The sequence below is a fragment of the Drosophila mojavensis genome, unplaced genomic scaffold (assembly GCF_018153725.1).
Source record: "Drosophila mojavensis isolate 15081-1352.22 unplaced genomic scaffold, ASM1815372v1 contig_36, whole genome shotgun sequence".
In the NCBI taxonomy this organism is placed as follows: domain Eukaryota; kingdom Metazoa; phylum Arthropoda; class Insecta; order Diptera; family Drosophilidae; genus Drosophila; species Drosophila mojavensis.
The window spans coordinates 4785703-4857791 of NW_025318858.1; the positions used below are offsets into that span (position 1 = coordinate 4785703).

At 37.2% G+C, this 72089-nt stretch overlaps 3 protein-coding genes across 3 annotated transcripts; 2 read left to right on the top strand and 1 right to left on the bottom strand.

The window, feature by feature from the left end:
* The first annotated feature begins 16985 nt into the window (after window positions 1–16985).
* Window positions 16986–38674, top strand: LOC6575997. The gene is given in 7 exon segments (XM_032729010.2): window positions 16986–17739; window positions 21418–22487; window positions 29518–29720; window positions 31172–31307; window positions 36223–36485; window positions 36985–37111; window positions 37253–38674. Coding segments are annotated over 6 exon segments (1143 nt in total). The 5' UTR covers window positions 16986–17739; window positions 21418–22348; the 3' UTR covers window positions 37528–38674.
* LOC26527786 (PH domain-containing protein YHR131C) lies at window positions 29828–30513 on the top strand. The gene has a single exon (XM_015164917.3). It carries the CDS (start codon window positions 29938–29940, stop codon window positions 30406–30408), a length of 471 nt encoding a protein of 156 aa, XP_015020403.1. The 5' UTR covers window positions 29828–29937; the 3' UTR covers window positions 30409–30513.
* Window positions 38675–50110: 11436 nt separating the features above from the next.
* LOC6575999 lies at window positions 50111–51268 on the bottom strand. The gene has a single exon (XM_002001967.4). The coding sequence runs from the start codon at window positions 51054–51056 to the stop codon at window positions 50637–50639; it is 420 nt and encodes a 139-aa protein (XP_002002003.1). The 5' UTR covers window positions 51057–51268; the 3' UTR covers window positions 50111–50636.
* Between the last annotated feature and the right edge of the window lie 20821 nt (window positions 51269–72089).

Genomic DNA, 72089 nt, shown 5'->3' on the forward strand with positions numbered 1-72089 from the left:
ACTTTTCCGTACACCGTCTCTCTATCTGTATAGAGCATATGCTCGAAGCAATGTGACATACCCCCAGAGTGAAAAGCAACAAAATGCTTCTCCTGCTGCTCCTGCCTCTCCTACTGTTGCTGCTGCTTGGTTAGTGAAAAAGCAAGCAAGCCATTGGCAAGCGGAAATGCAAATAGTCCCGAGCGCGCATGTTACAAATTCAAAATAGCGCTGCGAGACGCTCTAACTAACCATGCAGTCAAATCGAAACGGGAGTAGCTACAGCAAGGCTCGACTAGGAAATACCCTGTAGAAATGTTTTCGAATTTCATTCGAATATGCAAAGTCAACAGTCAACTTAGCGAAACTGTTCATATACTTAAAATTTACAGGGTATTTGTGATGGTAAGCAACTGCAACAACTTTTATTATATTCACAAATATTTAATTTAATTTTTGTTTTTATTTTTTATATTTAAACTATTGTTATTTTTTGTTATTTCCATGCCACATGGACACCAAACTCCCTTTACCATATTTTCTAATTACAGGGTATTGCAGATGCTCGTATGACAGTCAAGTGCGGCAATTTCTCCACATTCTTTTTGGCATTTGTCTTTCTTTTCGCTGGCAGCATTTGAAAATTAGATCGAGTCGGTTGACAGCAGAGAAAGCTCGACTATTTCCTTAACAAGCGAATCCAACAGCAGGCAGCATTAACATTTATTTGCTCGCAGCTCGACTGAATTCGCATTTATTAAAATCATTATTTTTAGGAGGGAACAAATTACGCTAATCTATGCATAGAGCTGTGCTATAAGTCGGCATTTGAGCTTGCAAGAGATTATATTTCCACTGGAAGATTTCTCTTTTTTTGAGAGCTAACTTGACTTGACTTCAAGTTGGTTTAGTTAATGCACATCTCTCACTGCACTTGGCCACATTTTTAATGTCTCGCTGCGAGTCTTGGCAATTATTTTTGTTGGGCGCTGCGCTGCTGCAAGTGGACAGTAATTATAAGGCCATTAGCAGAGCTTTGGCCTGGCTGGGCGCATGCTGTTGTTGTTGTTGTTGTGTAAGTGCATTAAGCGTAATGTTAAACAAAAAATAAACATGTGCAAGCGCTGCAATTGCCACTCGAATCCGTGGCGAGTGCGCGCGAATGGATAAAGCTGAATTTGAGACCGAGTGATAAATGGATAAATGCGAAAATGCTCATGCAACGAAAAACATGTGTACATATGCACATAAATAAGATGCCATGTGTGGAAAATGCGGCGGAGCACTCTGAAAATCTGTTTGGCAAATGAAGAATTTGAGGTTGAGCACAGAGAGATGGGTGTTAGCTCACGGAATTTGCTTATAAAACTCAGCATACCAATTGAAAGCCATGAATCGATTCCAAGAATAAATAATGATGGAAGCATTCCCAGCTCCCTACATCTCTTGTTTCTGTCTAGCCAATGCATCTGATTTAATCGATCTAGATTTTATTTGAAGTTTTTTCTTTTTTTTTTTTTTTTTTAATTTGGTTTTGGTAATCAAAAATGGAATGAAATACGTCCGTAGAGAAAAAATAAATCAAATATAAATTAAAAATATAGGTTTATAATAATATTTATAAATTTATTGAGATTAGAATTAATATAAAATCAAAACTAACTTAATCCAAACGAAACTAAACTTGAATGACAGCTCATGAATTCGGCTTGCTACTCGATATTAGCTCACATCCATATATCACATAGCAAGTGTTATTTTTTATTTACTGTATATTTTTGTATATATATCTAAATATGCATGTTTTTATGTACTATTCACTCCGAATATTTCCTAAACATATCTTCGCCTTCTCTCAAACTTACCTTCATTTTCAGATATGACATATAATATTTTTTCCATTATATCACTTTCTTATCTCTATTTAACTAGCTCAAGGTCCACCGCATGTTTAAGGCAAAAGGCGCATGCAAAAGGCAACAAACACAAAAATGCAAATTAACCCCAGAAAGAGAGCAAGCTAACTATTAACAGAAAGAGACAGACAGCGAAATAGACAGAAAGAGAGAGAGAGAGAGAGAGAGAGAGAGTGAGGTATAGAGACAACGACAGTCTGATGTTGGCAATCATTATCAAAAGAAATGACTGCAGTTTCGGCAAGCATGAAAATCGCTCCAATGGCAATGCTCACATGTGAAATTTGACTCGGGTTTTGTTGCCTGTGGACGACACGCAGATTAACTGGCGTCGGAGTGCCTTCTAATTGCCGCATTAAGGCAAATAAACGAGTTGCACACAGTCATTATAGTTGCTAATTGTCATCAAATTTCGAGCGAATGTTTCGACTTATACGAAATAAAGTAAAAGAGAACTAGAATAAAGCCACCTGCGTGCGTCACATCGAATTTGCCTGTGGGCGAATTGTTTTATCTCGCCTTAAGTTTTGCGCGCTTCAATTAAGAAATAAAGTTAGGTGAGCTAAAAATGTAAGTGAATTTGAAATATGATAGTCGTGATATGTCTTTAAGTTAACAATTTTGGGGATATATGCGGAAAAGCATACATAAATATTTTTTTTATTTATTTATTTATTTTTTTTTTTATAGAAAGACGTTTGTTTTTTTTTTTTTTAATTTTTTTAATATTATTTTCCAGAACATGTTAAAGAATTCAAGATTAGTATGTGAAAGTATGGATTTTGAAATAATTTAACTGAAATATTTGAGAATTTATGCAGAAAATGACTGGAAAATGATTATCATAGTTTCATGAAGGAATGAGACTTTTATAACAAAATTTGGAGTTTTATTTATCATTTATTTTTTGTTCAATATTTATTTTATTTTATTATTATTATTATTATTTTTATCCATGCCAATCCTCAGTTACTAAAATCAGTTCCCATTTACTCTCCATGCTAGTCGCTTACTCCCTTCTTTTCTGGGTATGCATAGAAAGAAAACTTAATATGAAATTGTTAAAAATATATGCGCTTATCAGAATGTGGTCGGGGTTTGGCTGAAGCTGTATAGAGCTTACGCGCTTTCGCTCTGACAATTTGGCCATTTGTTTTGTTGGCTAATTAAAGCAAACCCATTTCATGTTCAAAGATAAAGCAGGAGGAAAACTTGACTTTTTTAATGTGAAAAACTTTGTCAAGTGTGTGTGTGTGTGTGTGTGTGTGTGTGGGTGAGCGAGCGTATGTGTGTGTGTGCGTAATAAATATGAAGCACAACGTTACCAAGTTGCAAGCAAGCTTTGGTCGAGTGGGGTCCACAGCTGTGGGCGATATAGTGCGGGCAGCCTGGTTTCCGTTTCCGCTGCCGCTGCCGCTGCCATTGCCATTGCCATTGCCAATGGCGTTTCCGTTTTCGTTTCCGTTGACTATGACAGCAATATAAAAATTGCATTGCCAAAGTTTGTTTTACTGCTCCGCATCGGACGCTGGTTGTAAAGGATGTTGCTGCCGCTACTCCTCCAGCTCCTCCAGCTCCTCTTGCTATTGCCATGAATCTGATGCTTTGATTTGTGCTCTGTTTGTCTTCGCCTTTGTCAGCAATGCAAATGCATTTTCTAAGCAAAAGCAGCTCAATCAAATTTCTGAGTGCAGCATCTTTAAGTTGGTCCCTTTAATAGTTGCTAGGCTCCCTCTCTCGCTCTCTCTCTCTCTCTCGCTCTCTCCTTCTACTTGCTGGTTGCTAGCTGATTTATGCAGCAGTCCAAACGAAAGAATAACACAGTCAAGTGCATGGCAAACACTTGGCCCGGCACACTAGACTCTTGGCTTTTTGTATAATTTTTCACATAGGCAGCCCAAGCACAAATGCATAAAAAGCCAGACAGCTGAGCATAAAATATTGTTGTTATATGAAAAGCAGACCTCGCTGCCTCTCTCGCTCTCTCTCCCTATCCCTCTGCCTCTCTCGTTCTCACTGTCTTTCTTCTCTGACTGCTGCACAAAGGCAGCTGCATTGCTGCTGCTGCTGCTGCTGCTGCTGCTGCCGCTGCCATTGCTTCTTTTAGCTGGGCAGTGTCTGGCGCGTCGCTTTGTGTGGCCATTGAATGCATGAAAAATGAACTGGTCTGCCGAAAACTCGCTTTGCCAAGTGTCGCTGGCAGCCAGTTTTAGGCTGCATTCTGCGTCGTCATTGCATATGGCCACTGGCAAACGTTACGTATACGCAACGCTCGCCGCAGCCAAGTGGCTGTAAATGCTTGATAAGAGCCAAACTATTGATGCTGCCTCAACTTTGGCACTCCACAGTGCTTGTGTCTAGTTATATAATAGCCACAAGTTGCACTCGATTCTAGAGAAAAAGCAAAGAAAAAACTCTCTTGATAAAATGCCAGCAAAAAGTGAATAATGAAAGTATTTTATAAATATGTTGAATATATTTATATACAATATAAATATTCGGATATTCGGAAAAAAAAAACGTTTACACATTTTATTTAATTATTTATTTATTTTTATTATTATTATTTTTTTTTTTTTACTAAATTGAAATGTAGTACTTATTGTGAAAAATAAAACGAATTAAAAATATTTATAATCAACAGATAATAAAAGAGAGATCAAACAATCAATAGATATTTTTTTTATTTTAATTTTTTTTTTTTTTAATTTTAAATAGCAGCACTCACTATGAGCATTGCTTTCTTTGTTCATATATATATATATATAAAGAAAAAAAGAAAACACGAATATATTTAGAGAATCAATAGATACTAATAAAAACGTCCCCTATATTAGGAGTTCTAAAAATAAAAGTGTATTTTTTGTTCAACATTGCGCCTTCTTTTCTATCACAATTATTATGCAGCTTTGTTGGCTTCGGCTTACAGGTATGGCAATAATAAGCGCGACGCAAAAAGCCAGCGCAGCTCAACGTCGACGCGTTGGAGTTTAATTTAGTTGCCATCAGTCGTGGGCGGGTGTCGCTGCTGCTGCTGCTGCTGCAGGTGAGGCTAATGCCGCAACCAGCGTCAAATTGACACGCGCCACTATTTAAGGCCCTCGCAATGAGCTCATTGTGCTGTTGTTGGTTGGCGCCTCCAAATGAGCGGCATAACTCAATAAATGCCATTGTTGACGTTAGCGCCGCTGCCAGACTGTTGGCATGATGGCGGATATCCAGGCAACCGTGCACATATTAAATAAGCAATATAAACAGTCGCGGCTGCTGCCACTGAAAGGCTAACCATAACACGCCGCACGCCGCATGCCCCACAGCCCACATGCCACACCCAGCAAATGGTAAATGGGGGGGGGCGTTCGGTTTGCCACAACATAAATTACGACCAACGCTTGGCTGCCTCATCAGTCAAGCGTCGCGTAGTTTGTAGCGCGTTTTATTAGCTCCAAGCATAATTTTGCAGCAAAACAGCTTAAAAATTTGCATATCCAAACACACACACACACACATACACAGAAGCTTACGCATGTGTGTGTGTAGCGTCTGGCGCCTAATTGAAACTATGCGGCTGCTTAAATTGAGACAATTAGAGGCAACATTTGCTGAAGTTTTGCAAATTTTGCAGCAGCCCACAAAATCTTGATTGCCTGAGCCATGCAGATTCTTCAATTTACATTTCGTTCACTCAGGGAGAGGCAGAGTGGGCTGGGTCAGAAATGAAAATACCAAAATATAGCCATGGAAATAAAAGTAAATTGAGTAAGCAAGCAAAGTTGTCGAGTGCTTCTCACTGCACAGATTTTGATTTGATAAGCCAGAGCTGCTCAGATTTTTGATTTTGTCTGCATTTTCGAATCAAATAAGTTTCAGCAGCATGAAATCAAAATAATTGCGAGCAAGATTTGCTGTTACAGATGAGCGCTTCTTGGATAAGAGCGAAGGGGAAGAGTGCTTAAAGATTAGTTAGCACTTCATAGGAATATCAGAATGAGAGATTTCAGCATATTAAGCTGTAAGTAATAAAATATCTAAGCAGCAAGAGCCTCCGCCATAGTTCGAATGTTATTGGTTTTGTTGGAAATGCGCTGAACTAACAGGAAAATATATTTTATGCATAAAAAAAAAAAATAAAATAATATTGTAAATTTTATTGAACAAAACTGAAAAAAAAAAAATATATATATATATTACAAATATTTTTAATTACTGTGTATGTTTTCTTATTTATTTTATATATATTTTATATTTTGTAAAAAATTAAATTTTTTAATAAAATAAAAATAATTTATTCTTGGTGCCTTTCTTATAATTATTTATTTAATATTCGTAATTTCTAATTTTTTGATTTTAAATTAAAAAAAAAAAATTAATTTGTTAAAAAAATATATATTTAAAAATACTTACATTTTTATCTTCATTTTTTTATTTTAGTTGTATTGTTGTGTTTCTTTTTTATTTATTTATTTTTTATTTTTTTTGTATTTTTATTTAATATATTTTCATAGTGGATATTTTTAATATATTTTTTTTAATTAAACATTTTAAAAAATTAAATAATATTTATTAAATATTTATTGTATTTTGTCATTTATGTAATGATATATTTTATATTCATATCATATTTAAAATAAATATAACCATTTTTTTTATTCTTGCTAACTTTAAATTCTTATTCATTAACTTTGTTTATTTTCCATGAAATATCTATCCCTTTCAGCAATAGCAAACAAATGTCTTAAAATAACTTCTCAGATGCAACTGTGCGGTGCATTTGTTGTGCACATGCTGTGTCGCATGAAGCTTCATAAATTATTGAAAAGCCACAATGCTGCAGGCAAAGAGCTTTGTGGAGAGACCTCAATTGGGCTGTTTAAACTTGTCTACACGTAAGTGGATCCTTAAGAGTAGCCAAGTTAATTTGCCACAAAATTGTCCTTTATTCAAATCACGCACACGTACACAAACAAACACACTCACACACGCACACACACACTCACACACACACTCACACACACTCTATTTAATGGCGTTCTGAACATGCATAAGCTGAGCTCAAAAAACACGCATATTTTGCAGTCGAGTATGTCTATTCGATGGGCACAGGCTTGGCCAGTTCTATCAAGGACGAGAGCAGATTCGAAGGACATTAGCATAAAAGCGTTACTAATACACACAGCTGCAGACAGCTAACAAGAAACACTTAATGAAGCAATTTTTAGCAGCAGCAGCAGCAGCAGCACCAGCAGCAGCAGCAACAGCCACAAGCAACTGCAGCTGCATAAAAAGCAACAACTCAGCTTCCTGCCAAAGCCGAAAAGCTTTTGCTTCCGACTCGCTCTCTCTTCTCCCACTCAGGTGTGCTTGCTTGTGCGAAAGTGTGTACAGGTGACTTAATCAACATGCAACTCATTTTGTTTTCCAGCCTGGTGAATATATGTCTATGTGTGCATATGTGTGTGTGTGTGTGTGTGCATATGCTGCAGCTTGTTTGCATAGCAGGTTGGCTGTCTGTGAGCTAGTATTTAGCAAAGGCTGCTGCTAGCTGCATGCAACAACAACAGCAACAACATAAGACACTAAATTGTGTTGAAATCAACAATGAGCCCCAAAAACAGAGCACCCTCACAATCAGGCAGGACCTCTGCTACTGCCACTGCCACTGCCACTGCCAGTGCTACCAAGACAAAGACACACCAATACGTGCCCGGCAGCAGCAAGAGCGACAGCCAAAATCCATACAAATGGTCTAGGCAATAGCAGCATTAGCAGGCGGCGGAGCAGCGGGCGACAGCGCAGCAGGAGCGGCCAGCAATGGGAAATTATGCACATTGACAATATGGCATAGCCCAGCCAGCCAGCCAAGGATGCCAGAGGCATTGCGTGCAGCCATAGATATATCGATGCAGCCACTTGACACCACATCTGCAGCAGTCATCCAGCCATCCAGTCATCCAGTCAGCCAGCCATCCAGTCATCCCGTAGTAAGGCAGCAATCGGCTTGATTTCAACTGTCCTCCATCAACTGCAAATATATCATCAAGTGTGGGATTGTCCTTAATTAAGGCAACGGCAAACGAAAACACCAAAAGGATATGCGGCCAGCGGCTGTGAGGCTGCTGTCAAATTTCACTCATTGAGTCTATGAGCGGCGCTTCAACAAAACCAATGAAAAGTCGTCAAGTGCTCTTCATGTCAAATGAAAAAGTTGCAGGCTGTCAAAGTGGAGTGAAAGGACTTTCTTTTTTTTTTTTTTTTTGTTGTTGACGACAAGGCTTTGTCTTGGGCGGAAGCGGAAACGGAAACGAATGTGGCAGAATCAAGTACTTTAATTTATTTTATTTACTTTTGCCTGTTTGCCATTTATGGATTACTTTAATATTTTATTTATAAATTGATTTTTTTTTTTTTGAGAAAGTATTTTTATCAATAAATTTATTTAATTTATATATACAAAAAAATTCTATAAATCATCTAAGGCCATAAATATTCTTAATAACTGTTTTAGCTTCTATTTGCCAAGCTCCGTTTATTATGTCTGCTTTTGCGAGTGCTCACAATTTAACTGGGATTTAGTTGGGCAAAACTATAAATCTGGCTGCAAATGTAATTTGTAAAGCTGTCCAAGAGCCCAATTGCAAGTTAAAATAAAACATTGAGTAAACTACTCTACAGAGCATATTAAAAGAAAGTCATGCCACCATTTGAGGCAAGTGACAGGCGCATGCCATGCAACTGCAACTGCAACTGCAATAGCAACAACAATAGCAACAGCAAACGACTCTCCATGCAACACTTTGGCCATTATGAAGCACAATTTTTAACAATGTCGCAAGTCGACTTGCTCAACCTCAACAGTTGCCCTCTCTCTCACTCACATACTGCATATTTATGTGTGCGTGTGTGTGTGTGTGTGTGTCAGAGTATAGCCACAGGTCATAAATTCAATTTGACTAACAAATACATTTACACACACATATACATTTACATTTCCGACAAATTCAACCGAAATTCATATTCCCATCTATTTTGTTTTTTCATTTTTAAATATTTGTTTCCCTCCATTTAAATATATTTATTTTTATTTTAATTTCCCTGCACCGTATACTAATTATATAATTTAAGCTTTCTCGATATTTTTTTTGTAATTTTTCCACAAAATTGTATTTTCTTTTTTTTCAGTTTAATTTCAAAATAAAACTTAAACTGTGAATGCAGCTCGTAAATTTGATATGGAATTCAATTGATTTATATCGCTTGTTGACTGGCTCGTTCCGCCAAATAGAATCTGTGCAATTTTTGTAGAACAACAAGCTGCCGAAAACATATAAAAAACTTATATAAATAAAATAAATACGCCAAAGGCAGCTCAGGCAGCGGAGGCAGTGCAGGCAGCTACAAATATCCGATTTAATTATGCTCAAAGTCAAAAGCGCAGACAAAATGGCCAGCAAAAATGTAGGAAGCACTTTTTTTGCAGTACGAAATAAGAAAAGTTTGCAGAGACACACAGAAATAGACACACATACACACACACACAGAAGTAGACATACACAGTAAGTAAAATAAATCAAATAATTCAATTTTAAGCTAAACTTATTTTCGTATTAAAAATGAAAATCAAATAGAAGATAAAAAAGGATCAAGCTGTGCTCGCTGCGTTACAGACCCCGACGGCGACCCAGCTAACCACGCCCGCCTTTCAACTCTGCACTGCTCTCTGTGACAGTGGGCGTGGCTGTGGGTAGACGACAGTCATGCGAACGCATAAAACTGCAACCGCATGCCATGCATGTGCACATGTGTGTGTGTGTGTGTGTGTTTGTGTGTGTGTGTATGTGTGTGTGTGTGTGTAGCAAAGTCATATCCTTTCGCAATTTCGTTGTTGCTGTCCACTAACCTCACTCATATAACACTGTGCACTCTCCCATGTGTGTGTGCGTGTGTGTGTGTGTGTGTTTGCTTGAGTGTGCCCCTTACAATAAAATTGTTTGTCGTTTGTATGTTGAGCAAAATGCTCGCTGCTTGCTTTAGATTTATGCCCAGCCCCGTCTGCGGGCGTGAGGGGCGTGGCGAGCCAACTGAAAGTAGTTTGCTTTAGCTGTAAATTGCATGAAAGTTAAGCAGTTTCAGTGTCCAGCTTAGCTAATACCGCGCTCGACTGCACAAGAGCCACAAAATTCGAGTGCCCTTCTCTGGAATGTCTAGAGCTGCGGGCGTGGCCAGACAAAATCAATTAACAATTTAAGCAAACTGAGCTTCAACGTCGCCTTTCATATAAATACTTCAAACGCTTCGCCTGCATTTTGGCCAAAAACTTTTGTCAATTGATTTTATTGCGCATACGCCGCGTGTTTGCCGCAAACTTTGCCTCACTTCTGTCTGCAGCGAAATGTTTGTCTTTTCTTTTTTTTTATTTAACAAATAATAAATAACAATATATGCATAATCAACAATAGCGAAATGTATGCGAAAGCCGGAAGGGAAATAAAATTTTTCATAATCGAAAACGTGACTGTAATTTTGAGCCAAGGCCTGAAATGGGCGGTGCGAGGTGGTTCTCAAAAGTGTTTTCGATCAGAAATTGAGTGGAAAAAATATACTTGGAATATATATATTCGTTTTTGCTTGAATGATTTTTTTAATATGTATTTTTTACAATATTTTCAAGTCTTTAAAATTAGAAATTGTCACTTACAATAATTTTTTGTATTACTTTTTGTTTATTTATTTATTTTATTTTATTTTATTTTTTTACAAACACAACGATATCCCATTATTTTATTTAATATTTATTATATACAAATATATTAAATATTTATTTTAGAATATGTACATATATATATTTTTAATTTTAATATATTGTCAATATAATATATAATATATATATATTTAATATATAATATCTAATATCTAACAATATTTTTTAAATGATTTTTAAACAAAGTCATTTTGCTTTTCTTTTATTAATTTAATTTTTTTTTGTTATTATATTTATTTGATATAGTTAGTTATTGTAAACAACTATAATTTTTATAAGAAATGTTATTTATTTATTTTTTTTTTTTCTTTTATATTTATTATCAAGGTAATTGTTCTCTTATTTTTAGAAAACTATTTTAAGAACTTCTTACATTTTTTTATTTTTATTTTTTCCTATTGTCTGAATGAAATAACGATTTTCGTTTGCTTCCATCTTGTTCATTTTTATGATTGGCATGTGTTAATAAATTTTCAAGGCTCACGGATTGGCACGTTGTTCGTTTGCCCATCTGCCACATAACATTTTGAGCTGACACGTGTTTTCGAGTGTTTGGCTAAGCAGCCATGTGTGTGTGTGTGTTTGTATGTGTATCTGTGTGTGTGTGTGCTATGTTGATGATGGCTGTAAATTAACTCACACTAATTTTGTGGTTCAATGAGCAGACATTGGGTATGAGAACTAACTTGCAGCGAGGTGTGAACAGATGCGACAGAGCCTCCTTTATCACAGTTGTCAACTGAGGGTCGGACATATAGGACTCTGAACTTGACACAGTTGAAAAATGATAAATTAATAGGCGGTAAAAGGAATATAAATGTCATAAATTGTGTACGAAACTTGTTCAAAAAGAATTCAGAATTTTGCGGTATTTCAATGTGATTTTTATCTATTTATGAATACCGATTTTTGATAGTCAAGTAAACCATATCAAATTTCGATTTAGTTTTCTCATCTCCGTTGAAAGTGCTTCAACAGCATGAAGGTCATATATATATATATGAGTAGGCAAAACTCGAAGACTATATAAAGCTTCACGATTGTCTGTTTAATAATCAAGTGAAGCTGCTGTCAAAAAACTATAGATCATACAAAATGGTAAACCTTAAAGACGTAAATAGAGAATCTTATCAAAATATAGTCAGATATAAATAAACAAAAATTGTAAACCGCGTTTACTATATTTTATAGATCAACTTTAATCCATTTAAATCCTACAACTATATAAAAATTAAAAAATAAATAAATAAAATTGTGCAAGTGAGTTTATCTTGTCAAATTAACGTATTAGATCTTTATATATATTGTGTTTAGCACGCTTCACGCATTTTGATGTATTTATGAATTTTGTCGCTTCCGTTTTATTTGATTGTGGAATAAAAAGTGAACGCCAAACGCTGCACAAATATATTTTCATTTATGTGTTTATACATTTCGATACGCATTCATCAAACATTGACAATTTTATCTGTGCGAATGCGAGAGGCAATTCCAGTCAATTCCTATCCACAGGATAGCTGGCCCACTCTGGCCATTGGGCAGTTGGTAAATGTACGTAGATGAAGAAGAAGCAGAAAAAATAGACGTAAATTTATGCCATGAGGCGGGCAGGAAATGCGTGTTTAGCAAATGTTTTAAATTGTATAACGAGAATTTATGACGGACGGCGCTCGGGTGTAGGTAAAAGTTGCATGTTAAAATTCGTTTAATATTTTTATTTTATATATTTCCCACCAATTTTCTTTTTTTTTTTTTTGGTCGCCTTTATTTTTTTATTATTATTATTGTGTGTGTGTGTGTGTGCGTGTGCTTTTTGGGTGCCTGGTCGAATATATCGCATATATAAAAATGACAGCCATAAATTGTCATTTATTTTTGGGTAGCTTCTGGCATTTGAAGAGGGCGTGGCCGTAGTCCTGGTCGTGGTAGTGGGCGTGATATTTGTGCAGCATTTCAATGAGCAAATGCAAATAAATTAAAAATACACGCAAATAGAGGAAGGCAAATGGAAAACATTGATGCTCTTTGCGTTTTGTGTTCGTTTTTCGTTTTTTGTTTTCGCTTTTTATATTTTCATATTTTCATATTTATTTTATGTCTACATTCGGTGAACGTGACGAAATGTGTTACGCCTGCCGGACAGCAGTTGAATAATTTGCGCCACGTTCTATAAATTAGATGGCATTTCATTAGAGTTCACAGTCGGCTGATGCGTCGTATACGCAATGTCCCAAGACGTACACACACACACACACACACACAGAGACACGTGAAGAGCTGCGAAAAGTGAATGAATGAATGAATAGAATACCCAAGCAAGGCATCCAGACAGCCAGCGAGTCCTTGCTTAAATTAAAGACGCTGTGGTTGCTGCGTGTGTGGTGCAGTGGGCGGGCTGAGTGGTGCGTGTGTGAGTGTGTGTGTGTGTGTGTGTGTGTGTAACGCTGATGAATGTGTGCAAACCGCTTAATTATTCATTGAGGGCAATGCATTGGAATGCCGGAGTATTATGGCCCTGGCCGCAAGCTAATAAATAGGCGGCACAAACTGTACTGTAAACCGTGCAATTGTGGTGCGCATTGCCGAATGCTCCACATTAATCAGTGGTGCACATTGATTAGAGCGCTCGAGCGTAGCAAAAACCCGCACAATGCAAGCACATAATCGTGGCACACTGGAAGTTCTCTAAAAACAATAATGGGAGTGGGTGAGAGAGGGGAAGAGTGAGAGGGGGAATGAGAATGCGAGAGAAAGTGAGTGATAGAAACTTCTCTCTAGCTCGACTCAACTGTCGCATTGTTTTTCTCTGATGAGCGAATCCCGCGAGGCATCTAATGTTATTTTTATGGCAATTTTATGTTTCCTCCCTCACACACACACACACACACACACATATATATATACTTCGAGTTATGCAGGCACGCAGGAGTATATGGAGTAATAAGACCATCATTTACACATCATAAAGCCAACGATAATTGCAGTGAAAAATAGAAAAATTCTTGCATTGTTTCGCTGGCGTTCTGTCTGTCTGCCACGCCCCTTCGAGTCGTCTGTGTCAAGTAATAATATGTCTGTAATCATTAGACGACAGCGTGCAATGACTTTCCACACACACACACATACGCACACACTTATACATATGCCACAGTAATCATCATCCGGACATGCACACAGCCTGCATTTAGTCAATGCCGACAAAAGTTTCAAAAGCGTTTTAAGTGAAAAATATATTTTAGTTTTTTTTAGTTAAAATTCATGAAAGTCTTTGATCGATTTTAGATTTTATTTATATTTTTCATATAGAATATATAATACAGCTCTTCTAGCAAACTTAGAAAACTCTTTTCTGAAACAATTGTCGCCTGCGCCAAGCGGGTGTTTTACTGGGCGTGAATGTGATGTGTGCTCGTGTGCGTGCTATGCTCTTCTTGTTTTTTGCCTCCGTTATAATAAACATGAACAAAAGTGTGAGCGTGCTCTGCCTGCGTTTTGTGAACCCGATGACCGACTTCCTTGTTGAGTGGATGTGCGGTGTGTGGGTGTATGCGTGTGTACATGTGTGTGTGTGTGTGTGCGAATGGGTGCTTGTGCTAATGTGTGTGTGTGTGTCCATGTCCAGACGCCAACACTTTCAATTGTGTTCAGCGAGAGAGCAAGACAAAGAGAAATTTGGGCTATTAAAAAAACTATAGCATACTTACGAGGGCCAGCTATTTTTAGTCGATGAAGAACTATTAATACTTGCCGCTGACTTGGCTGAAATTATATAAACGAAAATAGAGTTTGTGAGAAAAACAAACATAAATTATGCAGTCTTGTAAATTAATATAAAAATTGGTTATTAAAAATGTCAAAATATCTGAGCTCACACTCTCCGTTTCGTTATTTGTGTTAGTTTATGCTCTGTTTATCTGCTGATCTACTAAAATGCATATTTTTATCTAGCCAGTGAGACGCAATTAAACTGGAAGTCAGTTTTAGTCAAGAGCACACAATTTGTAATCAAATGAAACATTTAAATTATTTTGTAGGCAGCTGAAGCTGAAGCTGGAGCAGAAGCTGAAGCAACAGCAACAGAAGCAGCCAGCAGACAGAGTGAGAGCGAGAGAGTTGGGGCAAAAACATAAAGAAAAGTAATTTGTATGCAAAATAGATGCGACTTGAGCTTAAAGGGGGCAGAGGGCAGCTGGGAGGGGGCTTGGTGTCACACTATTTGCCAGTGGCTCACATTTACATGCTAAATAGCTGCAACTGGCTAAAATCCGTTGATGGCTATCCACAGTCAGACACTGTCTGTATGTATGAGTGTGTGTGTGTGTGTGTGTGTGTATGTCTGCTAGCACCCATTGTCTTGTCTGATCTGCCCGAAATAAGCCAAGAGTACAAATTTGATTTTGAAATGCCTTCGTCTCTCGAGACTCTTACGCCGCTTCTAATTGAAATGTTAAATAATGAAGCCTGTGTGAAGCGCCAGAGATTCAATCAGTTCATGAATACGGCAATACGTACGCCAATTAGCTACGAGTTGCATGGCCTTAAACGAATCTCAGCTGCCTCAAAGGACGACACGTATTGCCTACGAGCTCAACGCAATTCGATAATCAACTTTATGCAATTTGCAAACAAACTGAAACAAAACACAGAGACAAAGAGACAACACACACACACACACACACACATACATATGAGCCTCGAAGTGCGTATTGAAAAAGTTGACGCAATCAATTTTCGTTAATTCGCCACACGTTCACTCTCTCTCTCTCTCTCTCTCTCTCTCTCTCTCTCTCTCTCTGTCTCACTCTTTCAATGTCTGTCTCTTTCTTTGCTGCTGCTCTCAAATTGCCCAAATTAGCTCACATTGCAACCTGGCGAGGCAAACTTTTTCGCTTAAGTAAAAGTGCAAATTCTTAATTCAACTCCTTGTCTCCCTCTATCTCTCTTACTCACTCGTTCTCTCTCTCTCACACACTCTCTGTCTACGTCCCAAATGGCACTCAAGTTCGAGGCGCATTTCAGCATTATGACTGTCAATGAGCCGATGCTGCCTGCCTCAACCTCAACTATCGAATTCGCCAACTCCCACGGGCAATAGCAACTGGCCGAGTTTAGTTTTGGCCAAGTTTTGAATTCACTCGCCAGCAGTCAGCACTTTTGCTTTTTGTTTGCCCTAATGATGCGTGCGTATTGTTGTTGTTGTTATTGCTGTTATTGTTGCTGTTTTAGTGCATGCAACTACAATATATCTGCCAATGTGGACATTTAATGCTCAATAAGTATTTGAAGAGCAGTCGAGTTGTTATTTGTAGCCATTGTTTGTTTGCTGAAATTGAAAGCCGATTGCTCTGAGCTAAGCAGTCAATGAATTGTATTTAATGAGATACAATGATGCATTATTTATTGCTGCTGTTTATGATGAGCTCATGTCTCTATGCAAATGGAAGCAATGCGCTTTAAATTGCAGGCTGATAGACTTAGAGAATGTGATATTAATGGAGATTCGTACTACACGCTATAATCAGGATTATAATGCTTAAAGAATATTTTTATGAATACGGAAGCTAGATTTAATGCTGGTTTAAAGGAAATATACATAACAAAAATTACATAAATAATAAATTAAATAATTAAACTTTTTTAGATTAATATTATGATTAGTATCAAATAATATGATTGAATATAATATATTTAATATAATGTAATATAAACAACATGTATATAATAGAGCAAAAATGATATATTCGAATTGCAAATTAAATTTATAATTTTCAAGATTTAACCTATTATTTATATAAAATTACTTAATTTAATAATATATATATATTTTTATATTAAATTTTAATAAGAAACTTATACTACTATCTTCATATATATTAATAATTTCCCACTATTTTTCAAAACCTAACAGCCAAAGAGCTACTAACGGCAATGAAACAAAATGGAATTGAAATATAAGAGAGAAAGCAAGTCGCCTCTCCACACACACACACACACAGACAGAGTCAGACCAAAGCCGAGCACAGCTGAAACGACCTTCGCTTCGTGCAAATTCGCTCAATCGAGCGCACTCTCTCTCTTCATCTGGCATCTGGCATCTCTCTCACGCTCGGCAGCTGTCTCGCTCACTTGCTCGTTGCGTGCGCTTTCGCAACCTCAGACAACGCGAAACAGAGTTTTGGATGCGAGCACACACATATATGTTTGTATATGTATATGTATATATATTTGCAGTTTTTGGGCAAGTTGGCTCGGCTTTTCTTAGCCCCACATCCGTTCGGCTGAAAGTCGTGCGTGCGGCCCAAGTGGAAAACCAGGTAATGAGGAGAGCAAAGCTTTTAGTCTTGCTCGGTTATTGGTGCTGTGTGGTTGAGACGACGACAGGCGCTGCGAAGACCGACAGAAGAAGCGACGACGGCAGAAGCGACGACAACGACAACAACGACTACGATTCCCAGTGTCTCAGCATGAGCGTGTGTGCGAGAGTGTGTGCGGGTGTGCGTGTGTGAATTAGCAGTGAAAAGGCTAAATTAGGTGTGTGTGCATATGATGGGGCAAAAACAAAACTAAAACAAAAACTAAAACGAAAACTAAACTGAAACACGTAATAAGAACTCCGTGAGTGAAGCACTGCATTAAGTAAAAAGAAAAACAAAAAATAGAAAAGAAAAAAAAAAAAAACAATCCCGAGTGGCATTCACATTCACGTGTTGTTGCTGGCTCGTCGTTTGACAAATTAAAATGCATAAATTATGAATGAAAGTACCGTTACGTGCGTGACAACTAATAATTTGTTATTATTCTAAACGCACGTGGCCAGCGCTCGAAACACTTCGCGTCAACTCTAACTTGGCAGACAAGGCCAACAGTGAACTGGGGAAGCGAACAGCCCCAACTACTCAATAAGCCGAAACAAACAAAAAATATGCCAATTGCCGGCAGCGGCTCAGAGGCAAAGCTGCCTTTTCATTGCCAACATCGGCGACTTCCTGGCCACAAAGCATAATAAGACGCAACAATAACAGCAACAGCAATAGGTGAAGAAGCAGCAACAACAACAACAACAACAGTCAGCAAGTGAGCATTCGAGTGAGTCGCACAACTTAAGCCATATTTCCCTTGAGGGGGTCACTCTGCTGGCCAGGATGCTCTGCACCATTTTTTTTCTTTTACTTTTTTTTTTTATTTTGGTTTTTTCGTTACAAATTTCTGCAAAACTTTTATGCGTAGTGGGCGCGCCTCAGGTGTCAAACATAAATTACAATAATTATGAAATTCTAGCTATAAAACGGCCAGAAAACACGGCCCATTTATCTAGCCCCGAATTGCGGCCATTTATGGGCCCAATTAAATAGTACGCTGGGAAATATATTTAAGGTAGCTTAAAGTAAATGAAAAGTTTGCCTTTTTATTGAAGTGAAGAGATGGCATATTTTGGTTTACATTTTTAAATTAATTACATAGTTGAGAAGGGTGACAATAGAGTTTGACCATGTCTAAGAGTTACCTATAATTGAAAATAATGACATTTATTATTACTTTAGTAGTTAAAATTATTATTGCAAAAAAAAATAAAATAAAAGCGCCTCATATGTATTTTTAAAATATATTTTTATTTATGTATATTTTCTATATATTACATATAGATATATATGTTAGATATAAATATTAATTTAAAAACTATAAATATAAATTTAAAAAAAAAATAAAGTAAATTAATAAAAGTAAAAAATCAAACTTAATAATAAAAGGCAAAATATAAGTAAAAATATTTATATAATTTAAAATAATAATAATAATAATAATAATATTAAGGAAGGCGTATATATAATATTTTTTAATAATTTACATATCATATAATTAATCATTTTATTCTTTTTTTTTTCTCATTTTTCTAGATTTAAATAATATTAATAATAATAATAATAACATTATGTTTCTAAACTATTAAATTATTGATTTTTTTTTTTTTTAACATCTAGCTCAAAATAAATTTAATAAAGTATTTTAGGCTTTCAATCAAATTTCTTTAATTTTGTCTTTATTTATTTATTTTTGCAGTAAATAAAAATTCTTAACGTTAGATACGGTTGCCTTTGGTAGAAAAAAATCATAAAATAAATTCCTAAGCACCACAGCTATGTGCTTATAGTGTGGCTAAAAAATTTTACAAAGATAGAAAACTTTGCATCCATTTACAAAAATTATATTCTTTTGTCAATATTTAAATACATATGAAATCTATATTTAATCGACTAAGCCTGTTGGTTCCTTAAATATGCTTTCGTCTGTATTAAGTATTTAAATTCGAAGCATTTCTTTTGTGTAGCAGCTCAAGCAAACATTTTAAAGCAATGGCAGGCTCAAATGCCTGCGAAAGGGACATCAGTGGCCATGGCCACACACACAGAGGCAGGCAAAAATAAATGGCCTGGCTCAGTCAGTCAGTCAGTCAGTCAGTAGGTTTGTCACTCAGTCAGACAGTCATTTAGTCACTCAAGCGCTCATTGCCTCAGTCGGCACACAGCCGAGCTTGGCCTACATAGCAGCACGCATTTAGGCGGTGCGTGTGTGTGTGTGTGAATCTGTGTGTGTGTGTGGAAGTGCTTGAATTGTGGATGCCTTTGTTTGCAGCATGGCATTGAACACGGCAATCGAAATATGGCTGCTTGGCTTTTCCGTTCTCATGACTTTAAACAAAATTTAAAATATGAACTGTGACCCACGTGGCGTATGGGTAATTTAATTTAATTAAGACGCTTGCCAAGGCAGCACCCGCGAGCAGCAGGAGCAGCAGGAGCACCCACCAGCGCATGTGAGTGACCTCTGTGCAGCTGTGTGTCCTTCGTCTTGTGTCCTATTCTTAGAGCTGTCGCTTCGGTTATTTGCATATTTAACAAAGCGTCGCCATTCTGGCCACATAATTAATTATGCAAAAGGCTGAGAAAAACAGAACTTGACTATGTAAATGGCTCGTGGTATTCCATGTTACTTAGTTGTACATATATATACACCCTGAGCCATGCCAAGCCTTGCCTCGCACCGTGGTCCAACAACTATTTTGCATAAGCCACTCCATCGGCTGGCATGTGCGTGAATCTTGGCTTAAATAGCTGACAACAAGGTGCTAAAATTATTCATGGCCTCTAATTACATAACATGATTTCATTTGAAAAGTTTATTCAGCCTCTGTCACGGTGTCTCTCTCTCCCTCTCTCTCTCTCTATCTATCTATCTCTCTCTCTTTCTCTGTGTGTGTGCGATTTCTTATGTTTGTTTAATTGATTTTATGTAAATGAAATTTCAACCGAGTAGACGCAAACAAAACAAATGCCGAGCTCTAGTCATATCTCGCTTTTGAGACTTTGAGATTTGCGAACAAATATTATTAATTTATGTGCGTGAGCTTGTCATTCGGTTCTTGAGCAGCTTAATTGAGTTTGGTATCATAGCAGTCGAATTAGTCGCCAGCTAAGCAAAGCTTGTTCAGTCACAACAATACACTTTAATTGCCATTGAATGCAGTGTGTGTGTGTGTGTGTGTGTGTGGGTATGCCACTCATTAATTAAATTCTACAGTCAATTGATGTCTTAGCTGCGATTAGATATCGAATTACGAGCTGCAATATTTTAAGTGAATTTTGTCAGTATTAAATATATTCATTTGAAATTTGTATAATTGATATTCAGTATTCATGAGAAGACATCAGAATACAAAATTATGTTACGTTCAGATGTTTTTCTCTGTATGCGATATTCGAGCATGATATTGTTTAGAATAAAGGATAGTGCAATCGGTAGTAGAGTAGAACTCTCATAGTTCTTATTTCGGTAATATTCAATGTGTTGTAAAGTCTTCTAGAATGGCTAAAAACTTCCAGCTCTGCTGCCGAAGCTCTCATAGATTTCTATTCAGCATCAAGCAAACTGAAGAAGTGCTTGTATTTTCTTGTCTCTGGCTATGATACCAAGTAAATATCCTTTAAATTTTTTTTATTCCTGAAGGCGCCTGTAAAAAACATCTTTAAAAACATAAATCGTATATTATTATATGATCATTATTCTTAACATCACCAAACCTTATAAATCTGCGAGCTTTAGATTCAGAAATGTATACAATATAGACATAAGGCCTCATACCAAAATTTGGTAACCAAATATATGATATACCAGATATATAAAAAAAATAAGAAATAAAAAAATTTATATGTTGACGATTAAGATCATGTTGATTTGCCAAATAATAAGGATTTCACCTGAAATTTGTTTAAATAATATCAAGAGCTTGAATTTTTTGGCCATATTACAATTCGTTTCTTTTTTTTTTTTTCAAGCTATCGAGATATCAATATAATATTGTATAATAAACCAATTGGCAAACATTGTTCTCTGCTGTAAGAGTTATTCTTTGAATATATCTCAGTTGAAGAGCTTGATCCCTATAGCTATATACGTCTGTCATAAATTTTATCAACTGAAAACATAATATGATGAGCTGCTGCAAGATATCAAGCTTGAATTGTCATCTTAATCATACTTCAAAAATACAGATAACATTTCAGTTTTCCTTGTTTGTCAAGCCATTAAAATATTTCTATAAAGAACATTCTACATATCCACACAGAACTTTCCTTTAACACTCGTATTAATTGCTCGACAGCCCCCACAAATATATTAAATAAAATACTCCAAACCTCTTTCCCTAATCTTAATAACATAATACGAAGCGCATGTCATGAAATGACTCTGAATTCTCTTTCCTTGCAGCTCTCAAATTCTACGACTTTGGCTTTGAGCCCGTTGCCATATGCGATTTTCCTGGAAATGTGAAAATTGTAATTTTTTGACGATGCTTCAATTAATTTAACCGCACGCATTAGCAACAACAAAAACAACAGCAGCAGGGAAAACTGTAATGAAAAAGGAAGCAAAGACAAACGCTGGCAAATAACAGACGAACGCAAATTGCTGAACAAACACTGGCAAGACGCATGTAAATGTAAATGTAACTGTAGCTGTAACTGGGAAGGTGTATTTGTGAGTGTGTGTCCATGCCTCTGTCTGTGTGTGTGTATGTGCATAGAGCGCCTAATAAGAAGAGCAAATAGCAACGAGCGCGTGGAAAATAAAAATAAATACCAAACGACAAAACGCAGGCCACAGCTAAGAGCAGCCAAAGGAAGTAAAGAAAGGGAGCAGCAGAAGGAGGAGCAGGAGCAGGAGCAGGAGCAGGACATTGGATCCTGGGCTGGGTGACGCGTTTCCTCGTTGGCGGTCAAGGGAAATTTATTGCAATGCGCAAATGAGACAACAACAACAACGACGACAGCAAAACTAAAACGCAAAGCAAACACCAGTAAAAGCAGTCAAAGAAGAAAAAGTGAAAGAAAATAGAGAACAAAAAAAAAAAAACATACACACACATATACACTAGCTGCGTGCCCCGAATTGTGGCGAAAGAAAAATAACCGAAAAAAATTCCGCAACAAATTGAAAAATTAAAGTTTCACCAGCGCCAGCGTCAAGCAACAACCGACGAAAGAAGCAACTTGGCCAAAAGTGTTACAAACAGCCACCAAAAGAAGAGAAACCAAAATAAGTACACTGCCAACAGCAGCAGAGAGGGAGCAGGAGAGAGAGCGGTAGAGGGAGGGGTATACAGGGAGAGTGGAGCTACGGAACACATTAATGCAACAAAATGGGTGCAACTTTGAATAGACGACGACGTGGCCGTTGCCTGCAACTGAGCGCCGGCTGCTGGTCCGCCGCCTCCTGCTATACAACGTGCAGCCCGCTGCTGCTGCTGCTTCCTCTGCTGGCACTGCTGAGTCCTGCGGGTGAGTAGTCGAGGGGGTTGCCGAATGTTTATTTAATTTATTAGCAACTTTGGCGAACGGCAACGGCAACGGCAACGCCAGCGCCAACGCCAACGTCACCAACAACAAACGCGCTGTGCACAAAAATTGGCCCAGAAGTTTTGGCTTTTTTGTCGCCACGCCCATTGGGAGCGGATGGGGTGGCTGGGCGTGCGGGCAAATATTTTAGCCAACAATATTAGTTTGTGCCAGACCACAATTTGACGGCCTCTAAGAGCATATGCTGCCGCATGCTGATACTTTGCTTACGAGCACTTAATCGATTTAAGGCCTGCGCTCGGCGCGCTACGCCAAATAACTTTGACAGTTGACAGAGCCACAGCCAGAGCCACATCCAGAGTCAGAGTCAGAGTCAGAGCCAGAGCCAAAGTCTCAGCCACAGCCAGAGCCAGAGCCATTGAGATTCTTCGAATCCGGCGCAAATCTCAGCAGACATTGGCAAACGATAAACTTTGTGGCATGTTTTAACCCTCTTCAGGACCTTCGTTCCGTTTCGGCGACCGACTTGACGCATTAATCTGAACTTTGCCTTACTTATTTTTAATTAAGTTCATCAAACTACTTGAAAATATAAACAACATTAACTGCCAACTGGGCCATAAAGCCTGCCAATTCGATTGGCATTGAAACCGAGTGAATTTCGGGGTCGCAAATTTGAGAATGTCATTTCATTTTCGGTGTAGGAAGACGGAACATTTCATTATCTAAGAGCTGGCAGGGAGTGGAATGGCAGTGCCTTTAAATTAATTACAAATTATTCATGTTCAAGCCATGTGCTGTATATGTATGAGTATGATGTATAAGTATATGTGATGTATAAGTAATAATAATAGCTTATTGTGCTTAAACTTATATATTTACTTCTATTCATAAAGCTTTGCTTTGACTTTGATATTTTTTCATACCCAATTAGATTTTTTGATATAACTTTCGTACTCGTCTATAGCTTATATTTTAATTGAAACATATATGAAAGGCAAGGTTTGATTCTTTTAATCGTATTGCTGAAAGGACTTGAACAAACGATTCTCAGATTATCATTTAATTGAGAACACAAATTATTAAATAAATTAAAAACTAGTTTAAGGCAATTTGTATTTCCAGATTTTTTACTTATTTAAAAAATTGTACAAGTTATTAAAAATAATTCCTTTACATTATAATATAAATTAAGACCTGTTTTATACGTTTCTTTATACGTGACGTATACGCAATGCGGGCTGTGCGCTTTAAGGCCTAATGGCTTCCATTTGCCCCAAAACGGTTCTTCATTTCATATTTCTTATTACAGTTTTTTTTTTTTTTTTTTTTTTTTCGTGAAACACTTAATTAAGTGAATCGCTCTGCCTGGTTTGTTAGTTTTTCGAGCACTTTGGCAAAAGTTTGGCCGCCGCAGCATTTAATTAAATAAATAAAAGTGCGTAACTTTTTCCACGCAATATTAATTTTTTTTTTTTTTTTTTTTTTGCCTTTGCCTTTGCCTTGCAGTTGTCAAAGCAAATGTTTTAGCTGTTTGGCAACTCACTCAGAGTATGTTTTTTTTTTCTCTCTCCCTGACTGACATATAGAGTCGCGTCTAGACAGCTAGCAAAGAAAATTGGAATGAAAATGATTATTGCGACCGGGCCACTTAATTGCGTCGGAAAGCGCGTTCACTGAATTATAGATAAAAATCTTACTTACAGTTATTACGTGGTCACGTACGCATGTCCAGAGAGCCAACAAAAAAAAAAAAAAAAAAAAAAAAAAAAAATGTGCAGAGTGTTGAGGAGTGAGCAAGAATAATAGAATTAAGCAAACGTGGCTAGCAGCATAACAGTATAACGGCAAACGAGCTTCGGCAAAGGAAACACAAATTTATTGGCAGCACATGAAACTAATGCCAAAGGACACGCCGAACTGTATTAAAGCAAAGCCGATGGCAAAATGCGACAGATTGTTAACAAGCATATTGATAAATTAGCTTAATCAATTACAAGAATTTAGTCAAATTAATTGGGTTTGCTATGACAAGCTTCACTGTGGCTGGCTGCTGCTAATTAGCGCCCGAGAGCATGTAACTATAATTTAAACTTTGCCACTTTGCCACACAGACGTGTGTCAAACGTTTCCAAAGAGTCCGACTGCACTAGCTGGACATGTAATTAATCATCAAACGTAAAATTGATGTTTTCAATTTAATTGAATTAATCGATGGCGTTTGGCTGACTATTGTTATGAGTGGAACTGAGAGTTGAGCTGGGCTTTTGCCCACAGCCAGTGCAAAAGTCGAAATGAATTTTAATTGTATTATTACAGCTGTTGCATGCCAAGATATGTGTGTGTGTGTGTGTGTGTGTGAGTGCTCTTTAATTGATATACTAATTAAAGAAAATAGGCTCTGTTGTATTTGGCCAACAGGTCAGTTGACAATGATCAATTCAGTTTATTGCTACAGCTGCCCTGATTTATTTTCTGCCCAATTTCACATGAGCCAAGCATCATTAAGCCTTTTGGGCATTGCTATTATAATTTATATTAATTAGGAGCACTCTATTAATTAATGTGTCCAGGGAATAGCCACAAATGAAATGCGCTGTTCAGTCATTTGCTTAGGCAGCGCATAATGCAGCAGGTCAGGCATTCATAAGGCCGCCCGCCCTCCTCCCTCCTGTTCCAGGCAACGGAAAATGACAAACATAACTGCGCTGCATTGTTACTTGCTTTGTGGTTTTTTGTATTGTGTGGCTGTGTTTAAGTCGCTGGCTTTGGCCATTTTCATAAGCTGCCTGCAAATCGATGACAAACTTTTCTCGACGGCTGCCTGCAAATATGCAAATGCAAGTGCGCCTGCAATGCAGCAAAGCGACGAGGAACGTGCTCCACTTACAGCAACAACTGCAATAATAACAGCAACAGCAACAGCAACACCAACAACAACGGAACGCACTCATCGTCAAAGAAAACCAGCCTGACAGAGAGATAAACACATACACACACACACACATACACACACAGAGACATAGACTGGCTCACCGACTGAAACATAGACAATGGACAGCTTGTCCTCGTTTTTGTTGTTGCTGTTCCTGTCGCTGGAGACTGAGACAAACTTCCGCCTCTGATTGCAGATTAAGCACGTTTCAGGCGTCTGCCTCGGCCGGCGCCTGAACGCCTGCCAGGGCTCTAAATTGATGCGTATTGATGCTGCAGGCGTCGCGCTATTATACACATACACATATACATAAATACATATATATATACATATATAGCTGTGTATTTCCTCAAGGCTTTGCATCCGGCCCAACGCTTCGGTCCGACCACCAAATCAATCTAAATTATCATCTCAGCTGCATTACGTTTATGGCTCTCAAGTTTATCATAAATTCTATATTCATATTCCAGCCTGTCATAGCTATGCAAATCCAAACAACAGCAATGACACCAATTAGTTGAAAGTTTGACCTCTTGCAGTGCGAGAACTTAAAGCGTGACTCGACTGGTTTCCTCTAGCCATTCAAAGTATGCTAAAATATTCGATTTAATATTCAAAACAAATAACTGTTTGCGTATCGGCGACTGCTGCTGACGCTTGCTACATTCGCATTCATATTCTCGCTTGATTCTATTTGATTTTGCCTGCGTTTGGCATTTGGCTGCGGGCCGTAAATTTAATCATTTAAAATCAACAATAATAAAACACGAAACTTTTCCTCAACTTCAATTTTAGCTCCAGCTTCAGTAAGGTCGTCGTGATTAGATCGTAACTCTGGCATTTACACGACATCAAATGGAAAACATTTCCAGTGAATAATCCACTGCACCCGCGTTCCCCAGAAAACCCCTACGGTTACGGCACTCCTTAATTAAGCACCGCGTTAGATGACAAAAACTTTCCATGTTGCATAGTGTTGCTTGTCTGTTGCTGTCTCAATAATTAGTCAAGTTGACCCCGTACGGTAGCTTCAGTTGACTTGTCGTCACGACTGCCTCACCTGGCACTTGTCAAATTTATTATTAAATCAAAAGCGACAACAGAAAAGCTGATTAGATTAAATTTCCCTGTTGGGTGGCTGACATTTGTACGATGTTTAATTGGAGTCGAGCAAGAGGAGTGGAAGAAAAGAAGAATAAGAATATTTTCATTAAAAATTGTTAAAGGTTCAACAGAAAGCGAAGTTTGACCATGAATCTGGGCTAATTCTACATTAGACAATGAAAAACTGAAGCTTCAATAGAACAAAATATTTTTTCAATCATAATAAACATTCATTAAAGTTTTATTTCATTTTTTTATTGTGTGTAGAAGCTGATTTTAAACTTTTAAATAAAACAATTAAATGCTTAATGCAAAGTGTCGCCAGTTTGCGAGCGAATGCAACAAAAATATAGCATACTTTTACGCGCCATTTAAATTGCAATGCGCTGGGATTATTCACGGCCACAGTAAACACGCATTGCAATGTTAAAAGTTGCAAAGAGCTTAATACTTTAAGTAAATAAGTCTCTAGTATGAAAAGTAAATTAATGTGCAGCCACTTTTATACTTTATTGTTTCAATAAACAGCGCTATCAAAACTTAATTGTATTTATTCGCGGGCGAAACAATAACTTAGCACTCTGATGCTTGTTTATGTGCCCAGACATAGCAAAAGTTCAAGGATATTCGAGAAATAATATACAATACAATACAGCAATTGCAGTAGACAGTCAAATTGCTAAGAAATAGCCAAGAAAATGCGCCAAAAATGTCCTTTAGCCAGCAAACGAGCTCAACAAAGAGTAGCATACTTTTGCGCGCCTTTCACAACGCACTTTGTTGGAAAGTTGGGTAGTTGAGAGTGCATAATACTAAATCATACTTATGTCATAAATACTTGGCTCAAAGTGTCCGACACACACATGCACGTGCATATACATACACACATACACAATCAAATGACGCCGCTGTCGCCGCCAAGCGGAAGCGGCATTCAAAGGCCAGCCTCTCAGCTGGCACTGCAGCCGCTTCCAGCTCGGCTCCTGCTGCTGCTGCCTCTGATGCTTCCTCTGCTGCTGCCTCTGCTGCTGCTCCGTTTCCACTCCCACACCGGTGCCGTCATCGTCGTCGGCACTTTAATGGCCGCGCTGTTTGCCTTTGTGCATTGTGCGGCTCGCTTAGCTTTTGTGCGCGTTTGTTTTGCCGCCAAAGGCGAGAGCGAGTGCTGGGCAAAGCCCGCACAAAAAGTCAAATGCCTTCAATGCGGCCGCTTCCTGGCGCTTAATGAAAATCCTTATATGTCTGTGTGTGTTCAGTTATTTTTAGCTAACTGCCAACGCACCGCATTATGAAATATTTATAGAGCGCTCGCATCAAAGCGCATTCTATAAATATTGTTGATTCCCCAATGTTCAATTGCCCTTTTATTTGCGGCTTGTTTCACTCAATCTAATTCCCCTGATATTGGCAAATGACGTCATCTCCCGACTAGCTGTCAGTGCTAAGCACTTGGTCGTTGGGCAAACGAGCGGGGAATTCAATTTTCCGCAGAATCACAAAGTGGGAAACGAAATCATTATTGTAAAAGCTTTTCTAAAAATGTAGCGAAAAAGAGCTACTACAATTCAGTTAAATAAGCTGCAAAAATATTATTTATAAAAATAATTTTTATAGCAACAAATAGTTTGATAGTGGGTCTATACGATACTGGTTTCATCGAATCATCAGCTCGATTGTTTTCTAATTTCAATAATTTAATTTCAAATTTAATTCCTTTTTACTAATTTGATTTATTTAATTATTTTTGAATTTTAGGTTTTTTTTTGCATAACATTATTATTGATAATTTTTCAAAATAATTATTTTTATTTATTTATTTTTTTTTTCTTTTTGGACCTCAGAATTATTTATAGTATAATATAATATATTTATTTGTATAAGTATTATTTAACAAAATTTATTTTATTTATTTATTTACTATTAATATATATATTAATATAATATTATATAATATTGCTATCTGTCTTGCGCTAGCCATTAAATATAATTTTCATTTATACTAAAAAAAAAATTAAAAATTTAATTATATTCTGTTTCTTCTAAAGACATTTCAACTGAGCCTAGATGACACTATAGTTAAATTTTGACAGCCTTATAGTTAGGTATCGATAGTCAACTATAGTTTGGTATCGATAGTTATCTATAGAACTATGTATCTCCCCTGATTCTCTTAGGCCTAAATACTATTTTATTTGCAAAAATAGTATATTTTGTGTGACTTGACTATTATGCATATAAGAAAGAATCTAAAGAAACTCAATGTCTATGCTTATCTCTAGGCATGCTATAACAACTATTTCAAACATTTCAGAATTTATATGCGGTGCTGTTGCTTTTTCTTCTGCTGCTGCTGTTAGGCTTTTCTCTTGCTGCCTTTGTACAGCATTCATTTTGGTGCAATATTAATTTCATATCTTGATTTTCGTGCCATAACTTTGACCCAAATTGTCTAAGTCTACCTATGCAGGCCTTTTGTGTACGTTTAAAAGTCGACAACTTTTCGTTTCGTTTCGTTTCGTTGTCTCGCACACAACTTCTTGGCAGCAGGCCCTCACCAATTCCCCATCCCCCCCTCCCACATACACCATCCAGCAGCCCCCATTCTGTTGAACTGTATTCCATAGCCTGGGCACGTTTTGCACGTCTTCAAGTTGGCCGCTTTCATTCTCTGGGTAGCTCGCATTGTGTTGTGTGGGGCCAAACAAAAGCGCATTGTCTTCGGCCCGACTAGCGGATTTCTTTCGATTTCCTTGACTTTTATGCACTCGCTGCGAGTTATTTATGGTGCTGGCATTGATCGGCGCACAGAGCAAGCCAGAGAACCCGAGAGCCCAAGAGCTGCCACGTCTTTGTTTCAATGCCTGTTAAAGGAGCTTTAAATTTACACTCCGGTTAATCGAGTCGTCTTTCTCTTTAAATAACTCTTTATCTAACTCTCACTCTCATTCTCGTCTTATCTCTCTCCCGTTTTAGTGGATTGCCTAACCATGACTGAGATTCGTATACCGAAGCACATTATGCGACATGAGGACGCCGTTCTGGGCTGCAAGTTCGACCTGGATGGGGAATCGCTGTACTCGGTGAAGTGGTACAAGGATGGGTTCGAGTTCTATCGCTATGTGCCGCGGGACATGCCGCCCGGACAGGTCTTTCCGCTGCCCGGCGTCGATGTGGAGGTGAGTCTGTCTGTCCATGTTTACTAATCGGATTGGATGCGATGAATTCCATCGAGTAGGCGGATGCTTTTTTTTTTTTTTTTTTTTTGTTTATTTATTTTTTCTATTCGGCCCTTGTGAGGCGTTGTCAAAGTCAATTACGAGAAGCCCGTTGAGCAGTCAACTGGCAGGAAATATATTCGTTCGTTAACAATTTCGGAAACTCGACTCGATTTCAATGTACTCCAAGAATAAATCGAAACTGCTGCAGACGCTGGAGGAGTGTGTGCCGCCACTCAGCCACGAAGATGCCATCGGAATGATTGCCCAGATGGTGCGTCAGCCGATTAGCAATCCCATCGAGGCCGGCCTGCGCCTGGGCAGGATCGAGAAGGAGCACAACATCATGCACGCGGAGAGCCAACTGAAACTACACGCGGCCATGGAGAGCTTCGATGGCGCGGCCCTTGACAGCGCCCTGCCAGTCAGTGACAAGGAGCTGACTGAATTGGCCGAGGTGGCGGCGGAACTGGACGACGATGACGACGATGGCGCTGATGAGGACGACGAGGATGATGACGATGATGACATGGACGATGAGCTCGAGGATGATGATGATGCCGACGATGGCGACAACGCCGCTGCCCTTAAAAATGAGCGCCCCGCCGATCCCATGACGTTGTACAACCTACAAGAACGCATCCAATGAGCTGTGCAGTCGTGGAGTTTATGTTGGACAGTGTAGAGAATTTCAAAATTATTATTTAAATTAAATTGCGTTTGCCCATTGCGAGATATAAATATTTGACATTAATTTGATTTTGATTTTTATTTATTTACTTCAAATTGATTTTATAATATATATATATATATTTTTTTTGCTTTTCCACTCTTAAGTTTTATTTTACCATTGAAAAACTATTGAAAAACAGTGTATAAAATCTTCAAATTTGTATTTAAATTAAATTACGGGTACTCTTGCGAGATATGAATATTTGACTTTATTTATTTTTAAATTATTATTATTTTTTTTTTATTGATTTTATTAGATATAGTTAGAGGTTTTTGGGTTTTCCCGTTGAAGGCCTTAAATATTTCTCTTTAATTTTTCTTTTCGAATTTTCTCTTTACTTTGGATTTCTAAGACTTCTACTATGGACGCAGGCAGCTATTAAATTTATGTTGGACAGTGTAGAGACTTAAAAAACTTTTATTTAAATTATAATTGCATTTTCCCATTGCACGACTCAAGTATAGAACTTTTATTATAATATTTTTTCTTCTCGTCCTTTCTCCTTAGTTTTGCTTTCAAAGGACATATTTTGCCAACTTGCAATCTTTCAAAGTTTCGAATGTCACTTTCTCTAACCAAGACAAGCGCAATATTTTTCTTTGGCCTCTCTCTACTTTTACTTTTAACATACTCGTTTATTCTACGACTGTTTGTGTTTTTTTTCCTTCTGCCTTTGCAGTTGCAGAACTCGACGGACATTGCTGTGGTGCTGCGCTCGGTCAGCCTACAGTCGACGGGCCGCTATCGGTGCGAAGTGTCCGGCGAGGCGCCTTCGTTCCAGACAGTTTCCGGTCACGAGGACATGATTGTTGTGGGTAAGTGCAAAAGAGAAGGCGACAAGGGCAAAGAGGCAGAGACAAAGAGAGATAGAGAGAGAGAGAGAGAGCAGGCAAGATATATAGAGCAAGATTAATTGCTCGGCATGGACAAAGCGATGAAAAGTAATCTGTTTCTTTCAGTGGAACACAAATAAACACACACACACACACACACACACACAGAGGAAACTCATATATATGTATAAAATATTTCGCATTTATATAGTTTATGCTTTGGCATTGTTTCTCGCTGCGATTTACAAATTCTCAAGCATGAAACCTGTGCCAAAAAAAAAAAAAAAAAAAAAAAAAAGAAAACAAAGCTGAGAAAAAAGATAACATGCCAGGCAAGGCTACGCAGCCAGCCACTTGGCTAGTTGGGCAGCGTTCAACAACCTTCACACAGATACACACACACACACGCACACACATGCATGTAGCCTGCTTGTCTGTGTGTGCGTGTGTGTATTTTGTATTATTCTGTTGGCAAATTGCCCATGTACGTGATGCAATTCAGCTGCTCACTTACAGCTCCAGACCTGGATCCAACTATGGCTGGGCAGAGAATGGACTGGGCTGAGTTAAGCTGAGCTGGGCTGGGCTGGGCTGGGCTTGGGCTGGCAGTGGGGGCATTTGACTGGCTGTGCTGCAACTTAATTTGAAATTTTTGCGCAATCCAACAAAACATGGCGCAAAATATGGCAGAACGCAATATGAAAAAGTGCTTTGGGGAAAACTTAGAATAAACGTGTTTAATAACAGCCGCAACGGCCGGCGAAATGCCAGCAGCAGCAGCAGCAGCGGCAGCGGCAGCATCGTGAATAAATCCCAGTTGCTTTACGCTACTCGCTATTTTCGCATTTCGTATTTCGCATTTGCCAGCCCTTTCAAAACTGGGCTACAGTTATTGCAAACTTGATGCTTAGCACACTCACACACACGCAGCCAGACAGAGAGACAGACAGACGTGCGCTGGCAATGAGTGAACGACTAAGGAAATATCCTAGACATAAGAATAAATAGGCCTAGTATTGTATGATTTTATATAATATTTAGCTGTTCAAGAAATCGATAATTATCGATTGTTGTACAATGATAAACTGTGCAATACACAGGGGAATCTGACTAGTAAAAACTCTATATTCAATTTATATAATATAAAAGATAATACAAATCAGATAGATATTTTTGAGAAATTGACCACGCAATTTAGATAATGCACTGATATCAATTTTCATAAATTCTTACACGTTAACTGATATCAATTTTTTTAAGAATTATTATGATATATGGAAAAGATTTTTTTAGTAGGGGCTATTCGTGTAAAAATCATTCTACGTTTAGCTTTAAATAATCTAAGCTCTGACATCCTATGCATCCGGTATCCTATGCTATGCATTCAGCTGTGCAAATCGATATATGTATATCGATTTTTAAGGAACCTTTAAGAGCACGTTATGATAGAGAACTCGACTAATATAACTTAATTTAATAATTTAATATTAAAATGATATATTATACATATCACATCTAACACATAATTATATATAAATTAAATCGATATTTATCGATTTCTTAAGAGCTAAGTAATTACTTATAAAGTAAACTATATATATTTTCGACCTATTTTCGACTTTCACTTAGAGTAGTAAAAGTTGTCCGCTTGAGAATACTCGACTTAACAACACCGTTTCCACATTCTTCCTATACTCTCTTTACATATTTAATATTTGCAGCTCTACAAGCCGATATTTATCTACATTTATATGAAAGGAATGATTAAATAGTAATAGACTTATCTAAAGTAGAGTGCGGCAGTTGAGAATTCCGGACTAGTAGACAGTATACTTAATATTTATTTCATATTATTAATATTATTTATTTATATTTAGTATATTTAAGCATGCAGTATTAATTCTGTTATAAAAATTGTTATATATATTCCGATTATTAATTATTGCACTAATGCTCACTTAGTGATTAAATATAGAACATTAAATTAAGGCCGATTTTCCTAGAGTAAACGCCTTGCCCTAAATAAACTTTGAGCTATTGATGAATATAATTTTCAGCTTGAAATTGGCTAGACTTAAATAAACCATCAATACAGTACTTACCGAAATAGAGACTTATTAGTTTCAGACAGCTAAATGAATATTCAAATAAAAGTAAAAATAAATCGCCCTCAGCGTCTAAAATACTTGTGTTTTCTCACTCGGCAGCCGAGTTGGAGCTGAATGTTTACTTGCTGCGCATTCCAAATATTCATTTAGTTGAATATGTACTTGGGCATGGTGTGGGCAGAAGGGGGAGTGGCAGTGGGAGGAGAAGGCGGCCAACATCATTATGATTATGATTGACATCAGCATTGGGCCTCAATTGCTGGTCCCCAGGCAATTTTGTATTCATTTCCGTAAGGTGGGAGCGAGCTATCAAACCGTGTATATCGCATAATTAGCCCAACTAACTAACTGGCAACATATAAATGTATATATATATATGTATGTGTGTGTGTGTGCGGAGTCTGAGGGGTATGGGGCAATCAGAGCTGTACGCTTCCGCTTTGCTGGGGGAATTACGTTATTACTTGACTTTAATGTTTGCCAAGCGATCTGAATCGCAATTGGCCCGCGCGTCCCGGCTCAACTCTAAGCGGATTAAATCGACTGCGTTACGAGTGCAGCAGATCTATAAAGTTAATGAATCACCTGTTAATGGCAGCAGCCTAAAAAAAAAAAAAAAAAAAAAAAAAAAAACGAGCAGGCAGAGAAAAAATATCAAATGATTTAAATTGCCGGAATATTGAAATTAATGCAGCCGTATATGAAGGCTAACGTGGGTGTATGTACGTGTATGTGTGCGTGTGTGTGTGTGTGGGTGTACGGAAATAATTGAATGTGATTACTGGCGCAGAGAGCTAAATGACGAGGCGGAATACAGTTGACCCAGTTAGCGGGCTCAGATGGCTGCGCTGATAGCTTCAGCGGGGATAATTGAAGTGCAGGCGCGGAAATTGAAAACAGAAACGGAAAATATCGTCGACTGAGCAAAACTAGCATTGCACAGTTAATTAGATTATCATAAGCTGCAGACCGAGAGTCCGCTGACAGATTGATGTATCAGTATTGGGCCAGACACACACACAAAGGTTTTGTGAGGATTAGCAAACAAAAGCTCGAACAACTGCGAACATTCTTCAAGCAGTTTGAATAATAAACGAGAAATGGTCAAACAATTAGAGGCAATTGAAACAAGCAACCCAAACAAATGGCCAGCCGAAAAGGGTTTCGTTTGCTGAACAAAAGAAAGTGTGTTGCGAAATCATAATAAAAGACAGCAGCAACAGCTCAATCAATGTCGCCGCACATAAAAGACTGAAAATAATAATTTATGCAGCTGAATGGAGCGGGAGATAGAAAAAAAGGCAAAGAGAGAAGACAACAAAATAGTAAAGCAATGCAGCAAGGAAGCATACACAGAGAGAACATGCACAAAATATTCGTTTCGTTTCCTTTATTTCTTTTCATTTCATTTAATTCCTTTTCGCTTTCGCGTTTTCCTCAGTTTATTTGATTTGATTTTATTTTTGTCTCGGCACAAGGTCTTGCATTCATTATGGGACTTTCGCTGCGGGCGGTCGCGCGAGGCAAATTTAATACAAGAGCAATCAGGATTATTTTTATTATTATTATTGTTATGAGTATTATTATCATTATTAGGGCGCAACGGAAGCGCAATGCCAGCTGCAAAAGCACAAGGCAAAGATATTTTTAAGAAATGTGAGAGAACTGAGAAAGAGAGAGAAGCTGCAAAAAGATTATAATTCGATTGTGTAGGTATTTGTGTGCCTGTGTGTGTGTGTTTGTGTATGCTTGTGTCACCTTGCTGCAGTTCAACTTAAACTGCATCGCTTGGCTGGCTCTCGTGTCTGTCCAGCGGTTGAGTGACCCACTTGGCATACTTCCAGCTTCGAGTTAGACACAATAAGCAGAGAGCAAAAAAGCAAAACATATTTTTGGCAATTGTTGTAGCTTGCACTATGTGAGTGGCCAAATGTGTGATCTGTGCTTTAATTTAATTTAATTTCAATAAACGAAATGCTTGATTTTATGACTTGAAAAGTTATGCATATATAGCTTATTTATTGTGTAGAAATGCGGATGATCTACCTACAGATCAAGGGAGATACTGATTTATTATGATAACATTAAGCTCTTGAGATATTTTGTACGATTTTTTAATCGATCCTTAATTATTTTGAGAGAAAACAAAAGAATAATTGAGATCTACTTGTAAATTGAATTCTCTTAAAAATAGGAATGGAGAGCGAAGCACCAGTGCCGCGAGGGGGAGCGGGAGCTAATGGAGTGTATATCCCATCAAGCTTTGGGGAATGAGAATATTGATATATATAATTAATTTATATCAATTAATCAATTTTTTAATGTAATAATTAATATCAATAATTAATTAATTTATTTAATAATTGGAAAATCGAACACATTTATGTCAATTAATTAATTATTTTAATAATTTATATAAATTTTTATTTAATTAATTTAATATTTTATATCAATTTTAATTCATTAATTCAATAATTGGAGGAAAACTTTCGATACTGCGAGCCAGCGATAATCAACGATAGTTATTTAAAAAACATCGATAATTGTTGATAAAAGTCAAGAAATTAAATACCTGTCAAAAGTAGAGGTTTAGAATAAATATAAATCGAGAGTGAGAGAGAGAGAGATACAATAAAATGTATGCATAAAAAGTTATTCAAAATAGTTTGCATGCTATAGAGGTCAATGTGTGGCAAGTAGCTTTAACCAGGCCAGCCGCGAGTGCGGCTCATATTATTGGCTAATCGATGCGAGCAAGAGTACATTGTGCACTTATTTTCCATTTGCAGTGACGCCCAAGCATGGACCACAAATCACTGGCGGTCAGCCCCGATACCAAATTGGCGATGTGGTGCGCGTCAATTGCACTTCGGCGCCGTCGAAGCCCGTGTGCCATCTCAGTTGGCTGATTAACGGCATGCACGCGAACCGCTCGCTGTTGCGCCCGTACGAGCCGCTGGTGGTGGGGCGCGAGGGTCTCGAGGTGGCGCGCCTCGGCCTGGAGTTTCGTGTGCGCGGATGACATTTCAAGCACGGCGACATGAAGTTGAAGGTGAGTTATGGGGCCGCCCGGATCGGGCTTTAAGCTGATTACGGCCTCGAAATTGATACATTACGTTGCCCATAGCCCAGCGCCAAATGGCGGCGCCAACATTTTGATTCAATTTGCGGCTACATTACACGACAGCGCATGTTGATTACTATCTGGCGAGGGCGAGTGCACACACAGACACACACACACATATATATATATATATAAGTGTATATGTGTGTGCGTCGTAAAGGCCACAAAATTTCATGCACGACTTTTATGAGGCGACTACTGACCGGCTCGCTCTCTGCTGTGGCCGTTTGCATATTGCGGGTCATTTTTGGTTTATCAGAGCTCATCTTGTGTACATGTGTGTGTACGCGTGTGTGTGTGTGTGCGAGTGCCACAGTTAATGAAAGCATAAAACTTTTAGTGTGCGCCGTCAACGCTGGGGCACATTTGGTTCGGGGCAGAGATTTCATGAGTCAGTAAATAGCAGCCGCACTCTCTCTCATTGCAGTGTGTCGCCAAAATCTCGTCCGTCTACTGGCAGAGCAACGAGGAGAGCGTCGAGAGCGATAAGCATCAGCGTATACCTGTGCTGGAGTCCAGGGAGACGGTGCGGCAGCTGGACAAGTCACTGGAAGGTGAGTAGTCGAACGCATCATCAATCATACGCAGCGTGCAACAGTTGTCAACAGTGAATCAACTCTATTTACCCTCCCACTCTCTGTCTCTCTTCCCACTCTCTCTCTCTCTCTCTCTCTCATTGTCGTCCCCTAAAGCAGAGAAGCAGCTGAAGAAGAGTCGACGACCTGCGGCAGCCACCTCGGTCGCCGCTGCGGCCTCATCGGCGACGCGTGTGTCCGTCTGGCTGGGCTGCTCCCGGATATTAGCGTTCAAATCCATTGCACGCATTGCGCTGTACGCGCTGCCCGTCTTAATAGCATTCCTGTGTAATGCCGCCGACGGCCTCGGCCGCGGCAGCAGTAACAAGAGCAGCTGCTGCCAACATGACCGCCGCCTGTTGGTCCAATTAAGCGTATCCACGCCGTGCAGATAACAATTAACGAAGATGTATGACACCTGCCCGGGCCGGGCTGGCCGCGCAGCCCCGGCCAAACTCATTAAATCTGTGTAAATATTTCAACTACGCAAATGCACAAAACAGAAAACAGACCCTACACACACACACACACACAAACGCACATACACACACGCGCGCACAAAATAAACACATCAAGTATACGCCGCGTTCGCCGTGCGGTAAATCAAATTTTGCAGCTGCTTAGCTACTGTACATACATAAAGGACAGTTAAACATACATATACATACGTACATATATTTCGTATGTATATATACGTACATATATTTCGAGAGAGTGTGAAAGCGAACTAGCTCTGGCAATTCCTAGTTCCTTAGTGCCGGTAGAAAGAAATTGCTCAACGTTGTTACGCAAAAAATGAGTGGACAAATTCTATAAAAAATAAAAATAATGAAAAATAATATGTATGTATGCGACTACTTAATTAGCCAAACCCGTAAAAGCCTAGACCTAAGCATAAGCTAAGAAAAAAAATCTGTTAAAGCAAATCGGAGAATATATAGCACAGAATGTACTACAAATAGAGTCTTCACGTTCGATGCTTACGGCAAATAAAAGTCATAAAAAATAAAGAAAACATAAATGATATTGTATGGGTAGAGATCGAAACGCATAATTGTTGTAACTAATGTTATGATGCTAAGAGCTACAAAGCTGAAATAGAGCAAAAAGCAAGTAAGAATAAGTAACTCAAGATTAATAGGCAGCATTCAATAAAATATTTGAAAAACAAAAATATATCAGAACATAATAAAAATAAAATAAAAGAAAGATTTTTAGCTGCAAGTCGAGCAACTGTACATTTCCACAGAGTAAGCTAATTGAAAAGTAGGCATTTATATTGTACAGTTATTTTTCTCTTCTTCAAAGTAATATTTAATGTTTCACACAAACACACACACGCATACATATGAAATACACAAACATGTGCATGTCTTGCATGCAAAACTGTTAAATGTTTAAGCTAAGGCAAAATATGCAAAATATTTAGCAAAATATGTTAAGAACTTGATTAGGTTAAGTCTCTCAAGTGTTTAGCTGTGTAAATTATTATGTAATAATGAATGTTATTAAGTCTTTAACAAATAAAATGCATTGAAAATCCGTGTTGAATGTCATTGCGCTCGAAAGTAGGCAATCTTTTTTGCATAGCTTCATTTAAGCATTGCGCTCGAAAGTAGGCAATATTTTCTGCATAGCTACAATATATATTTGCCCTTAAAAGTAGGCAATGCTTTTCATACATACCTGCAGCTGAAACGAACTGGAATTATCATTGTCAGCGAACGTCCTTGCCGCCGCTTTATTGTTGCAGCCATTGCCATAATATCTCGCCTTCATTTTATTGTTATTATATTTACTTGTCGGATTTGCTGGCTATGCGCCGACCCTGTCGCAGCGCAACTTATTTTCTTTTCTTTTCTCTTTTTATTTTTTTTCATTTTTTTGCTGTCCCTCTTAATGCGGCACATTTATTTTGACTTATGCGCTGTGGGCGACTGGGAAAAAATGTACTTAGCAGCGCCGGAGTGGGGCGGGCTGCGTGTGGCATACTCTTGCAACATTTGATTACGTGTCGTATTTCAACGGATTGTATGATTGAATTTCGACTATGCGGTCGTGGTTGGTTGGTTGGCACACAGGAGAGCTGGGGTCCTCCCAATGGTGTGCAGCCTATCTGTCATTTGCTCAAAGGCTAAAGCGCTTAATGCGTACAGGACCTTTGACCTTTGCCTTATCTAGCGTAGCATCTCATTTGCGGTATGACTATATTCAGATAGTTACTAGGCCGATTGCTCCACTACTCGGTCCTGCTCCTCGCTGCAAGCACTTGAATATGCTTGGCGCAGATTAAACAGAATTACCTCGAATTGAATGCCTCGAGCAGACACATTTAAAGTCGTTGTAGCAATTAAAAATTATGAAAGCGCTGAGGCGCCAGCACGGATTCCGGCATGAGCTCGTGCTTATTTGCTTAATTTCACAGAGCGCATATGCACAAAAGGACATCAGCCAAAGCTGGCCCAGCATAATGTGGAGTAGCAGCGCAGGCTTTGCTTTGCTTTGCTGTCATTTTATTTTTGTATTTTTTTTCATTTTTGTTTTTGTTTTCTTTTTTGTTTTTTTTTTTTGTGTATATACTCTATATACTATATATATATATATTATCACAGCCACTTGCATTGCATTTTGTTTATATGCTTTTAATGCAATTAGCACGCTTTTCACTTTGATTTACGCCCAGGCGCCCGGGCGAAGTCTGAATGGCAGTCCAACTGACAAACTGTGCCCAAAGGGCGCTTTGTCTATCGAGGCACACACGAGTGCTTGCCAGTTCTGTTTTACCCATTTGTCTCTCTCTCTCTCTCACTCTCCCTTCCTGTCTCCCTCCCTCTCTCTCTCTCTCTCTCTCACTTGCTGTATTTCTGTGTGTTGCCTCCTATTTGTCAGCGTACATATTTATGAGTGGCAAACGCGGCTTTCATCTTTTGTTGGAACAGACGCTGCTCCTGCTCCTGCTCTAGCTCCTGCTCCTGCTGCTGCTGCTGTTCATTATGTGCTTGCTGCGCTTGTTTATGCAACCATTTTCATTAGCAGCGCCAGCAACGTCATTGCCATCAGTCAGGCAGCCAGGCAGGCAGCAGCTGGTATTGAAGTCGGACTAGCGAGTCCTTGTCACAGCCATTTGAGTACTTTGACCCTCTCTAATGCATATTGTGTGTGCCTTGAAGCGTCATTTGTTGCGTTGTTTCTTTCGCTTGGCGCAATTTTAATTACGATTTGCTCACTTACATTCCATTTTGCTGCTAATACCCACACGCCACACTGCCGCTGATTACACTTCAATCAAACGCGCGTAAATATCAATCAACGCGCCCGGCTAAGAAACGCCCCAAAGCAGAACTCATTTAAAAGTAATCAACAAGTGGCACGAAAAGCGAGCTGCAAGAAAATGGAAACTAATCAAAGAATCCGACATGCCATCAGCCCAGAGTAAATGGCATGGCCGTGTAATAGGACTAAAGCATCTGATAATTGGGCGGGCTGGGGCAGCGGCAATGGAAATTACAGAGATAAATGAGCTGATTCTAATTATATTGTTGATTCATTACAACTAGAGGGTCCCAAAAAAAAAAAAAGGGTATTTCGATAATTTATGGCATATATCGAGAGTCAAGCTGTGCTATAGCCCTCTCTCTCTCCCTAACTCTCTCTCTCACACATAGAGTCGTTAAATCAAGTGCTCGATTTCAATGAGTTATGGGCATAAATAAATGTCAGCAGCCTCGCTGGACGCTGGCGATAATTTATGTTTATTGCTTATGCAAAACACAGCGTCCAATAAGCACAAAATCAAACAAATTGCTAAAAGTTCGAGATGCCCGACTCCATGTGAACCACAAGTAGCTGGTGCTCCAACTCCTGCTGCTCCTCCTCCAGCTCCTCCGCCCGCTCGGTGTCAATTGGGGAGCTAATGGCGGCTCGTTGATAAGCCGTCGCTGTGAAATTAGCAAACAAAATGCGTAGCTGTAAATGCTTTTGCCTTTTATTTTCATTTTCAGCTTCTGGTTTGGTGTTCTTTTTTTTTCTTCTTCTTCTTCTTTCTTTTTTGTGTTTGTGTCTAGGCCGCAAGGTGAAAATGGTGTGCGAAAAGTCGTACGTGCGTGAAAATGAATCAAGGGCGCGTGCACAAAATGTAATTGTTTGCCGGCGGAACTGTGTGTGTGTGTTTGTGTGTGTGTGTGTTTGTGGTCAGGTGGCTCGGCAAAGATATGGCCGTGCCTTGTCTATGATTTAATGTTAATCACTTTTAAGAGCCACTGACCAGGCCAGAGATGTAGATGTAGAAGGAGACGCTGATGCTGATGCAGATGGAGCTGGAGCTGGAGCTGGGCGGGCAGTTGAGCCTGCTGCTGCTGGGCATATTGAAAATACAAGCTCGTAAATTAAATTTTACACCGGCTGGCGCAATGAATAGCAAAAAGTCAGTCTCTGGTTGGGCCAAATGATGCAGCAGCGGCAGAGCTTCACGACTGGCCCCATAAATTCTTGCTGCTAAGCACACGCAGTGCGCGTGGTCATCCATTGGCAAGCCCGAGTTGGCCCCATTTTCGGGGTGGCCAATGTCTGCTGGCCTTTTTTATCGTTTAATTAAAATTCGCAACACGTAAATCCATTTGAGCCGCTGCTGCAATCTTTACTTTAACCTTAAGGCGTTCGCTTCTTAGCCACAATCCAAGTGCCAAGCTGTATGTGAGCATATCTCGCTGTATATACGTGTCTGTGTGTGTGTGTGTGTGGTAAATCCCATTTTTCTATTTTGTTGCTCCATAAAACCACTTTACACAATTTTCGTCTTTTGTTTTTCGATTTTCGCTCGTGTTGCTCGTTGCTGCTGTTGTTGCTGTTGTTGTTGTTTTTGTTGTGCTGCCTTTCTTTTCTTTCATTCCTTTCGACTTTTACCAATTATTGTGTGCTAGTGCAGCCAGTCAGCCATAGCGCTCGAATTAGCCTTTGTTGGCGCTACCAATCAGCCAGCCTCCAGCTCCTAATCCCACTTCACTCCACTCGACTCCTGCTACTCCTGCTACTCCTGCTGCTGCCTTCCACTGCTGACTCGACTGCCTTTCATTACTTTTCTATCAACGTACTTAGGCGCCATTGTTGTGCAGTTATTTAGCACAATCAACACCCGATGCCGCTGATAGACCCTACATCTCTCACTCGGCTTCTTCTGCTCTCTCTCCCTATCTCTCACTCTCTCTCTCTCTCTCTTTCATTCTTTGCTTGCTTTGACTTAGCACATTTTATCAATGGCAAACTTATGCTGCCTCCCTCTCAGTCGTGCCTGGCGGCAAGTTACTTTGTTCATTTACGTTTCAGCTGAGCTGCACACTGAATTAATGGAAATTACTAAACTGCGCTCGCTTTGCCTCGGGCTTAAGTTTTAGTTGCTGGGCAACGGTAAAAATTATAATTGAGAATCGAAATAAAATTGTTGCAGTGCCAATTGAATGGCTGCTGATTCAGGTGTGAATGGGCTCACATTACGATATGATCTGGTTGGGATATATCGCTTAAGTCTGCTCCTATGCTCCTGCAAGCCATGGATAGTTTAAGGGGCGGAGCTGGCGGGCCAAGTTAAGTAAAAGCGTAAAAAACTTCCGCTAATACAATAATAAAAACTTGCATTGTGCATTGTTGCATAGGTGTGCGTTGGCAGCGCAGCCAACGGAAAAGAAAAGAACAGAAAAAAAGGAAAAACAATTTAGTGTTGAAATTTAAGTGAAACTTTAGCCGCCAAACAACTTTTGATAACTTTTCGCAGCGAGTCAACCTTAAAGGTATGCCGCGTGGGCGTTTGAGTGGGCGTGCCGGCGTAGCTTAATATCGCATGACGGCCGCGACACTTATTAGATTTATCAACGCAGCGAAATGAAGTTCGCTACATGACAACCGCCGCAGTGGGCGAGAGAGTGCAGGAGCAGGAGCAGGAGCAGGAGCAGGAGCCGGAGTAGGAGTTATAACAGGAGAGGGTAACAGGAAGGCAGCGACTCTGTCATGTTGTCGCGGTAATTGCTATTCAGCTGGCGCTCATCGCATTGAAATTTATGCGAATATCTGTCATGCAACAATCAAAATGCAATCAGACAGCAACAGTTGTCAATTAAATGCCAGCGCATATTGCAAGCCGCACATGGCGTATGCGCAATATGCAAACTCCGGCTCTGTTTGCCAGCGACAGTTTGCTCAGCACAAAACTTTGGCTTCGCACACGCTGAGCAGCATCGAAGGAAATGCAATCGATAATGCGAAAATAATTACAAATTATTGTTTATCAAATTGTGAATACAAAATCGAAATTGCCGCAGCAGCCAAAACTATTTTAACAGCTCTCTGATCGCGTTTCAAATTGATTGAATGAATTCGGAATGAATAATATGCATAGGTGAAGTGGATGGTTAATGTGCTTTAGTTGGATAAGTTTCAATGGTTATTGAGCTCTTTTTCATGATTTTCTTTGCATAGGAATCATTAGCACAGTCAAGTGACAAGATATCTTCAACAATTATGACTTCAGTCTTCCTTGCTAATATTTCTCAAAAGTAATTCTAATATAATAAACACAACGTCTCGCTTATTTGTTAAGTATTTTATTTGAAGAGATATTATTTACTTTATGCAGCTCGCAATAATTCAGTGAAAGGGAGCCGATTTATGAATTACCATTCCTCATCATTCAAACAAAATTCTTAATCGATTACGTTTGCAATTCCTGTACGATGCCCAGTCTAAAAAGTCATGAAATCACTCTTCAGTCCAGGCTATTTTATAGCTTCAAGTGACTCTCTGCCTTAAATGCTATTTAATCCTAGAATAGTCTCAGCTCATTCCATGCCGCGGAATCCTGTCTCTCGCCGTTATTCAATTCATTTCCGATGCCTTTGCACACATGTTTGCAAAGAAGATCTGCTCTACATTTCCAGCCGTTCTCAATGCTCATTCTAAATTTTAGTAAGAAATAAATATTTACAAATTTTTCTTTAAATATTGAGTGCAAAATACAAATATATCAAATCAAGCCATAATCCACAAAATTTTAGTTTTCGACTCACTTTCAAGACACACACATACACGCACACATAAAGCCACAGTGAACCTTTGTTTAGCTTCTACTTGACTTCTTTGTGCGATGCATTTTCGTATATTCAACTGTAAAATAATCCATCTAGTTGGGATTTCCTGGAAAAGTCTCTAAGCAACTTGAGAGCAGATCGGCTTAACATTGTTAGCAGCGCAGTAATATTCGGTTTTCATTTGTTGTATTCTGCATTTGAACTGATATCAAATGCCAAATCGTTAATGTTGCCCCAGGGATGGGCTTGCAGATGTTGCTGCTGCTGTTGCTGCTCCTGCTCCTCCTGCTGTTACTCCTACGCCTTCTCCTGCTATCGATTTCGATCTGTTGACAATGTTTCGCAAATGTGACGCGTCCAAATCATAAATGAGCAATAAATAACACATTGCCACATGTAAAGCTGCCACACGAGGCTGACAAACAGAGATGAAGATTTTGTTTATATGCGCAGCTTTATATATGTGTATGTGTGCATGCATGTATTTATAGACATATGTATTTATATACATTTATAGATGTCGTTGAAGCTGTTGAACGTGCCCTTGCGCCAAGGGTTGGCCAAGGCTGTTGTTGTTTTTTTTTTTTTTTTTTTTTTTTCTATTGCCTTTGCTTTTGCTTTGTTGTGCATGTTGATAAAATTTAATCATATTACACATATTTCGCTCTTTATGCTCTGTTAGCCCATATGGCTGGAGGGCCACTTGGCGTGGCATGTTACGCTCTATCTCTCTCTCCTTCGCTCTGCTTCCTCTCACTCTCTCCCTCTCTCTCTGTCTCACTTTGTGTGTGCTCCGCTCTTTGGTTGGCTTGTTTACATGCACACCAACGGCCAAATGGGCAAAAATAACCAATTTGAAAATTAATGCCTCTAGGATATTATTCATAAAACTCGTGTACTTCACTGTTGTTGCCCCACTCTCTCCCTCTCTCTTTCTCTCTGTGCATGTTGTTTGAAGCAACATGAGAATGTGTTTGGTGGAGGAGAAGAGAAAACCGAAATCAGTTAGTAGCAATTTTTTGACCAGCTTCTCTACTCGCTGCTCCAGCAACATATTTATGCATGTAGATTTTTGGTTTCCATTTTCTCTCTCTCTCTCTCTCTCTCTCTCTCTCTCTCTGTCTCTCTCACTTCGGCATCTTTTGTGCTGTAATTGCCCTGCGGTATTTGGCGCGTTGAAGTTTCGCCAGCGACCGCAAAAGTTTATTGCGCGCTATAAATTTAATGCAAAAGCATTTGACTGAGGCGACGGCCACAGCCGACGAGCCGGCGAAATATGCAGCGAATGCCATAATTCAATTTAAGCAATTTTCGCTTAAATGCCACACACAAAACTGAAACTGAAAGCTGAAAGCTGAATGCCGAGCCGAATAACCAAAAGCCAAAAACTAGCGCCCGACTTCCTTTATCTACGAATGCGGCCAATCCCCAAAGAAATGCCTGCAATTTGTTTGAAATTCAGTCGAAAAAGTCGCAAAGCAAATAAAATGTGAAATCAGCCAGCAGCAGCAGCAGCAGCAGCTGCTGCCAAGGTTGAAGGTTGGCCAGTCAAGCAGTCAAGCCGTCTGGCAGTCCAGCCGTCTGGCAGTCAGGCAGTCAGTTAGCCAGTCAGTCCCAGTTCCCTGCTTGAAGGAACCAGGCGCTGTGTATCGTATCAATGCGCGCGGTGGCATAAAATGCTGTAGGAAATGATTGCGGAAATTACACTAAATCGCAGTCAGGCGCGTGTGGCGCCCATATAGACAGACAGAGACAGCGAGAGAGTGGGATCCATGTATGGATCAGCAGTTGATGTCGCCGCCAGGCAAATGCCAGCGTATGAAAACCCAAGCGGCGTATGCGTAATGCAAATATTTTGTTGTAGGCAGCGCTAAAATGTTTCATTTTTTGTATATATCTACGTATATATATATATGTATATTCTTACCAACGGGGCATTGTAAATTTTTTATGACACAAGCAAAGGCGAAAAAAATGAGAGTGCCACATGCCAAGTAAGTAAAAAACAAAGATGCATAGAGAAATATATATTTATAAATGCATCAGAGCAGACAGGACCTGAACAGAACGTCTCTTTAACGTTAGTAAATGTTCTTGGAATAGATGAAAGCTAAAATTTACATTTAACAGTACAAAAATTTAAGCAATTCATAAAAAAGATTCCCGTATAATTTAATAAATATTTAAGATGTATTATTTTCCAATATTTGTATTACCCATAAAATTATTTATTATTTAAGCAATAGTAATATACACAATATTCTTGTATAATACCACACATTTTGAAGATATTTGAAATTGTAAAAGGTCTATAAAAATTCATATATGTATATTGCAATTATTATTCAATATTATGATAAATTTCTGTATCTGTATATATATATTAAGTAATTGAATAAATTGTATATATTATACTCAAAAAATAAATACTATATATTTACATATATTTTAATGATTTAAAAAAAAAAAATGTTGAAATATTTTATATTATACAAAATGCGTTAAGTACAAAAAATTAGACAATTAATTTAATAAAAGAATTTTAAAATATAAAGCTAAAATAAAATAACACAATTAAAATTTTAAAAAATTAATTAATAAAAATAATAATCACAATAAAAAAAAAATTAATAAAAAATAAAAAAAAAATTAAAAATCAAACAAATCAAAATGAAAAAACTATTAAATGAAGCAATATAAATAAAAATACAAAATAAATTTCACATAAAATGTAAAAATATATGTATTTAATATTTATAAAAATTTAACATAATTCCTGAATTTATGGCACCCAGTTTGGATAGAGTATTTCTGTTCGCTGAACTTTGTTTATTTTAAATACATGTATTTAATTTTTCCTGTTTGGCTGCTGTCACAATTTAAGTAAATAAACGTAGCAGTAAATGTAACATGTTGCTTCTGCGGTGGTGTTTGCTGTCAAGTGTTTTTGTTTTTCCTTTTTTTTTTTTTTTTTTTTTTTTTGCCTTGGCAATCTGAAAGTTTAATAAGACTTTCACTTTAATTCGAGGCACGTGGCACGTGGCAGCACCCAAAAGAGTTGCAAAAGTCAAACATGCCACAAGAAAATAACCGAGAAATTTGACAAAAAAAAAAAGTAAGGGAAAGAAAAAAAAATATAAGAAAATAAAAGTAAAACCGAAAAGGGCAATTTGATACAAAACACCCACAACACACACACGCACACACACACTTAAACCACTTAAATGGCTTGTGTTTTGTCGCTGCTTTTGAGCGGTATCTGATGCCGACTAATTCATTTCAGGTCGCGTGTATGTTAGCCAGTTCAAAAGCCTGAGTGGGCGTGGCCTGCTCGCCCACTGACATAGCCCAGCTGTGGCTACGCTAAATGTTTGCATTTTAGCTGCAGCAATAAAAGCCAGCTCAATTAATGAAATGCACTTTCGATAAATATATTAATATTCATAAATTTTGGCCGCTTTGTTGGCGTTTCAAGAACTCAATTCAATGCAATGCAGCGAATATAATTGAGAAAATATTTGCACAATCAAAAAGTTGTTGTTTATTTCAGCTGTTGGCTGGCTAAATGCAAATTAATAATGCAAGCTGTTTGTCTAAGTTAGCTAATTTGAAATAAATGCATTTAAATTGTGCTTTTTATTTTCCATTTGGTTTTTGCTGCAATTTGCATTTTCATAATTGCTTTATGCATAAATATTTTATATTCATATGCATTTGCCATGTTTATTTAATTAAATAACTTTATACAACAGCTTTTGTTTGCAAATATTTAAATACAAATTAACATGGGGCTTTACTTCTTTTGCCAATTTATGTATTGGTAAATACATTTTTGTTGTTTGTTAATTAGATCAAGGACATAGCAATTGATTGGAAAAAAATAGGGTAGGAAGGATTATCCTTTGTATGTATAAATAATTATTTTGCTATACTGCTAAATATTATTAAGATTTTTAAACTTGTTTAAGAAGTGCATAAAGATTATAATTTTACTATTATTATTATTATTATTATTTTTTTTTTCTTAGAATGATATTAATGAAACTTCAATGAGTCTTGGTTAAGCTCACTTATGCAGGTAAAGGGATGTATTTTCCATTGTCTGCCTTGTCATTAATTGCCCACCTGTCCATCTACCTAATTTTAAGCAATGAGCGCAGTTTGCCTAGCAAAGTCCTAAACAGAATTTAAAAACTTATGAAATTCTGTGAAATTCAGCAATTCGCCAAAGCCAATAAATTTAATTAGTTTAAGTAACGCGCTGTGGCTTGGAGCTGTAACCAAAGCGGCTGCCAAAGGCACACGCAGTGCAGACCGGAAAACTTTTGCCAAATTAGTTCAAAGTTCAAATTTAGGCCAACACCAACAGCAACAACAACATTTGTAAAAAAAAAAAAAACGCAAACAGAAACGAGTCAATTATTAAAAAATAATTACTTTAGCCAAGTTGCTAGCATTTGTATTGCTGTATGGGCCTGCCACGCCCACCTAACCAAAGTTGTGCGGTAAAAAATCATTTGTTATTTATAAAAGATTAAGCCGCCAAAGAAGAGGCACAAAAATAATGTAAGGCGAACGCGGAAATTATAATAATATTTACCTAAATATGCCTACAGTCAGCAGCTATCTCTTTCTCACACAGTGTGTCTCTCTGTCTCTGTCTCATTGTGGCTTATTTATGGCCACGTCCCTAATTGAATTGCAGTTTATTTGTCGGGAGCTACTTACACAAAAGCAGCCAGCGCAATGGCCACAATTTTTTAATTAACTTTCGGTGGTGCGACGCCGTTGGTGGTGCGATGCTGCGATGGTTCGATGGTACGAGTGGCCAACATGATTTAAGCGAAAAAATTATCAGTTTAAATGGCTTATTGAAATGCGCAAAACATTTCACCTGGAGCACATTTCACAAACTGCACAAAGTGGCTAACAGCCAGCGTCAAGCTTTAATTTTATTATTTTTCCAGCGTAACAAGATTAAAAAGTTTTCCACGACAGCCGCTGCCAGTGTTTTCCTTTTTCCCATGTGCGGAAAACGCGCTGCCACGCTCTGACTATGGCCAACGTGTTTGGCGATAGTTGCTGAGCTGCTGCATTAAAAACTTGTTGCTTAATGAAAATGAAAATGGAATTGGAAATGAAAATGAAAATGGAAATGGCAAAGGCAGCGGGCCAATGACTCGCTGCCCATTCGACCGCACAAAACAAACCGCAGCAGGAGCTCAAAGGCAAACATCCAATACAATTTAAATCAAAACTAAACCTAAAATCACAGCAAGGCACAAAAGTCACAAAACAACTGCAGCTGCTTCGCCATCCAGTGCAGTTTTCCATGACAAAGTGCTAAACACTCTTTGCGAGCATCTGAGAGTAGAGATCGAGAGGCGAAAGTTAACTAACTGGGAGGCATAACTTGAAGTATACGAATTTGATTAGTTTTCACATGTCACTTCATAAATAGATGTCACGTTCCATTTACCCACACATTAATAATATTATCTTACATACATAGTAAAAATATTATTAATTTAAGTTCTAGATTTTAAGTCAAGTTAAGTTATTTCTATGGGGTTTTTAAACTCTAATGAATCAATTTCCATATTATAAAAATATAATTATATGAAAAGGACAATGTGTCCTGTACTATTAAATTTAAAAAATGTTAAACACAACACTTTTGTATGCAGTAAATTGATTAAAAATAAAGTGTCCCATATAAATAAATAAAATAAATATTTAGTCCCCAATTAAGATCAACTTAAGAACTAAGCACTGGAAACTACGGCCTTCGACTTAATAATGCATGTTTTTTCTGCACTTTAGGGGAGAGCAAGAGAGTGTTTAGACTGTTCAAACGATAGAGCTTAGAGATCTGAGAGAATATAATAAAAAAAAAAAGTACTTTGTATAATAGTTTCAGGGTTTATTATATCTCCTCAATTCAAGGCTTCTGAATAAATGTTATTAATAGTTGTCTATAATTTGGTTTAGATAAAATTATACATATGGCCTAAAATTTAATGATTATAAAAACCGATTTTATTTAGACTATAGAGATGTTCGAGACACAAAGTCCTGTAAGCCGATTTTTATTCCTTTAAGTCAATCAATTCTTCAGTAGCGATTAATATACATTATTTAATTTTAAGTTATTAGGCGACAAACACTTTTCACAGGCTTAGGTTAGCTCGAATAAGATTGAGGAGCTCTCAAAGTATGGCGCTGGAATGAATGGCTTATTTGAAAGCAAACGCAGAAGGATACATATTACATATATACATTTGTGCTGTATGATATATATTATATATATATATATATCTGTGCTTGATGTCATATAAGAATTTAAGTCCGAGCAGCCCTATTAGACATTTGTTTTCTTCTTCTTTTCTATTTCCTCCCTCAATCGCAAACTGAAGTTGAAGTCCTTATTATGTTTTCGTAAAACGTTCCTTTACTTTCTTTTTTTCGCAGAAATGATGATAGGCTGGCGGTATCAGACCGTAAACACCATTTGTGGTTGGCGATGATCTAATGCCTTTCATATAGTCCATGGGATAGCAGGAGAGCGTCTGGTACGCCTCTCGCTTGGCCTTGTCGGAGTCGGTGGTGTAGATGCCCCTTAGGCGCTTCATTTCGACATATCGCTTGAAGTCCGCATCGCCATATCTGGCTCGGCTCTCCTTATAGATGTCGTCGAAGCGCGAATACTGCTGCAACTGCGCCTCCGGATACCAGCTGAAGTTCTCCTTCCAGCGGTTTCGCATCTCCACAATCCGCTGTGCTATATTGCGATGGTGCATCAGCTGGTCGGTCGTGATGACGCCGTGCATCATTAGGCCATCAGACATTGTAAAAGTGAATCGGGAACTCACAACAATTGGAAAAAGAACTTGTAATCGTGTGTCGAAACGGATTTGTGGTAAATCAATAGAAAATTTATGAAAAGCCAACTTTTAAAGCTTTTAAGTAATTTCAGAGCATGCCAAAGCCGTTGTAGCTTTGGCCAAACTTTTAGGCTTTTATATTCAGTTTTTGGCCGACATTGGCTTTACAATTTTGAATCAAAGCAGGGCGCATCAACTGCATGCCAGCAGCCAACAAATTGGGATGAAAATACAGAAAAGAAAAAAAAAAAAAAAAAAACAACAAAACAATACAATGTATATTAAACAACAAAGCCGTCAAAATGCGCTGCGGTCAACAAAAAATAAATAAATATATTTATATATATATATATATATATATATACTAAGATAAAACTGTTACGAGTCGAATAAATGCTGCGACATATACTAACAGCAACGCTAATATGATTTAAAAGACGAAGTCAAGGTTGGATTATGACAACTTGCTTTATTGAATATCAACTTAAGACTAACAATTGTAGGTCTATTGACACGTATTTATGCAGTATTTATTTATGAGTATTCAGTGTTGGGCATTTCACCACACAATTCCAACACATTAACAATGTTGCGTCAACTTCTAATTGTCTATTATGCACTGTGTGAGGCTGTGTGAGTGTATGAGTATTCAGTGTTGGGCATTTCACCACACAATTCCAACACATTAACAATGTTGCGTCAACTTCTAATTGTCTATTATGCACTGTGTGAGGCTGTGTGAGTGTATGAGTATTCAGTGTTGGGCATTTCACCACACAATTCCAACACATCATCCGAATACTAGACCTAGGTCAACGAAGCTGCGCGCCTTGCAAAGACGAATCAGCTTAATGACGCGACCATACAGCTTCTGAATATTGTAGACGTAATCAGTATGATTATGTCACTTCCCTCTCCTTAAGAGGCGAGCCTGCGAGTCAAGGTGACACAGACGGGTAAAGTTTTGGTAAAGTTGATTGTGTCATCTCGATGATCGTGTTTTCCTGTTTTTGCTCTTCTGTTTCGACTGATGGCGTTGTTTGTTTGTTGGGCTCGTGAATTTGTTTTTTTAAATTTTGTTCGAAATAATTTTATGGGGTTACAAGATACATATTTAAAATATAGGATTACAATTATGAATATGGTTATTGTGATTACAATGATTGTATATGTTAAAGTATTATTTTGTGATACAATTTTTACAATGTCATCATGTTTTATAGGTTTTACTTTAATAATTTCTATTGGGGGATACAATGGTGTAAGGTCAACTTCTAGTTGAAAATAGTTATCGCTTACAATTATGTCGTTTATTTGCAGTTTACATTGATTGATATTTATAATTTTGTTACCCTGAATATTAAGACTAACATTATTATTATTATTTTTTTTTTTTTTTTTTTTTTTTTTTTTGGCAATTTTGTTTTACAATTGTAGAAGTTATGTTCCAAGTTACAATGGTATTTGGCTTAATTAAAGATTTTATTATCTTTCTCATAATAAGAAGTTGTGCTAATGTAATCGAGTTGATAGCCATTATGATCAGGATATGGGATAATTTTGATTGTATTAATGGATTGAAAGTCAATTGGGATATGGGAAATGATAGTATGATTATGAAGTAGAAACCTGTGGAATTTGAATTTGGTTAATTTTCTTTAATTTTTTAAACTGAGTTTTATAGTAACGTGTAATTCTATTTCTGTTAGTAATTTGGTAATGATCTGGATCTATTTTTTCAACATTTTTATTGGCTTTAAAGGGGTTTTCTAGTTTTCCTTTTTGTAATGGTCCTTTTCGATATCTGGTATCGACTTCGTATTCTTGTCGGTCACTGTTGATTTTATTTATTACTTTTTCTTTATTTTCTTGAGTGTTTAACTTTGGTTGTCCCGCATATAAAAATATGTGTGCAGGAGTTTGTCCAGTTGTGTCATGCTTAGTCTTGTGATTGTAAATGTAAAGTATGGTTTCTATTTTGCTGAGTTTATTTTCTTCGTCATTTAAAGTGTTGATTATTCTAATTTTTTCGTTTATTGTTTTGTGTAGTCGTTCTATGTCTGCTATTCCTGTTTTTGTAGTATTTAATTGTAATTCTACTCCTTCATTTTCAAGCCATTTTTTGAGTGCTAAGCTGGTAAATGCGCCGTCTCGGTCAGCTTTTAATAATTTTGGCTTTCCTAACTGATTGAATATACGCATTAATGCATTCTTGCATTCTATCCAGTCTTTTGCTTTAATATTTTCAAGAGTAGCGAATTTTGAGTAAATGTCTATGCAACTAAGATAATGTTTGCCTTCAGAGGAATAAATGTCTATTACAAATTTATCGCGACAATGTTCGGGTCTGGGAGTAATTTTCATTGGCATGTTTGTGTTTCTGTGTTCGGTTTTTGCTAAATTGCAAATGTTACATTCGTTTACTATGTTTTGTGTCAGTAATTGGCTGTTGGGGAAATAGTAAGTTTCACTGAAGAGTTTATTTGTTTTTTGAATTCCGGGGTGTAAGAGTTTTTCATGGGTTTTCAAAATAAGTTCTTTAAATTCGGCATATGAGTTTATATTTTTTAATTGAATGAGGCTTCGTAGAATTTTAGTGTGGCTAGTGTTGATAATTTCTTTATGTGCGTTTTGAATGATTTCGAAATCTGCATCACTGTCTATAAACATTGCACTAGTTTTTGTACAAAAATAGTCAATTAAATATTTTTCGGCTTTGTCTTTAGTCATGTTGTCGTATGTGATGTGAATTATAAGTTTTTTGAAGTAATTCTGTTTTGTAATATTTGGAATGCCTTTGGAAAATATAATTTGTCTTTTAAATGTGTTTATTGGTTTCTCTGTAATGCAAATTAAATTACTGTTATCTTCGTCAGCGCTATGTTGTGTTTCTTCTCCGAAATAAGTGTGTTCTATTTTTACTCGCGATAGAGCGTCAGCTATGTGGTTTTCTTTTCCTTTTATGTATTTTATGTCAAAATCGTATTCTGATAATTTTACTCTCCATCGGGTTAATTTTGAATTTGGCTCTTTCATTTTATACAACCAACATAATGGTTGATGGTCACTATTGATTTCAAAATGTCGACCTAGAAGGTAGTGTCGAAAGGTTTTTGTTGCCCATACAATAGCTAAAAGTTCTTTTTCTATAGCGCTATAATTGGTTTCGTGATCATTGAGGGTTCTGCTAATAAAACTGATAGGATGTCCGTCTTGAGAAAGTACAGCTCCAAGGGCTACGTTACTTGCGTCAGTTGTTAAAATGAATTTATTTTTGAAATCTGGAATTTTTAAAATTGGGTCATTGGAAATAAGTTGTTTTAGCTTTTCAAAAGCTCTAATGTATTCTGGATTTTTAGTGTCTATTTTTGCGTCTTTTCGAAGTACTGTTGTCATTGGTTTGGCTATGTCTGCAAAATTTGGAATAAACTTTCTATAATAACCGGTTAGTCCGAGAAAACCTTTTATTTCTTTAGTTTTTGTGGGAATAGGATATTTTAGAATTGCCTTGATTTTATCAGGATTGGGTTTTATTCCATCCTTAGTTATGACGTGTCCTAGGAAGGAAGTTTCTTGTTTTAGAAACTCACATTTGTCAAGTTGTAATTTGAGATTTGCTTCAGAAAGCTTCTCGAAAACTAATTGCAGTGAATGTAGGTGTTCTTTTAAAGATGTTGAATATACAATTATATCGTCAAGATATACTAAACAGTGTTTATTTATTAACGGTCGCAAAACATTATTCATGCAACGTTGAAAGGTTGCAGGTGCATTCTTTAATCCAAATGGCATACGAAGATATTCATAATGGCCATTTTTTGTGGAAAAGGCTGTTTTTTTGATGGAATCTGTATGCATTTCAAGTTGATGGAAACCTTTTGCAAGGTCGATTGTTGTGAAATAATTGCATTTGCCTAGTTTTCCTAAAATCTCATCCATGTTTGGTATTGGGTGTCTGTCATTTATAGTTACGTCGTTTAATTTTCTATAGTCAATTACGATTCTAAATTTTTGTTTACCTGAAGCGTCTTGTTTTTTCGGTACGATCCATAAAGGACTACAATAAGGGGAATTACTGGGGCGTATTATACCTTGATCTAACATGTCTTGAATTTGGTGTTCAACTTCTTGTTCGTATGCTTGTGGATAACTGTATGGTTTTGTATACAAAGGTGAATTGTGAGTAGTGTTAATAACATGTTTTTCTTGATTACTGAAACTAAGTTGATCGCCTTCTTTGAACTGAATGTGTTGATATTGTTTCAATAAACTTATTAAATTAAATTTTTCTTCTTCATTTAAATGGTCTAGTCGGTAAGGACTTGAGTTGATAGATTCTTGATTTTTAGAATTATCTCTGATTGGGTTGTTGAGGTGTTGATAAGTTTCAAGAATTGGTTGAGCTACGAAATGATTTTGGTTTGTGATCGGAATATCATTGATTAATTTATACTTTTTATTGTATAAATTAACAGTTTGGGATTTATAATCTATAACGGCTTGTGCGTCTGAAAGCAGTTTTCTACCAATTAGTAGATCGTAATCTGGTGAAAATTGATGTAAAAGAAATTCATTATTACTTTTGAACAAGTTGTTTGAAAGAACATTCACCTTTTTTGTGATAGTCAAAGGTCCATTGCTGGTTTGAATAAGACAATCGGTATCGTGAATTGGTAAATTAAAAACATTGTATGTCATCATATTAACAGTAGATCCTGTATCTATTAAACATTTTATATTTTTTCCTTTATAGGTGATAATTATGTATTGTTGGTTTCCGAGGCTGGCAGCTGAAAAATTTTCGGCTTTCTCGATTTCTATTTCATTTGGTTGTTCTGTTTCCTGTTCGGTTGTGGCTGGTTGTGTGTATGTATAGTCTGAGGTTTGTGGATAACTTTGTTCTTGGTAATATTGAGGATAGTATTGGGAATAAGAAGCTAATTGATTATAATATTCTTTCTGCATATAGTCGTGATAATTTATCTCTTCTTGATTTCTAGTTTCTTCATCTATACTCATTTTACTTTGTTCACTTTCTGCTTGTCTAACACGCTTTGTTGGTTGGTTGGCTACGCCAAAACTATTGAAAGGAGTTTGTTGTGGAGTTGTTTGTGTATGTTGTCCAAAACGATTATTGTCAAATTGATTTTGTCTGAAAATTGGTCTAAGTGTAGGGTTAAATGGTCTAACTGGGTTAGGCGTTGGTTGCATCGGTCGAGGTGAATAATGATTAGGTGGAAGATATGGTTGTTGAAAATAAGGTTGATATGGGACATAAGGATGGTTTGGTTGAAGAAATGTGGGAAACTTTTGAATATTTGGATTTGGATAAGTTGGCTTAAAATTTTTATCTTGCTTTACTTTGTTTTGATTTAAATTTTGACAGGGTTCATCAAAAAGATTTTTTCTTGTAATATGTTAATTAGTGATCTTAAATCTGGAATTTCGCAATTTATGATTCGAATACAAATATTGGTAGGAAGTTTTTGAATTAGGTCGTCAATACTTGTTTTAATTAATCGATCATATAGTATTTTTTCATCTTGATTATTTTCTAATTCTAGCTTACTCATCAATGTCTGCCTACGGTGTTCTGCTTCTTCCAGAAAAGCTCGTACGTTGCCTTTGAACGGAGTGTTCCTGAATTCCTCCAGTAGAATATGGTTCTTGGTCTGCGTCTTGAAGTTTAGGATTAGCTGTTTTCGGAGATCCGTCCATGTAGTTAGGTTGGTCATGCCAAGAGATAACATGACTTCACTGCTGATGCAGCTTTCAACAAGTCCAAAGAGTATTGATCTCTGCCTCGCATCGTTGGTGGTGTACAGGGCCAGTATATAATCGATCCGGTTGATGAACGTGTATAAAGCGTTTTTATTTCCGGTGAACTTTTCAACATTTTTAAGTTGATTAATCACTTGGGTCATGTTGGTATCAGAAAGGGGTGTTGTTGCGTCGCCTTCCATTTTGTTTATTTATTTAATTTATTATAATTATATTTTATTTATTATTTGTTGTCGGTTTATTTTATTTTTATTGATTATTTAGTACGTATGTTGGGGTTTGTATGCACTGATAGCACTTTCGAAGGTTTGCGAGAAAACCAAATGTTTCTGGAATTATATTCTCTTCGAATTCTATAGCGTCTTCTCGAATTATTTTCAAGTTTTTTGCACAATCCGCGGCTTTGGCAATATGCGAATTTCGGTATACACGTCACTGTCGAGGTTTTATTTTAAAACTTGACGCGATATTGACCATCGCGTGGGTTGCCTTCGCGTTTGTTGTTTAGCGGATAGCAGTAAACGGGACACAAGAATTAATAACTTAGTTATTGCATCAGGATCCACAATTTATTACTATCCTACCGGCTGCGCCACTAAGATAAAACTGTTACGAGTCGAATAAATGCTGCGACATATACTAACAGCAACGCTAATATGATTTAAAAGACGAAGTCAAGGTTGGATTATGACAACTTGCTTTATTGAATATCAACTTAAGACTAACAATTGTAGGTCTATTGACACGTATTTATGCAGTATTTATTTATGAGTATTCAGTGTTGGGCATTTCACCACACAATTCCAACACATTAACAATGTTGCGTCAACTTCTAATTGTCTATTATGCACTGTGTGAGGCTGTGTGAGTGTATGAGTATTCAGTGTTGGGCATTTCACCACACAATTCCAACACATCATCCGAATACTAGACCTAGGTCAACGAAGCTGCGCGCCTTGCAAAGACGAATCAGCTTAATGACGCGACCATACAGCTTCTGAATATTGTAGACGTAATCAGTATGATTATGTCACTATATATATATAGATGAGCAGAGCAGGGCAGACAGATTGTCCATTTGGTTTGTTGTTTGGGAATATACACGAAATTAAATTCTATAAATTGTGTTTAATTTGGCCAGGCCAACAGAGCTTGAAAACAATTAAAGCTGCATGCTGAGCGAAATACAAATGCAAATGGCAATCCGAATCGAAATTCAAATGCAAAATCCAAGTTCAAATGTTGTGCAGTCAAACACAAAATGAGTTGCTTCCGCACTGATATGCCAGCTGTGCGAGAGAGAGAGAGAGAGAGAGAGAGGTGAGAGGGCGTGGCAGACAGTCGTGGGGAGTGTCACGTTTGGTGTGTCATAAATTTCGCATTATTGCGCGCGTATTCGTGCATAGATGCTCATGCATTTCGGTTAATAAAAACCCCAATGCACAAAGAAAAAGCGAGAGGCGAAATAAAAACAGTATGCAACGACAGCAAACAGCATTACAACAGCAACAGCAACAACAACAACAACAACAGCAACAATAACAGTAGCATCAGCATAGAAAACAAAAAAAAGAGGCACATGCACACACACACACACACACACACACACAGAGAGACATTTTGATGGGCAACATGGCGTATGCTTAACCACATCCGACTACACACTTCCGCGCATTTGGTGTAACAAAACCGCGCGCTGGTTGTTAACAAATGACTCGATGTGGTCGCCGCCTTTGCCAACGCTGCGGATTGGACCCACAACAACAACAACAGCAACAACAACAACAACAGCTGGAAGCGCAACAAGAGCTGCTACATCAAGTTAGAGTGGTCTGGTGGGGAGTGTGCGACTTGCTAATACCCTGCGTAGATATAGAAAATATTATTTCAGCAATTATGTGTAGATATACTTGGCTAATTTGCTATGTGCAGCTATTGTACTTGAATGGACATATCAGAATCGATTGTATCGATACTTATCGATAACATACAGCATATAGTATCATTTGATTTAAGTAGGCTTTGTGAGTGTAGCTGATTCTTTATTAATTCTATCGTATAGCATTTATCATCTATCATCTATCATCTACTACCTACTATTAAGTAGGCTTTGTGAGTGTAGCTGATTCTTTATTAATTCTATCGTATAGCATTTATCATCTATCATCTATCATCTTTCATCTATCAATTATCATCTATCATCTTTCATTTATCATCTATCATCTTTCATCTATCAATTATCATCTATCATCTTTCATTTATCATCTATCATCTTTTACCTATCATCTATCAACTATTGCCTATCATCTATAATTTATCATCTATCATCTATCCTCTATCTTCTATCATCTATCATGTATCTATCTATTAGCTAAGGAAGCAAAATTTTGCCCACTGGAGAAATTCAGTCCTAAAAAGCAGTTTCCTATCAAATCTTTGAACAGATCTTGCCAATGTTTGGCTGTTCTCTTTAATGTAGTAACTCTCAGCATCATTTACTACAATTCCAATTGCCTTTCAATTAATTTCTGCTAGTTTTCAACTGCATTTGGGGTTCCTCCCAATTGGCTTCCATTGTGCACCATTTTTCAATTTGTTTGCATTTACCTTCTAATAGCTCTCAATATCCCATCATCAGCTTTATTTCTCTTCATTCATTCCCCAATAGACACCCAAACAAATGCCGGCAGCTCTCATCTATGGTAATTGCTCTCGTCATTTGCTTACAGCGAATTTCCAGGTATTCCGCTACATTCAACTTATAAACGCCATTCAATTCCATATTTCATATGTTTTCTTCCATGCGATTTCAGTTGCTTGGTAGTAGCGCATTATCTATAGCGTTTACGTTGACTTCCAGTGTGCCATCTCACATTGCACTCTACCTTTTTATCTCTTTGTTCCCCTATGATACTAAATTAAATTCTTTTCAATAGTTTTCAGTCACTGTTCAGTAGCTCAGAAGCGTAGTTGCTACTCTTCCAATCACTTTTCAGTAAGAGTTAGTATAATTCACTCTTCATATATATGAATATCATATCTGAATATTCAGGGAAATGATAATAAACTGTTCGCAGAGCTCCCTCAGTACTATTTATGTATCAATAAACGTCTTTCATTAATTGTCTAATGTATCAATTCCTATCATTTCAAATACCCGACAGACACCCTCCATATTTAATACCCCAATTCACGTCTACTTCTACCCGTTACACACGCTAGCACCAAACCCATCTACCCCATGGGTGTACGCTCTCTTCAATGAGTTGAGGGTATGACAACTGTGGATGGTGCTGTGGACAACGCTCTCTGGCTGATTGCAGATCTGTAATGACTCATTTCACATGAACATTTTCGTGGGCTCGGATGGCGGGTGGTGGGTGACTGGTCGTGGACTGACTGGTCGGTTTTCCCGTATGGGCGCTCTGGGCACCACTGGCTCTCACATTAAATCACATTCAAATAGCGCGCCGCGCAGCTGCTGCTGCATCAGCACTTGGCATTAGCGACGCTGCCCGCTAGCTGGCCAACAGTTTTAAGTTGCAAATTACAACGGCATGTCGTCGTTGTTTTATACCCTGGCCAAAGTGGAGAGTCGGGCGCACTGTTTGCACTTGTGCTATAATGTAATGCTCCGCTCCCTCCCGGCTTCTGCTGCGGCAGCTGTGGTCAGAGTGCAGCCATTAGTCGCCGCCAAAAATGAAATCTATGCTGCCTCTAACCGTACGCGTGGTTTCGCTGCTCCTGCTGCTACTCCTGCCCCCGCAGCCGATTCGACGTGCGCGTTCTTTAATTAGTCGCACAGGCAAACACAGCGCAAAGAGTCCGGCTGGGTCTCGTTCATTCAACCGCACGAGAAGATTTTGTGGACGTTGGTGTCAAAGGGTTATCGCATCGCCTCCCTCTTCCCGCCTCCCACCTCGCACTTCCTCGCCCAACTGTAATTGACCTAAGTACGCGAACACCTCAGGGTCTAATGCGCCACGCCCCCCACTCAAATGCCCACACGTTGCAGCTATGCAGCTCTGATGGCAACATGTTTCGTTTATGCATTGCAGCACTGCAGGCGCATGTTCCCATTAAATGGTCCCTGCCCATGGGCGTGGGAGCCAAGGGGGCGACGGGGAGGGGGACAATAATGTCGCCAACTCCAAGTCTATGACCAGTCATGATAGGCAGTCGGGGGACAAGTGACAAGAGCACGTCCTATTAGACGTCATGTAAACAGAAGGGACGCAAGGATGGAGAACTCGAACTAAACGCTTTAAATTCCCAAAGTGTGAGCTTGGACTGCGGCTAAGTATGCGGCAGTTATAGTTATGAGAATGCGACTATTTAAGGAGCTAAGGTAGACGTGTGATGGCTCAAAGCAATTCACATGAATAGGCGAAGAATAAAGACGATAAAGAATTTAAGAAATTTATACATATTATCAAAGAGATTCTTATTTCGGGTGAGTAAGAATTCGAAAGCTGGAAGTGTATAACAACTATCGAAGAGCTCAACATATCTATGGTATCTTGCATATTTACAAGCAAGACGTAATTTATATAACATATAATATATACCATAAATATTGATAATTTTATTTTATTCATTTTATCAGGCGTTAAAATTTCTCTCAATAATTTTATATATGGTTTGTGCTCAGCAATTGAATTTTTTGTTTTGTTTTAGTTTTTATAAAAGTATATAAATAAAATGTTTGTTAACAAAAAAATTGAAAATATTTTTTATTTATATAATACAATTAATAAATCCAATTTTTTGGGTAAAAATTTTATATTGATAAATTCACAAAATTTTTTATATAATAAATATATGTAAAGAATAAAAAAAAAAATATTATTAAAAAAAGAAAAAATATGGTTAATTTAATAACAAAGAATAAAAATTTGTTTTCCTATTGTTTTTTATTATTATTATTATTTTTTTTTTTTAAATTTAATATTGTAATATTTTATATTTATACAGTAATTAATTTTTAATGCTTTAATAATATAATTAAATTACCAAAAAATATATATGTAATTATTTTGTATCATTTATGTGCCAATTTTGCATCTATAACTATCAATAATATGTTTAAAAAACAATTTCAAATTTATTTAATTTTTCATCATTTTATTTATTTTAACTCTTCTCAATTTAAAGTATTCGAGCTCAGAATTATTCTGGTCTCTTAAGCTGGCTTGAATCTCGCAAATTCATTTCAGCTCTGGCCTAAAAAAGCCCAAAAATCTCGGTGAGCTCAAAATTCTGTTCCACTCCAAATTCAACTGCTATAAAATCCTATTAACAGGCTGTAGTCCGTTCTTATCCAATATCTTGCCTAGATTGTAAACTGAATATCAAAGCTTACTGATGGCGAGCTGAAAAATCATTTGCATTGTTGTGCAATCGAAGTCGAAAAAACTCCGAAAAATTGGCTGCTCGATGGCAACTCGAATATTCGGAGCCCGCAGCTAATAGTTTTTAATGTGCGGCAAAATGGAAAAACTTTTGCGCCGACCCAAAAGGTCAACTACTACATGTGCCAGATAACCGAAAAATCTGGCAAAGTTTTGCGCGCAGCCCCAATCAACCCCCTCTCCCCCACACAAGTCTTCCCCGGCAAAATGCTGACACGGACAGCCGCAGTTGCCATCGCTGCCAGCCAATTGCAGCCGCTGGCAGCAACAATTTTGAGTTTATCACACGTGCCAAATTGTGGGAGCAGCAAAAAAATTTACGTGAGGGTTGCACCAGCAACCTCGCACACCCAATACTGTGTGTGTGTGTGTGTGTGTGCCATTTGTGATTTATGCAGCGGGCTCAATGCAAAAAGTCAACTGGCCAAGGCATAAAGCGCATAATTTATGTCGATTTCTCTGATGCAAGATGGAAAACCGAGCAAATGCGGCTAATTGAACGATATGTGTGGCCAAATTTAAGGCTCTTAAATAAATATATAAAAACTTATATAGCAATGCAAGTAAGAGTGGAATTGGCCTGTGTAAATGTAGGTGAATTGAATACAGAGCTCATCATTTTTAGCGTTATTTTTGGGAATAATTTTTATATTAACTATATATGCTTTATGTGATGAGATATGCAATACCAATCCCCAAAAAAGGGCGTTGGCAAATTAAAACTATGATAAGCTTATTCTTTAATGAGTTGCTTAATTGACAAGCTTAAACGATTTATTATTTTAATTTATTAACATGCTGAAGTTTATCCATGAATTCTGTGTATAGCATTTCGATTTTATTTATAAAACAGACGAAAAGAAGCAATATTTATTTTGAAATCAGTTTATAGCATTTGTACTGTCAACTATTCTGTACTCTATAAAAGGGTAAAATTGACAGGCCAAATAAAATTAACTAATAAGATTAACTAATACTTATTCAAGGCAAGTAGAAGGCCTCAATTGCCAGTCCTAATTCTTCTTCTTAATTTTAGATGCATTCTAATCTTTAATAAATAAATAAAAATTAAATACATAATTATTTAATTTATATTTGAGTCAGACTCTCTTATATTTACTTCAGATATTTTTCACATAATTTTCTTTAACATTTTAAACACTAAATATTAAATATCTATTAAAAATATATATATTTGCTGTGCTCATGATATGATAGCAGTTTTTTTATTTATTTATTTATTTATTTTTTTTTTATGTTGTTTTTGCTTGTCAGAGAATTGCTTTTAATATGACTCCGTTTGGCTTCTTTTATTTAGCCAGTTACATTGTTATGCGATTTTGTGGGCCATATTATTGTTAGGTCTGGCAGTTGCCCACGGCTCAATGCCGGCAGCTAGCAGCACTTGGCATCCCTTTCTGAATTGTTCCAGCAAACGAATTCCGACTCCGACTCACGTAATTTAATTCAATGTTGCGTTTCAAATTGAATCTGTTGAAAGCAGCGCGCAAAGCAAATAATCTTAAGTTTTACTCTGTCTGCTTCTTCAGCTATTTCTGTTGCAAATAATATAAAGCACAGGAAATTTCCATTAGCCACGTATATATAAGCAATAAAAATAAAAATGTGAATAGCTCGACCCAAAATGCCAAACAATGGCAGCTTAATATTGCCGAGGTTGCTGCGCAGCTTAATTGAGCAATGACAGCAAATGGGGCTGCTGATGATCCAAGGTGTGAGTGGGGTGGAGTTGGAAGACCACATGAGCAATAGCCGCAGCTGGACAGAGGTCAATGGAGCGTTCTATCGACGGCTTATTAGCTGATAGACCCACACACCCACAGACACACACACACTCACCTACACACACACACTCATGGAAAAAGCACTTAAAACTCAAACCGAAAACCGAAAACGGAAAACTGAAACTGAGCTCAAGAAAATTAATTGCAATAAACGTGGCGAGAAGTTGCGACGCAGCCAGCAGACGGCCAAGCTAATGAAGTGTCGCAATGGGATAATTAAGCTTTTAATCGCTCTGGCTGTTCCCATGTCGCATGTCCTTCCTCGTTCGTCCTTCCTTGCCCCACGTAGCCCCCTTGACCGGCACTCTCACGTGTTAACGTGCTTAGTTCGCTGAGTAATTAGTATTTTATGATCGATTTGTGCACACATACACACACACACACACGCATACATAATTTAATTTGCAATTTCCTGAGGGCGCCGAGCGGATGCGACAATGAAACTTTAAATCACGCCAACGGGGCGTCATGTGTGACCAAAAAGTTTCTGCGGCCTGTGCCTAGACAACAAAGCGCCAACTTAAACAGTCAGCCAAAAGGCAAACAACGCAGCGAAACAACAACAGAAATGAGCCAAGCCAAAGCTTCTTGGCAAAGATAAACATTGAAGGCAGTCTCCTGCTCGTTGTCGACATCGCCATCGCCTTCATCGCCATCGTCTTCGTTGTCTTCGTTGTCGTCGTCCATCCAGCTAATCCTGCAGTCGTGTGAAAGTAGCAAAAGCCGCAGCCTTGAGGCTGTTAATCCTTTAAATACAATCATAGCCAGCCAAAAAGTGGGTTGACTCTAAGAAATCAAAGTTTAATTTTAAAATAAAAAATGAACGCAATATATGTGCACAACAAATAATTTTTACCAAAATACATAATTAATTATTATTATTTATTTATTATTATAATTATTATTATTTATTTATTCATTATGATTATTATTTTATTTATATATTTTCTTAAATTTATTATATTATATTTTGATTGCAAATAATAAGAAAAAAACATTTTTTTTAATATACATATATATATATTTTTTTACAAACAATATATGTATAACATAGAACAACATAAATAAATTTTATTTTCAAATATACAATTTTATAATTTTATAGCTCAAAAAAATTTATCGTAAATACAAATTATAAATATCTTTCATAATAAAATTAAATTAGCTCAATTACGTTATTTATTGAACCAAATATTATTTTACTTTTTGTACTACTTTTATATTTTGCAATCAAAAATCAAGTATAAATAATAATCTGACTAGAAAAAATGTCTATTGAAAGAAACTTCACATTCAATTTAACAATTGTTAAAAAAATAAATAAATAAATAAAAATTAAAAAAAATGTTGACAATAATATTAAATATTTTGCATATAAATAAACATTTGAGTTTTTCATATTTATATTTTAACATATGCATATATCCAATATATATATTTTTTTAATGTTTATTTATTTTTTTTCACTTTTTGTCTATGCAAATATTTTTATAATTTCACAGTTTAAACTTTTCTGCTAAACTATTATTAGCAATATTTATATACATATATCTCTTAGCCCTAATATACAAACTTTTTGAGCGGCCCACTTGTTTGCCCACACTTGCAAGAAAGGACATAGGGCTTGGTATCTAAGTGTGTGTTTGTGTTAGTGTGTGTGTGTGTGTGTGTGTTTTGGCCGACATTAAGCTGATTGTTTTGTTTGGCTTAGCATTGAAATGTTGATATAAATTAATTAGTAACAAAAGGGCGACGGGCCAGCTGAAATATTTATTTATACGTTACTCTGCACACACACACACAGATACACACACAGATATACACACACAACAACTAAGCCTACAGCAACCACAGTAAAACAAAGAGTGCAGAAATATTTAAAAGGTTTGTCGCCCCTATTTGACATGCAAAAAAAAAGAAGAAGAAAAAAACTTTATTTACAGCTGGCTTTTTTAGTATTATTTATATATCTCAGTATTTGTTTACGGTATTTACTTGTGAGCATAAATAAAGATTGATTTATGTATGATAACTGTGTACCTGTAATTAGACATTGATTGAGTTACTGTTTCGAAGTGATTGACCCATTTAATTGAAATTTAATGCGACAATAATGTAGAGGCGCCATTTTGTGTGCTATGAGCTCGTTCAATGATATCACTAATTGAAATGCGTCAAATTGACTGACCAACTGACAAGTGCTGACATGACCCGCCCTGTGGCCCCATGCGATCAATTATCATCATTATTATTTGAATCAATTTGTTTAGCGGTCAGAGCCAAATGCAAATGTGCACAAATTTATGTTTATTTATTGACGCAAATCTAGCAAGTCACGAGATGAGAAGATGTTTGACATGGGCTCTGCATGGCGGCAGTATCGAGTTTCAATCTCTGTTCGCAGGCCAGCAATTGTTTCAAGGAATATTTATTTATGCTATTCTATTTATGGAATCTCAAACTGGAGTCGTAAATATTGATGCGGCTCAACAGGTTTTCGGCTGTGAGGTAAAAGATTATATGATATTATTTTCATTTCCCCCCATTCTGCTCTGTTTGCGGCTTCTTTTCGCTTCAGCAGCTGGCATGGGTTTTCATCTTTTAAAGCTGTATAGAAATATATGTATATCCATTTCTGATGCCAGTTGTTGAGTTGGTTTATGCATACGGCTTTCCTTTGACTCTACCCACCCCCTCTGTCTCCCTTCTATCTACAATTCCTTGATATCTTAGGTGTTAGACAGGTTTAGGCTTGAGGCTTTAGCTCACATGTCAAACTAATTCTTTCTCTCACTTGCTCTCTGCCTCCCCTCTCTCGCTCACTCTCCCTGCTTTATCTCTCTTGTTGCTTCAGGCTTTAACTTACAGCTCAAATTAGTTCTGAAAGCACTGGCTGCCCTTCTGCAGTAACTTTCCCATTTTCGAGCTCTGTGCGTCTTCCCTCACTCCCTCCCTGGCCTGTAGTTAGTTTGGCTTTGCTCGTAATTCAATTGCAGCCAACCAAAAATTTGCTACGCATTTCTTTCATTTTTCACACCATTTTTTTTTTCACGCTTCTCAGTTGCAATAACAGAACTACGCGAGAGTACACACACACACACACAGACACGCACATGTAAATTGGACTCTGCACTGATGAGCGATGCTCTGTCGGATGTCTGCACGTCTGTCTCTGTTCTCGTTGCCGGTCGCTGTAGTTGTACATTTGCCCGTTCGCTGTGGCAGTTCCATGTTTAATTGCAACTAAAAACTGAAAAAACAACAACTAAAGCAACAACGACAGCAACAACAAATTGCGCTTGCAAGTTCTGTGAACTGTGTCAAAACATAAGGGTAACGGGCCACACAGGATGCTGTGACAAGAAAACCATAAAAAACAACAAGCAAGTGGGAGCCAAGCAATAGTGAATGACTGGCACATACCCAGTAAACTAAAAATAGAATATATTTAAGGAATACGAAAACAGTTGTCCAATGAGGAGAGAGAGAGAGAGAGAGAGAGAGAAAGAGTAATAGAAATAGAAAGACAGACACGTGCTTAGGTCAAGTAGGCAGAAAGGAAGCGAGGGAAGGAAATGGACAGAGGGAGAGAGAGAGAGAGAGGGTGAGATATAGAGTGAAAAAGAGAGCGAGAAAGCGGAAAAAATGAGAGAAAGAGAGAGAGAGAGAGAGAAATAGAAAGAAAGTGAAGTATATAGAGAGCGATAGAGACAGATATAGGAGAAATATAGGTATATTAATATATTTATAGAAACAGGAAGAGCGCGAATGAGAACAAGAGAGAGAGAGAAAGGGGAGAGAGATAGACAAAAACTGGAATAGCTTAGACGAGAGACTACGCGAAGAAACTGCCCTTGAAGAAAATGGTCTACAAATATTTATTTAATCGTACATCAAGAGAGATTCAGTTCCTAAAGCAATAACATACCTCTTTCGTATTGAAATCTATAATTCCTTATCTTGTGCAGCTAAACATTTCAATTTTGTGCTTATCGCTTACAAATGTGTTGCTCTTCAGCAGTTTATTAACTAATTTAATAAACACTTATTAAATTCCGATAGCTTTTACATGTTATCTTATCATGTTTTTTTTACATATTCCGCCTTAAGTGAGGCCTGCCCATGTTTACTGTCCGTTTCAGAGCTTATCGATTGGTTCCAGGCGAACTATGTACACCTGTATATTACGACCAACGGAGGTGTTGGCTGGCGTCTTATCTGACAACGCATCGCCATATCATGTGAGCTACAATTAAGAAATACGAAACGGTTTATAAATATGTGGATATGAATCTATGTGAGGCCACACATATTATACCAGCACGACATGGCAATGTCAGTTTGGCTGTCAATGTAGCGCGGAGTTCCGCATATGATTGACTGCAGTATACCCTGTTATTTTGGCAACATTTTCACTGGGTATGGAGCACAGAGTGCGCCCAGTTTGTTGTTTAGTTTGCCTTCTGCCAGCTCTGTTTGTTTGTCTCGTTTGTTTGTCACTTCTCGTTTCGCCGTTGCCCGGTTTCCTGCAATTTGCGCGCAGCCAGCGCTTCCTCTTAAGCGCAGCAGCAGCGCAGTGGCAGAGCAGCAGCAGCAGCTGTTGCCGCAGGTGTTGGCAAAGTCGACTGCTATCTGCAGCAGCGAGCGACGCGACGCTGCTTTCCTTTTTGACACACCATTTTGCATGTTGCATGAGCTGTGTCTGTGTGTGCGAGTGCGCGTATGTGCGCGTGTGTGTGTGGCGCATATGTCACTTGTCTAAATAGCAGCGGCGCTCACCTGTACGAGGACGACGAGGCGAGCAGCCGTGGCCACTGGCGAACGTCTGGCCATGCATGCAAATGCAACATTTGCAACTGTTTGTGCGGCCATGTTGTTATCTTCCTCCTACTTTTCTCACTTTCTTTTTTTTTCGTATTTAATGTTCTGTACAACAAGGTGGCAACACTGACACCACTGACAACAACAACAACAGCAACACGAACCGGCAGTAATTTGGCCACCTTTTGCGCTGTGTTTGTTTTGGGCAGCGAACAGCGAGACGCGAGTGTCAATCTGGTGCAGGTGCAGCAAGGCCAGGTGGGCAGATGCAGCAGCAGCAGCAGCAGCAGTAGCAGCACTGAGGCTTAGGGGCTATGTTTTAGCTGTACTATCAAATTCAACTGACTGAAATCTGTAAACAGGCCGAACAGCGTGTTGAAGTGCTTTAAGTGCATGAATATTTCAAATGGCTGCAGACTGAGAGGAAAATTGTTGCGTTAGCGAATTTATAGAGAAATAGATTCTTTAAACAATTTTATATGGTTTTTATAGCTAGTTCTGAGAAATTACCTTTTCATAAAATGTATACAACCGCAATTTTTATTCATATTATATATGTACATAAGTAGTAGCAGAAGAAGTATTAATGAATAGCTTTTCATAGAATTTTTCTGGAATTGATATAAAATCTTATTATGATTAAATATTTAATTATTATACCTAAAAGAGATTGAAAAACAAAATATATATAAATATATAATAATAATAGTTAAAAATAATGATTTCAATTATTTCGAATATTTACTATAATATTTTTGAATTGAATTTTGAATTTTTCTATAATTTTGTAAATTTTTTTTACAATATATATTAAATATTTTTTTTTTTTATATGAAATGGTTGTTTTGTGCTGTATAATGCAAACATCTTTTTTGAAATAATATCTTATTTATACACGGCCACAGATATATATATATATATATATATATATATATATATATATATATATATATATATTTTTTTTTTTAAATACCTCTTTTGAATGAAGTAATATAAAAAGTTCTTCTATAAAAAAATAACAATAAAACTTCGTTAAGAAAACATGACTCTATTGCTATGGACTCTCAGGACTTGCAATTGGAGCAGACGTCTCTGGTGTTTGCCCATGTCTGAAAGCTGATTCGTTTTGCTGAGAATGGTTATAAATTCCATATTCATGAATAATACTATGAAAATATTATGAATTGAGTCTGAAGGAGTGCTAAAACTGCTGCACGAATGCTGCATATAATATAGAGAGATATTAGAGATTCATTATAAACTATGAATTAATAAGAATATTTTATAATATGCTTTAAAATTTTTCCCAGATACTTTCTTTTAGAAATTGTTTAATAGTTTATATAAATTTTCACTAATTTGGTTGATTATCCAACTGTAACAATATCTATGACTCAATGACACAAAATATGAATGACTCGAAATAAGGTCAGAGTTCCATATCTACTTTAATATCAACACTGCAATATATTCGTGAATTTAATATATCTTTTTTGTTACATCCAAATCCCTTTCCTAGTTTTCGATTATTCATTCATACGCACTGTGAACGCATCGATGTGAGTGCATTTAAAAGTTGTACATTCCTATAAATAGTACGTTAGTATAATTCATATATGAAGGCTGAACTGATAGCAGAGCATTTGGTACGCCCTTCCATTTAGATGGCCGCCGTTACCCTGATTCCTTTTGCTCACTCACACGAAATTCAAACAAATGGCAAAGTTAAATTTGAAAATAATAGAAAAACTTTCCACAGTTGCTCTGGCAAACAGCACAAGCAACAACTATAACAACAATAACTAACGTAACAATAACAATAATGCAACTAAAATGAAACTATTTCGAGTGAAATAAATCTGTTTGAATGTGCAAAACTCCGCCAGCGCATTGCGGCGGGCATTTTCGGGTCGTTCCAGCTATATATATATATATATACATATATATATATTTATAGATGGTATGGGAAATCGAGTAGGGTTTTTTCCAAAGTGGTGGCTGCCTTCGGTTGTGGAATCAGTTTTATTGCCAAACGTGTTTGTTGCTCAATTTAACTAAAAGTGCCCAGGCATCGGCTGTCTGTCGGCAAAAATATATATTGAACAAAGCAAGCAAAATATATATTGGCAAATACCCTTTATATGGCTGAATAAGGTGTGACGATTTATAATATATAATTAATCAACGAAAATACTTATTAATTTGCATTTGATTATAAATCAAATTTTTTATATATAACAATAAAAAAAAATTGTCATACATAATAATAAAATTAAATAAATAAATAAATGAATATTTAATTTATAATTCATATATACATTTTTCTTATTCCTTAAATATATTATGCCTTAAAAATCCACAAAATTTTTTTTTTTTATTTTTTTTATTTACAAAATACATAAATACATTTCTTAAATAAATAAAATATATAATATTTATAGAAATTTCTAAAAAAAAAAAAAAAAAGTTGAACAACATTTTTAAAAGCATTTTATTTGCCTAATGGCTTTAATTTTAATAAAAAGAAAATTTTAAAATAATATATTCTGTGAATATGCACAATTTTATACATACATCCATAAATACATATTTACAAAAATATTGACTGAACAAATTTTTGAAACAAAAAATTAAAAATTTTAAATTGTAAAAAATAACATAAATATTCGTATTAAATGAAAAAAAAAAAAAAAAAAAAAAAAAAAAAACAACAAAAAACAAAACAAAGATATATTTCAAAATATACTCAAAAATTTTAAAATACATCCAAATTCTTGTATTATATTCAGTTATATAAAATAAGAACCAGTCAAGCATATACAGCTCATGAAATCACTTTTATTTTTTTTGTATCTCTAAAAGCCTTTCATGGAATGCTATATGGGATCAGCTAATACAACTCTCCAAATAGATTATTGCTAAACAAATGGAAAACTATTTGGTTATTGAAATGGTTGTCATTTTAACGAAGCGCCACGATATTTATCATGAAATATATATGTGGATACACGTTTACGAATACACAGAGAAATGTGTGTGTTTATTCTTAATTTTATTTGTATTTCCATTATTTTTCTATAGTTTTGTATTAGTCAGTTTTCGGCCTCGTTTTATTCATTTGCAAGTTGAACACAATTGTCTTCCTTTTTTTGGGTTTGAGATTTGAAATCGATGCATAA

Coding starts and splice junctions, on each gene's coding strand:
- LOC6575999 (XM_002001967.4), bottom strand. CDS start 51,056: ATGTCTGATGGCCTAATGATGCACGGCGTCATCACGACCGACCAGCTG.
- LOC26527786 (XM_015164917.3), top strand. CDS start 29,938: ATGTACTCCAAGAATAAATCGAAACTGCTGCAGACGCTGGAGGAGTGT.